We start from the raw sequence: 60,948 nt of genomic DNA on the forward strand, positions 1-60,948 counted from the left end.
AAATCCTCTGCCTTCGGCTCAGGTCATGATCCCAGGGTCCTGGGATCGAGCCCCACATCGGGCTCTCTGCTCTGAGGGGAGCCTACTTCCTCCTCTCTCTCTGCCTGTCTCTCTGCCTACCTGTGATCTCTGCCTGTCAAATAAATAAATAAAATCTTAAAAAAAAAAAAAAGACACAAAACCCAGAAAGCAGAAAAAAAAAACAAACTAGGCTGTCTAAAAAACTGTAAATCGGGGAGGAAAAGCACATTACAGCAAAAAGGTGAAAGACATGTTTGTAGCATGATGATTGAGTAAAGGGCCAGCCTTAACGTAAGAGATTTTTATCTTACATCAGTAAGATAGAAAATAGGCAAAAAATAGAAAAAGTCACCTTACTGAAAAAGAATTATCAATAGTTTGATAGACATATAAAAATCCACATTGAAATAAGAAAATAAAACTGAAGTAAAAAAAAAGACAAAAATAAGAAAACAAAAAAAGAAAAAAGTAAAAAAATGAAATAAAATATTGTCACCTACTAATTATCAAAAGATAAGATATTGATTATATTCATTGTTGAGAGAAGTGTAGTGATACATGTATACAAAAATGTGTGTATAAGGATGCTCAAGGCAGAGTTGTTTGTGATAGCAAATGAATTAAACAACCAAAATGTCCATTCAAATGGAACATTTCCAAACAACTGAACATTGCTGTGGGAAAAAGGTGAGGTAACTCTATTTTGAGGTGAATCCCCATATATCTTGCAAAGTGTAAAGTGTATATTATGTCATCTTTTACATAAAGAAAAGGAATCTATATTCAACTTCTATGCTTTTTATACCTAGAATATTTCTGGGAAAACACCTCAGAGTATTGGCAACTGTTGCTTCTGGGGAAGGGGATTAAGGGTGAAGATGTGTCTGTTTGATAAATATCTTTTCTAAACATAAGCATGTATTTTCCCAAGTAAAAAAAGGAAGAGTAGATTTAAACATGCACACACACACGTACATACACACATGCATAAACACACACACGTGCATGCTCAGACACACACACACACAATAACTAGGGTAAAAATCTAGCCCCAGTACATTTCTACTTTCCCCCACCTGCTCAACTGTCCCCTTGCTAGGATGACTGCTAAGACATAGTGGACACACAGAGCAATGACATACATGGGAACAAAGACTTTGTTAATAATTGATTTCAGAAAACTTGAGAATGGTAAAGAATTAGGATTGAGAACATGGAGGGGGGATGCCATCAGCATGTTGGGAACCGTCCACGGCAGCTGCGGGGGCTCTCAGAGGGGCTGGAGGATATGGGCCTCCACCAGCTTCTGCCACAGTCACCAGAGTGCACAAGCCTAAGATATCCCTGGACGAGGCTCGACAGGGTCTTTCAGGGAGCAGGAACTACAGAAGAGAGAGGTGGAACTGTTTCTGTAATTGGAGAGAGGTTTCAAGCACTTTTGCTTGTACAAAAAGTTACTGAGGAAAGATCGGACAGAAATGCTACAGGTTCTAGAAAGTGTCCGTTGACTTTACCTCTGGATTCCTCAGGGCTTCACACTGCCCACCAGACGACTTAAGTGATATTTGTTTTAAATGAATCAGTGGATAAATGACACACGCCAAGGGGCGTCTGGGAGGCTCAGTGGGTTGAGCATCTGAAGCTTGATCTCAGCTCAGGTCTTCAGCTTAGGGTGGTGAGTTCGCCCGTGTGGGGGCTCCACGCCCAGTTAGGAGCCTACTTAAAAAAAAAAAAAGAAAGAAGAAGAAGAAAGAAAGAAACACATTAAGACATTAATGGTGGCTGAAACTGAATGGTAGGATTTGGCATGTTTTTCTGTGTTCTGTATTTTTCAATTTTATATTCCATAATGGAAAAAAAGTCCTAATAAAAATATCAGATCTTGGGGCACCTGGGTGGCTCAGTGGGTTAAACCACTGCCTTCGGCTCAGGTCATGATCTCAGGGTCCTGGGATCGAGCCCCACATCGGGTTCTCCACTCAGCGGGGAGCCTGCTTCCCCTCCCTCCCCCCCCCCCCCCCCCGCTGCCTGCCTCTCTGTCTACTTGTGATCTCTCTCTCTGTCAAATAAATAAATAAAACCTTTAAAAAAAAATCAGATCTTGGGTGCCTTGGTGGCTCAGTCGCTTAAGTGACCTACTCTTGATTTCATCTTAATCATGATCTGGGGAGGGGGAGGTCCCTGCTCAGTGGGAAGTCTGCTTGAGCTTCTCCCTCTGTCCCTTCCCACCCTGCTTGCATGCACACACACTCTCTCTCTTAAATGAATAAATAGATCTTAAACAAAAACCAAAAACAAATCTTTTAGTTTCAACTTCTTTCTTATAGACCAACCAGGTTCAGAGTCCTTCAGGTTGGCCCAGGTGTCCCCGGGTTGGCAGGAAGCACCTGGAGGCGGTCTCAGGTCTCAGGCTTAGAGTGGGGTTCAGGCAAACAGGTGCTTAATTGCTGCCACTCTACTCCCAAGTCAAAGGTCAACCATGAGGCTATTGACCTCTGTAATGATGTTTGGAAACCAGTTAAGTTTCCACCCCTACGGGCAGCTTTTCTGGGCTCCTAGGTTGCACCCTGAGCAAAAGAAATTTCCTTTTCATTCTTTGGTGCTTTGAGCCCTCCAGGCCAAGTCGGCAGAGTCTTTGATAGCAAAGGTTTATAATCTGGGTTTCTCTCCTCTGTACCCAAACAGGTTATCTTAGGAGGTTTTATCTCTATTACTATGTCAACTACTAATAGATTACTAAAGAATAAGTGTAGTTTAGACCTTTAGTCCATATGAATCCTAAATTCTTTCTCTTTCCACCTGACGGGGCATGACATTATTGGAAATATTAAATGTTGGACTGTTAGGTTGGGAAGGGACCTTACCTGAGATATTGAAGCAGGCAGGCTGGGTCCAAGGATCCAGAAGGGGGTCCCGCAGGCCCAGCCAAGAGACTCCTTGGCTTTGCGCAGTATAGAAGTCAGATGAGAGCAAGAAGGAAGTGAAAGGAGTTTACTGAATAGCTTGAGTGATGGAGAATAGTAGTCCATGTGTCTGGGAGACTCGGAAAGGAAAAGAGAGTTAGTCTCATTGTTGCTGGGGGTTAGGGATTTCCACTGGAAAGGGGTCCTGGATACATGTTCCTTCAGGAATCCAGGATAGGGTCCGACCAAAGGTCAGTGACCAGTGAATTATAGGTGCTATTTCGTAAACTGCTGAAGGTAGGGAGCATTGATGCCAGCGGCAGCTTAGGTTTGTTTGAAGCTAATGTTCTAGAACATGTTTGGGACCAGGTTTTTAGTCATTGTCAGGTGTTTGGGGGCCAAGGATGAAACTCAGAGAATGCTTAACTCTCTTGCTTCCCCCTTGGAGTGGGAATGCAGCTTCTCTGGTTTTAACTCAGATGCCAGGTGAAATATAGAATGTGAGTAAATAGGGACTAGCAGGAAAACAGCAGAAATGGAGCCTTTTCAGTTTCCTTGCCTCGCGGCCTCACTGTTATCTACTCCAGCTGCTCCAGCTCTCTCAGATTATAGACGAGGAAAAGGAGCCAGGAGGTCACACCCTAGGGGATGGCAGAACCCAAGCTTAAAGCCAGGTCTTCTGACTTTGAATCTGAGGAATTTAGATAAAGGAAATCAAGATAAATCAATTTAAATACAGAATCATAGGAACTTCTAGCCACAAAAATGCATTAAAGATAGTATGAGATAGCATTTGATCCCACAAAGAAGACAGTTCTTCAAAAAGGCTTCTTAACCTAAGAAGGAGAGGAAATGAATATAATATAAAAACGGGAGGGAGTATGGAGAGTATGTGTCTCAGAATAAAGCAGTTCTTTCAAAGTCAGCTCCTGAATACCTTCCTTATCTAGATGTCCTTAAATCAGCAAATGTGACCATTGGGAACAAAAGCCGTGATCTACCAGGAAAAATACGAAATGTCTCATACAAATCACAAAAGGCTGCAAGATGGTAATATAACTCCATGAAAGAAGAATTCTTTTTTCTATGAGTGAACAACTACGTGTTAAGGTTTGAAAGGGGGCAAGTAATGGGGAAGCAGACACAAGCATCAACAAGGTTCAGGAAGGAACACAAGGAAGCAGACACAGCGATCAACAAGGTTCAACCATTCTTGATCTGGGGACCAAGAGGAGCTTCATTACTGGAAGAGCCGACGGAGAGAAGGTGGTTTGGATCTCAGCCAGATGCATTTCCCAGTGCATCTTCCCTGAGCTGAATTTATCTAGCTAGTCCCTGACACAGCCAGGCATCTTCGGGTCTCCCTTGTAGGGACAGGGCTGCTCAGAACGAGTCTGGATGACTGGCCGTTCCCAAGAGGGAGCATTGAGAACTTATTCTGCATGTCTTACCAAGCAGTGAAATCACTTTTTGCTTGGGAAGAGGGAGGGGGACAAAGATTATATATCCTCCTGGGGAGGAGACGTTCCCTCCCCTTGGTGGAAATGTGAGAAGAAAAGAGTAAACGTTCCATGCCAACACCATGCAAGATTATAACAAGATTTATTTCAATATTATAGTGAAAGAGAAAACTGGAAAACTTCGTTTAACTAATGACAAAATATACAAATGAGTAGATTTTATAAAACCGGTAAACCTAGAAAATCTGTCCCAACACCTTGCTACACACCTTAGGGTAATTGTGTGTCAAGAACAAAAAATGGTACGGACTTGTTCTGGGAGCCTGATGTTACCGCTTCTATCCCACTTATCTTCTGACTCACTTGCTAGAATTACCCTCCACCCATAATCCCAGGTTTGCCATGGAAGTAGTCACTTTGTACAGTCATGCTACTGTTCCCTGACTACAGTCAATGAGGACACACCTAACGTGTTGGAACATTACTCTCTTCTGAGATATTCTGGGAGCCCCGAGCTGGTGAGAGCCCAAGCTTGGACCCACAACGTGTAAATCTCAGCAGTTACTGGTTTTCAGTCACGTGGACTGGGGAGACAGTCTGCGCTCAAAGGAAGAGTAAGGCTAACGTGTGGACAGAAATGGAAAGAAACCAGAAGAGAGCCCATTGCTTTAACTTCAGTTTATTCTTGATGCCTTGATGCTCCTTTGCACTCCTGATCTTGAGTTCCATCAGGGACGCCCCCCTCCCCCAGCTTCCTTTAATCATTTCCTTTCTTGCTTGAGCTAGTTAGAGCAGGCTTCTGTTATTTGCAGCTGAAGGAATGCGTAGGACACATGCTCAGAAAAGCCAAGGAAGCTGCGAGGACAGAAAAGTGGTCATTATATCAAGTGACAGGAGTAAAGAACATTGTGATTCAAGACACCCACTTCATCTTTCTGGAGACCTTGCTTTTTGCACCAGTCCAATGGAGGAGTCGAATTACGTGATCACGGTAGCACAGTGGACCCTTGAACAACAGAGGTTTGAACCACGTGGGTCCACTTACATGCAATCTTTTTTCAGTACAGTACAAAGCTATAAATGCATTGTTTTCTTCTTTAAGATTTTCTTTTCTTCCTTTTTTTTTTTTTTTGGAGTAGTTGACACGTGATATTATATTAGTCTCAGGTGTACAACATAGTGGTTCAACAACTCTATACCTTATGCCAAGTTCACACAAGCGTAGCCGTCATCCAGCACCATACAATGCTATTACAATGCCATTGACTAGGTTCCCTACGCTGTATCTTTTATTCCTGTGACCTATTCATTCCATACCTGGAAGCTTGCACCTTCTGCGCCCCGTCACCCGTTTTGCCCATCCTCCTCCACTCTCATGATTTTCTTAACGTTTTGTTTTCTCTAAGTTACTTTATTGTAAGAATGCAGCATATAATACATGTAACACACAAAGTACATGTTAACAATCTGCTTATGTTATCAGTAAGGTTCCCAGCCACCAGTCAGCTATTAGTGGTTGTTTAGGAGGGGGTCAAAAGGATTATATACAGATTTTTGACTGTGCTGGAGTTAGCACCCCTAACCCTCAAGTTGTTCAAGGATCAACTGTGCTTTAAAAAAATCTTGTTCCAATTCCTTCTGGCCCTCCTGGTTTCTAATGCAAAATCCATAGTTATTGTTCCCTGGTAAGTAATGTGTCATTTCCATGGCTGCTTTTAAGTTTTTTTCCTTTATTTTGAAACTGTTATGACGTGGCACGGCTGGGTTTTTTTTTTTAAGGCTTATCCTGTTTTGGATTCACTGAGCTTTTTGCATATGTAGCTTTATGTAACCCATCAAATTTGAGCATTTCAGCCATTATTTCTTCAAGTATTTTTTCTGTACCACATTCTTTCTCCTCTCTTTCTTGGACTCTAATGACAAATATTAGACTTCCCCATAGACTCCTGTTTCTTTGTTCAGTTTTTCAAATTTTTTTCTCTCTGTTGCAAATAACAGATGTGATTATGTTAAGGATCTTGAGATAGGAAGTTTATTCTGGATTATCTGGGTGGACCCAAAGTAATCACAAGCATCCTTATAAAAGGAAGACAGGACTGTGGGGGACAACAAAGATCTACAACAGAAGCTGTGTTTGGGGTGATGTGCTTTGAAACTGGAGAAAGGGACCATGAGCCAAAGAATGACGGTAGCCTCTAGAAGCTGGAAGAGGGGGGCACCTGGGTGGCTCAGTGGGTTAAGACCTCTGCCTTCGGCTCAGGTCATGGTCTCAAGGTCCTGGATCAAGCCCCTCATTGGGCTCTCTGCTCAGCAGAGAGCCTGCTTCCTCCTCTCTCTTTCTGCCTGCCTCTCTGCCTACTTGTGATCTCTGTCAAATAAATAAATAAAATCTTAAAAAAAAAAAGAAGCCAGAAGCGGCAGGGAAATGGATTCTTCTCCTGAGCCTCCAAAAGAAATGCAGCCCTGCTGACATCTTGATCTTAACCCTGTAAGATTCACTTCTGATGTCTGATCCTCATGACTGTAAGATATGACAATTGTTTTGTTTAAAATCACTATATTTATAGTAATTTGTTATGGAAGCAATATGAAACAAATAGAATCCATGCAGTAATTCAAAAAATTTTGTTTTGATTACTGTTATTACCATTTGGATCTTTCTGTTTTCTGTTTCTTCACCGAGACTTCATCCTCTCATTCGTTTCAGGAATATTCATACTTACGACACTTTTATAATAATTGCTTTAATGTCTTTTTTTTTTTTGATAATTCCAACATCTGTGTCATTTCAGTATTGCTGTCTGTTCATTGTTTTTTTCCCATGTGAGTTGAGATTTCCTTTTCTTTAATATGCCAAGTAATTTTGGATTGTATCTGGACATTTGATATTATGTTGTTTAAATCCAATGGAACATGTTGGTATTTTTGTGTTAGCAGGGATTGACCTGGTTTGATTAGGGTCATGAGATCTGACTGACCACATGTGGATTGTATTTTTAACATCAGTTCCCTTTCCCAAAGTCTTTGCAGTGCTCTTCAGATCTGCTGCATATGGCCCCCAGTGGCCAGTATGGGCCCTGGTGATGGTCTGTCTGACTGTAGTTCTAAGTGTATGGTGGTATGCTATTTTAGGGTCAGATTCAGACGTGCATAACAGGGGATGATCCCAGGATTTCATAAAACTCAATGGGGTCGTCTTCTTGAACTCTTTATCTCTCAAGTCACTCAAATTACTCTGGAATAATGCTTTTGTCAAGGTCCCAGTCATACAGCACACTTACCCTGTCTCTATTGTGTGTGTTTTAAACACATTTTTAAGTGCATTACAGAAGGCTTATGACAGAGAGTTCCTTCATACACTCTTCTCAAAGTAGCATGCACATATCTCTTATAATCATCATTAGTACTTTTTTCCCTTTTTTTTAGAGGGCGGTAGGGAGAGGGAGAGATAAAAGTCTTAAGAGGCTCCATGTTTAGTGCCAAGCCCCTCGTGGCGTTTAATCTCACAACCCTGAGATTGTGACCTGAGGCAAAATCAAGAGTCAGATGTTTAACCCACTGAGACATTCAGGCACTCCTTTATTACATTTGTTAAAAAAAAATTCTCTAGGGGCGCCTGGATGGCTCAGTGGGCTAAAGCCTCTGCATTCGGCTCAGGTCATGATCCCGGGGTCCTGGGATCGAGGTTCTCTGCTCAGCAGGAAGCCTGCTTCCTCCTCTCTCTCTCTGCCTGCTTGTGATCTCTGTCAAATCATAAATAAAATCTTTAAAAAAACAATTCTCTAAATGAATTACAGAATAGCAATCACATCCATTCCCTTCCTTTTTTTTTTTTTTTTTAAGATTTTTATTTATCAAGGCAGCTGGGTGGCTCAGTGCGTTAAGCCTCTGCCTTCGGCTCAGGTCGTGATCCCAGGGTCCTGGGATTGAGCCCTGAATAGTACTCTCTGCTCAGCAGGGAGCCTGCTTCCCCCTCCCTCTCTGCCTGCCTCTCTGCCTACTTGTGATCTCTCTCTCTCGGTTAAATACATAAAGAAAATCTTAAAAAAAAAAAAAAAGATTTTTATTTATCTATTTGACACAGAGAGAGAGAGAGAGAGAGAGCGAGAGAGCGAGCGCTCAAGCAGGGGGAGCAGCAGGAAGAGGGAGAAGCAGGCTCCCTGCCGAGCAGGGATCTTGATGTGGGATTCAATCCCACGATCCTAGGATCATGACCTGAGCTGAAGGCAGAACTTAACCAACTGAGCCACCCAGGTCCCCATATCCATTACCTTTAAAAAGACTGCTTTGTTTGTAGCAGATGGATGGCACTCTTACAGTCGCTGTTATTACATGTGTTTCTAAACCCTTCTCTCCATGCATTACAGAAGAACCAAGTATCCTTAGAACACTTAAAAATACCTTTTACAGGGGCACCTGGGTTGGCTCAGTCAGTTAAGCATCTGCCTTTGGCTCAGGTCATGATCTCAGGGTCCTGGGATCAAGCCCCTTGTTGGGCTCGCTGCACATTGGAGAGTCTGCTTCTCCCTCTCCCTCTGCTCCGTCCCCAGCTCAGGCTCTCTCTCTGTTAAATAAATAAAATCTTTAAAATAAAACATCCTTTACAGGATAAAATCCAACCTCCTCAAGTCTAGCTGATGTAATGAGATGGGTAGAGGCCATTTAATGGGTCACAATTGCCAATAGGAAGTGAACTGATCACTTCCTGACCTGATAATACTCAGGTCAAATAAAAATGAGGGTGAGCACCATGCTGTCTCCTTCAGTGTGGGGCAGGATTAGTTTGGACCTTTATCTCACACCTAAAGAATAAGTCCCACCAAATAAGTGTTCGCATGCAATTAAAATTCCACTGTGTTAGGGTGACAACGATATATCAAAAATATAAAAGCAAGAAAATAATTTATTTCAAAAAGCAACTTTGATATTAGTTTATTAGAGCAATGCAGGCTTGTTGAAAAAAATTAAGATAACTAAAGACAATGTATAATTTAGAAACTGAAAGTACTCATGGCTCTTTTTCTGATCATGAAAAGAACCAAGCTGTATACTTTGCTTTTGAGTTATTTACTTTAAAAGTGTTATGTTTCCTGTTATTGTTTCTAAAAATGAAATGTCCACAACTTTCATGTTGCTCTCTCACACACAAAAGAAATATACAAAGAAGTTGTTTTTTACTTAATGTAGTTCTCAGATTGCTTTTTCTTGAGTCTGTGAATTTTAAACAAAATTTTAAAAAGGAAATTTATTGAAGAATGGAAAGAAGTGGAAATAACCTACCATACAAATATAGTAGAATTAATAAATAAATTGTAGATAGTTTTACAATGCACTACCATATTTTATTATTTATTTATTTTCAAAATTTAAACAGTATTTATTTATTTATTTGAGAGAGAGAGAGCACATCCTCAAGCACGAGCAGTGGGGAGGAGGAGAGAGAGAAGCAGACTCCCCGCTGAGCAAGGAGACCGACAAGGGGCTTGATCCCAGGACCTGGGATCTTGACCTGAGTCAAAGGCAGATGCTTAACTGACTGAGCCACCCGGGCACCCCACCATACCTTAAAGCCAGGCAGATATTAAAATGAATGAACTAGATGTATATGTATGGATGTGGATCAATCTCAAAACAATGTTAAATCTAAACAATGTTATAAATGGTTAGGAACAGTGGGATACCATCAAGTACACACACAGACCCAGAATAATGCCGCATTGAATCTGGATGTGAACACATGTAATGAAAGTTTAAAATATGAATAGGAATGATAACCTCAAGATAGTGGTTATCTCTGGGGATAAAATGGAAAGGGATAGTAAAGATCTAGAGCTTCAGCTGAAACAAAAAAGAAACAAAAGTCCCGAAACATGGGTGGCAAAAGATTAACATCTGTTAATTTGTGGTGCTGTGTGGATCACAAGTATGTTACTTTCTATATGTTATAGTTAAAATGGATGATGATGATGATGATGATGATGGACAGAGAGATGAGGAAACCTTCCTTCCTTTGACTGTTAAGAGAATATTTGGGGGCATCTGGGTGGCTGAGTTACATGTCTGACTCTTGATCTCAGCTCAGGTCTTGATCTCAGCGTCTTGATCTAGGGGTCATGAGTTCAGGCTATGGGCTGGGCTCCATGCTGGGCTACTTGAAAAAAAAAAAAAGACCATTTGATTCATCCTTATGCTTTTTCTGCTAAAAGATAAGATTTTTTTATGATGGAGCAATTTTTTAAAGGAAATTTTAAATTTTTAAATAGTTATATATTTACAGAGAAACTGCAAAGATAGTAGAGAGAGTTTTCATAGATTCATATACTTATTATAAACATTAGTATGGTAAATCTGCCACAATTAATGAACTAATATTCATACATTATTTTAAACTGAAGTCTGTACTTTATTCAGATTTATCAGTTTTTAGAAATCTAATGTCTTTTTTCTATTTCAGGATCTCATCCTGGAAATCACAATACATTTAGTCATCATGTTTCCTTCGGCTCCTACAGACTGCCTGGGATTTTGCAGAATGTCCCTCGGTTGAAGTTTCTACTGGTGTCCTTATTTTACGACTCTGAGCAAAGTGTAGAACTTCTTACCTTCTTTTATATCTCATTTCTTTTCCCCCATTTTATAATATAGTTGTCTTAAATATTTCTCCTGCATACAGTTAAAACCACACCAGTGTTATACTTTTTTAAAACCAGCAAATACAATTTTTAAAACTCAGAGAAATGCCTATTGTGTGTACCCGTATTTTTACTTGCCATGTTCTTTCTTCTTTCCTGATGCTTCAAGGCTCTTTCTTTTATCATTTTCCTTTTGTTTAGAGACCTTCTTTCAGCCATTCTTTTATTTTTTTTCCCAAGATTTTATTTATTTGAGAGAGAGAGTGAGAGAGAGAGCATGAGAGGGGACAAGGTCAGAGGGAGAAGCAGACTCCCCATGGAGCTGAGAGCCTGATGTGGGACTCGATCCCAGGACACCAGGATCATGACCTGAGCCGAAGGCAGTTGCTTTACCAACTGAGCCATGCAGGTGCCCTTCCTTCTTTTTAAAAAAATTTTATTTTTCATTTAAATTCAATTAATTGAAATGTAATATATTATTAGTTTCAGAGGTAGAGGTTAGTGATTCATCAGGCTTATATAATACCCAGTGTTCATTACATTACGTTCCCTCCTTAATGTCTATTGCCCAGTTCCCCCATCCTCTCACCAACCCCCCTCCAAGCAATCCTCAGTTTGTCTCCCATGATTAAGAGTCACTTATGGTTTGTCTCCCTCTCTGATTTCTTGTTTCATTTTTTCCTCTCTTTCCCTATGATCCTTTGCCTTGTTTCTTAAATTCCACACATTAGTGAGTTCATATGATAATTGTCTTTCTCTGGTTGATTTATTTTCCTTAGGATAATACCCTCTAGTTCCATCCACATTGCTGCAAGTGGCAAGATTTCATTTTTGATGGCTGTGTAGTATTTTGTTGTGTATATATGCCACTTCTTTATCCATTCATCTGTCAATGGACAACTGGGCTCTTTCCACAGTCTGGCTATTGTGGACATTGCTGCTATAAACATTGGGGTGCAGGTCCCCCTTCGGATCACTACCTTTGTTATCTTTGGGGTAAATCCCTAGTAGTACAATTGCTGGTCATAGGGTAGCTTTATTTTCAACTTTTTGCAGAACCTCCACACTGTTTTCCAGAGTGGCTACACCAGCTTGCATTCCCACCAACAGTGTGAGAGGGTTCCCCTTTCTCTGCCTCCTTGCCAACGTCTGTTGTTTCCTGACTTGTTCATTTTAGCCATTTTGACTGATTTGAGGTGGAGTCTGATAGGACATTTACAAATATCATCTCTCATTCTTTCAGTTATCTTTTGATTTTGTCAACTGTTTCCTTTACTGTGCAAAAGCTTCTTGTCTTGATGAAGTCCCAGTAGGTCATTTTTGGCTTTGTTTCCCTTCCTTCGGAGCTGTGTCTAGCAAGAAGTTGAGGCAGCAGAGGCACAGAGTTTGCTACCTGTGTTCTCCTCTAGGATTTTGATGGATTCTTGTCTCACATTTAGGTCCATTTTGAGTGTTTTTGTGTATGGCTTAATTCTTCTGCAGGTGGCTGTCCAATTTTCCCAACACCATTTGTTGAAGAGACTGTCTTTTTTCCACTGGAAAATCTTTGTCAAAGATTAGTTGACCATAGAGTTGAGGGGCCATTTCTGGATTCTCTATTCTGTTCCACTGATCTATGTGTCTGTTTCTGTGCCAGTACCATGCTGTCTTGATGATGACAGCTTTGTAATAGAGCTTGAAGTCAGGGATTGTGATGTCACCAGCTTTGGTTTTCTTTTTCAACATTCCTTTGGCTATTTGGGGGTATTTTCTGGTTCCATACAAATTTTAAGATCATTTGTCTCAACCCTGTGAAACCAGTTGATGGTATTTTGACAGGGACTGCACTGAATGTAAAGATTGCTCTATTTGTTCTTCCAATCCATGAGCATGGAACATTTTTCCATTTCTTTGTGTTTTCTTCAATTTCTTTCATGAGTGTCCTGTAATTTTCTGAGTACAGACCCTTTGCCTCTTTGGTTAGGTTTATTCCTAAGTATCTCATGGTTTTGGGTGCAATGGTAAATGGGATCTACTTCTTAATTTCTCTTTCTTCTGTCTCATTGTTCATGTATAGAAATGCAACTGATTTCTGTGCACTGATTTTATATCCTGCAACTTTGGTGAATTCCAGTATGAGTGCTAGCAATTTTGGAGTGGAGTCTTTTGGGTTTTCCACATAGAGTATCATGTCATCTGCAAAAAGTGAGAGTTTTACTTCTTTGCTGATTCGGACGCCTTTTATTTCTTTTTATTGTCTGACTGCTGAGGTTAGAACTTCTAGTACTATGTTGAACAACAGTGGTGAGAGTGGACATACCTGCCATGTTCCTGACCTTAGGGGGAAAACTCTCAATTTTTCCCCATTGAGAATGATATTCGCAGTGGGCTTTTGTATACGGCTTTTATGATATTGAGGTATATTCCCTCTAGCCCTACACTGTGAAGAGTTTTAATCAAGAAAGGATGTTATACTTTGTCAAATTTCTTTTTGCATCTGTTGAGAGTATCATATGGCTCTGTCCTTTCTTTTATTAATGTGATATATCAGGTTGATTGATTTGTGGATGTTGAACCAAACTTGCAGCCCAGAAATCCCACTTTGTGGTGCTGAATAATCCTTTTAATGTACTGTTGGATCCTATTGGCTAGTATTTTGGTGAGAATTTTTGCACCCATGTTCATCAGGGATATTGGTCAGTAATTCTCCTTTTTGGTGGGGTCTTTGTCTGATTTTTGGGATCAAGGTAAAGCTGGCCTTAGAAAGAGTTGAGAAGTTTTCTTTCCATTTCTATTTTTTGAAACAGCATCAGAAGAATAGGCATTAGTTTTGCTGTAAATGTTTGGTAGAATTCCCCTGGGAAGCCATTTGGCCCTGGACTCTTCCTTCTTGGGAGATTTTTGATGACTGCTTCAATTTCCTTGCTGGTTGGGATGCCTGGGTGGCTCAGTTTGTTAAGCCGCTGCCTTTGGCTCAGGTCATGATCCCAGAGTCCTGGGATTGAGTCCTACATTGGGCTCCTTACTCAGTGGGGAGCCTGCTTCTCTCTCTGCCTCTGCCTGTCACTCTGCCTGCTTGTGCTCTCTGATAAATAAATAAAATCTAAAAAAAATTTTTTTTTTAAAATTTCCTTGCTGTTTATGGGTCTGTTCAGGTTTTCTGTTTCTTCCTGGCTTAGTTTTGGTAGTTTATACCTCTCTAGGAATGAATCCATTTCTTCCAGATTGCCTAATTTGTTGGCATATAGTTACTCATAATATGTTCTTATAATTGTTTGTATCCCTTTGGTGTAGATTGTGATCTCTCCTCTTTTATCCATGATTTTATTTATTTTGGTCCTTTCTCTTTTCTTTTTGATAAGTCAGGCCATCAGTTTATTAATCATTAATTATTTCAAAGAATTAGATCCCTTGGGCACCTGGGTGGCTCAGGGGGTTGAAGCCTCTGCCTTTGGCTCGGGTCATGATCCGGGGTCCTGGGATTGAGCCCCATGTGGGGCTCTCTGCTCAGCGGGGAGCCTGCTTCCCCCTCTCTCTCTGCTTGCCTCCACTTTTTTTTTTTTATTTTTTTATTTATTTTTTTTTAATTTTTAAAGATTTTTATTTATTTATTTGACAGGGAGAGATCACAGGTAGATAGAGAGGCAGGCAGAGAGAGAGAGAGAGAGGGAAGCAGGCTCCCTGCGGAGCAGAGAGCCAGATGTGGGGCTCGATCCCAGGACCCTGGGATCATGACCTGAGCTGAAGGCAGCGGCTTAACCCACTGAGCCACCCAGGCGCCCCTTGCCTCCACTTTTGATTGCATCTCATTAATAGCCTTTTTGATTTCAACTTGGTTGGATTTTAGTTCTTTTATTTCTCCAGGGATTCTCTAGTGTCTTCTGTGCTTTTTTCAAGCCTAGCTAGTATCTTTGTAGTCATTATTCTGAACTCTAGTTCTGACATCTTACTTATGTCCATACTGATAAGGTCCCTGGCAGTCAATGCTCCCTTTTGTTCTCTTTTTTGAGGTGAGTTTTTCTGCCTTGTCATTTTTGGAGAAAGTAATTGCTTTTCTATTTGCAGAGTTGCAGCTATTTTCTTAGATCTCTGCTTGAGTTCACAGGTGTTCAGAATGATCTGATAGCTCTCTAGCTGAATTCCTGGAACCAAACAAAACTAAGGTCTCCTACTCCTCCACCATCTAACTAATATATAACGTTGAATTCAAAGTCAAATGCTACTGAATTTCAAAATTTTCCCACCAAGACAGCTCAGCTGTTGCAGAAGCAATGTTGATCTGTTTGGGACAATCAGGTAGAGCCCCCAGCATTCCCTCTGACAGCCCTGTGCTGAGCTCAAGAAGGATCTAGAAGTATTTGCAGCTTTTCAGTCTTGAAGACCACAGGAAGAGCCAGGGTCATAAAGGAAGGAAAAACCTGCACAGTTTTTGAGCCTCAGGGAAGGAGAATCCCAAAGTAGTTCTGGCTTGGACCCAACCCCCTCTGGGCACACTCTGTCAGACTCCATGGTCTCGCCTACCGTAATTTATCTAGATCCTGTCATCCTCTTCCAGCTCCTCCTCAGTCTTCCCGGTACCTTTGAGAGCATTTCCTCTCCAGGGCCAGGGTGATGATGGCCATGGCTGCCAGGGACTCCAGCCACAGACACCTTCTTTATGAGAGAATTATTTCTTCTAATATATTTCTAGACTTTCATTTCTAAAATGAGGTCTTTACTTCTAGCACTTCATTAAGCTTAAAGGCTGTGCCTGTACAAAGATGGGATTTTTAAAATTACTGATTAAAAGTGCTTTATCCTACTTAATTCTTCCCTTGGCTTTTTATCTGTTTCCTTAGTTGCAAGCCTTATTCCTTTCTAGGAATTTGGGCTCTTTTTGAATCCATTTTAAGGTCTTCATTCTTTATTTCAAATTTTTCCAGAAAAACTGTTTTTTTAAAAAAGATTTTATTTATTTATTTGTCAGACAGCGAGTGAGCACAAGCAGGGGGAGCAGCAGGCAGAGGGAGAAGCAGACTCCCCACTGAGCAGGGAGCCCAATGCGGGGCTCGATCCCAGGATGCTAGAATCATGACCTGAGCCGAAGGCAGACGCTCCACCGACTGAACCATCCAGGTGTCTCTGTTGTTTCTTTCTGTTGATTATCTACCTACTGATTCAAGAGGGGACTGGCTGGTGGCTACCTTAATGGCTTACTTCTCAAATGATCCTCTTTGGCCTTTCTTATCCCCATTCTCATTTCCCAGAAAGAGAAGGCCAGCATGAGAAATTTGCTGTTGCTTACATCAAAAACGTACAACTATCTCCCCATTGATAAGAGACAGGTTATCCTAAACAAGCACCCTATTAACATGTGTCCCTTCCTACTTTGTAAAATGTTAGACCTTTACAGTTTATACATACTGCAGGATTTTATAGTTCTACAGTTTCAGCTTTGCAAATTCGCCATGATGTTCTGGTAGATATGTCTTAAAAAGTTATTCAAAGCAACTTTACCTAAAATAAATAAACACTGAGTTCATGATATTCTTCTGTCTTTCTCTGGTCATCAATACACTTTTGATTGTAGGAAGTATGCATATGTTATTTTGTGCTTTTCTTTGGAATATATTGTTATTTTACTTTTAGAAATTGAGATAAAATTCACTTACCATAAAATTTTAAAGGGTAAATTTCAATAGGTTTTAGTATATTCATAAGGGTGTGCAACCATCACTAATTCCAGAACATTTTCATCACCTAAAAGAAATACCATACTGATTAGTAATTATTCCCAATCTTGCTCACCCTCATCCCCTGGCAATCACTAATTCACTTTTTTTTTTTAAAGATTTTATTTATTTATTTGACAGACAGAGATTACAAGTAGACAGAGAGGCAGGTAGAGAGAGGAAGGGAAGCAGGCTCCCTGCTGAGCAGAGGGCCCAATGTGGGGCTCGATCCCAGGACCCTGGGATCATGACCTGAGCTGAAGGCAGAGGCTTTAACCCACTGAGCCACCCAGGTGCCCCACTAATTCACTTTCTAATCCACGTCCTGTTTCTATGGATTTACATATTCTGGACATTTCATACAAGTGAAACCACATAGCATACGGTCTTTTGTGCCTGGCCTCTTTCACTTAGCATAATGTTTAAAGGTTCATCCATGTTGTAGCATGTATCAGTCCCTCATTCCTTTTTATGGGTGAATAATATCCCATCCATTGGATACACATTTGTTTTGTTTACACATTCATCAGTTGATGGACATTTAGGTTGCTTCCATTTTTTGGTTATGATGAATAATGCTCCTCTGAACATTTATGTACAGGTTTTGAGGCATATACCAAGGAGTGGTATTGCTGGGTCGTATGGTAAATCTGTCTAATTTTTTTTAGGGCACCAGCAACAACACACAAGAATTCTAATTTCTCCTCTCCTTGCCAACACTTGTTATTTTCTGGAGTTCCCTCTATTTTTTTTTTTAACCCACTCACTGATCTTTTTAATGATTATATATTTTATCACATTGATTTACCACAGTTTATAGTTTGGGTCCTTAATTCATTAGAACTTTGACTATTTGCATTTCCCCCGGCAATGATAAATATGGCTCTTTCTAACTCTTGACAATAACAATTATTTTCTTTTATATTATTTCCTCAAAGTATTTTCTTCCAATGTGAGATTGCTAAGGCTATGAATATGAAGTGTCTTATATTACTTGTTGCTACAAGCAACATACATTTCTCTATTCCCTCACAGCCCAATTCAATTCAGTGAAAACTTACTAAGGCCTCCCTCTTTCTTGTCACTCACTGCCTGTGTAGGTGGCAGCCGTCTTCTATTTGCATCATGGCTGCCCTCAGACTTCTGGTGAAGCCCAAGGTTGTTAAAAAGAGGACCAGGAAGTTTATCTGGCACCGTCAGACCAATATTATCAAAATAAAGTGCAACCAGGGGTGCCTGGGTGGCTCCGTCAGTTAAGAGTCTGCCTTCAACTCAGGTCATGATCTCAGGGTCCTGGGATGGAGCCCCATGTCAGGCTTCCTGCTCTCAGGGAGCTTGCGTCTCCTTCTCCTCCCTGCTCATGCTCTCTTTCTCACACACACTCTCTCTCTCATAAGTAAAAAAAAAAAATCTTAAAAAAAACTTAGGTGCAACTGGTGGAAATCCAGAGGCACTGACAATAGGGTGCACAGAAGGTTTGAGGGACACATCTTGATGCCCCAGCACTGGTTATGGGAGCAACACCAAAACAACGCACATGCTTCTCAATGGCTTCTGGAAATTCTTAGTCAACAGGGGTCAAGGAGCTTGAAGTTCTGCTGATGTGCAACAAATCTTACTGTGCAGAATTACTCACAATGTGTCCTCCAAGAATTGTAAAGCCATTGTGGAAAGAGCAGCCCAACGGGCCGTCAGAGGCACCAATCCCCATGCCAGGGTGTGCAGCAAAGAAAATGAATAGATAGCTTATGTGCCTGTCATATTTATGTTAATAAAGCCATAAAACTACCAAAAGAAAAAAAAAGCTTACTGAGGATTTATTGAGTACTAGGCATTATGCTAGGTCCGGGCTTTACAGATGTGGTACTTACCTTCAAGGAACTTAAAGTCCAGTAAGACAGATAAGAAAATAGGTAATTTCATATCACGTAAGTATGAAGAAACAGGTATGCCCAAGATGCTGTGGAAGGACAGAGAAACAGTAGGAAATCAAGCCTGCGTGCATGCGTGTTGGGAGGAGGAGTCAAAAAGAGAGGAATGAAGACGAAAGGAATTCAGAGCAATCAAGGGAGGAAGCTGTTTTAAAGAAACAACAGTGGGCACTGGAAGCTGATGAAAAGTCAGGTAAGAAGTCTGAAGTTGTCCATCTGATTTAGCAACAACGCCTGGAAGCAGCAATTTCAGTGGAGCTGGTAAGGCTGGAAACCAGAATGGTAAGGGCTGTGAGTGAGGGGAAGATTTGGAAGCAGGAGACAGATTATGTTGAGTAAACTAAGCCTTGTGACAAGGGTTTTTAACTGTTTTCGTTTTTGACATTCTTTTTCCCAATACCTTAACACAATTCAGTTTAAAACCACAATTAGTGGTTTCTGAATCTGTTCCTGATGAAGTTTATTTCCGGTCCTGTCTTTTAGCTGTTGTAGCTAATTTGAGGCAGTAGAGTATTTGCAAAGTTGATTGTAATAAATGTCCTCCCATCCTTCCGGGTAGACTCCATTGCCGGTGACTTTGCCATTCTACCCATTAAGAGGTGAATCTGTTTTCCTTCCCATGAATCTGGGCTGGATTGCTGATTTGCTTTGTCTGTAAGAATGAGACTGAAGTGACACGGTGTGACTTCTGATCCTAGGTGTTGAAAGGCTTTGCAGTTTCCATTTATGCTGTCTTGGAATAGTAGTAAGACCAGCAAGACTAGCAGGACTGCCCAGCTAAACCGAGCCCAAACTGCTGACCTACAGAATTATGAGCAAATAAAATCACTGTTATTTTAAGCTACTAAGTTTTGTGTGATCCATTATGTGGCAATAAATAACTTTTACATCAGCTGAACCTTTAATTTTCTTGCAGCTCCTGCCAACTGGTAAGACGTCTCATAATGAAAGGATAAGTATCATTAGTGTACTTGAAGAGCTATATCTGTATCTCATCTTTTAGATTACTTATCTAAATATTAATTCAGTATCTCAAAGTCTTCAGAGAGTTTTGATTCCAACACTTCTTTATTCTTGAGTCAATTCTCTGTCCAAGATAAAATATCTCACACTTTTAACAGTGAACTTTTAAAAAGGAGGGTAGTAAGGGGAGGAAGGAAGAGAGGGAGAAACCTTGAAGAGCCAAGGCACTGGATAATACTGGTCACTCATAGAATGAAGTAATAACGTACTCCTTTCCTGGGGTCCTTGTATTATTCCATTTTGTATCTCCAAGGTCCACAATGGTATCTGTATTTGGCACATGGCTAGAGTTCAACATGGATACATGAAGAGATAATGAAGTTGCTACTTCTACACATTGTTTCATATTTGTATGTCTTGTGTCCTGAGCATAGAGCCAGATTCTGCTAGAGTTCTGGTCCAGTAGGCAGCACAGCCTTGAGTACATCAAGGAAGATCTCAAAGCCTTATGCAGTAGACATCTATGTGGGCAACTATAGCCCGAACCCCTGCCCCAGGCTTTTGGGGATTCCTACAGGAAAAAGAAGCACAGCAGTATTTCCTAATCTCTTGCTCTTCTTAGGTTTTTTCTGCTACTACATTTCTCTTCCACTGAAAACTAAATAACCGTCGATCTCAACTCCAGTGATCTCCAAGTTTCATGAAGACAAAAATCATCCTTACTCCAAAATGGGGTGTTTAGGGGCGCCTGGGTGGCTCAGTAGGTTAAGCGTCTGCCTTCAGCTCAGGTCATGAGCCCAGGGTCCTGGGATTGCACCCTGTTTTTGGCTCCCTGCTCAGCAGGGTGTCTGCTTCTCTCTCTCCCTCAGCCCGTCCCCCTCCACTCATGCTCTCTATTTCTCTCAAATAAATAATAAAAATAAAATCTTTTTAAAAATGGGGTGTATTATATGGCTTCAGGTTCAAATTGAAATAATAAAAAGAATGGTGGTTACATTTGGTTATAACTGCAGACCTGACATCAGATGAAGCAAAAAGGAATATGAAGAAAGGCAAAAGAAATAAGGAGAAGGGGTGATGCCATTGTGGCTACCCATCTGAATGATTTGTATTTGGTTCACCTAGAGTTCTGCTTCCATTCTAGTGTAATAATACTGAAGAGAGGAATGTTTGTGTTGGAGAGGTATCAATTCTCTGCTCAGAAAATATTCTTTTTTCTTGAGTCACTTTTAGCTTGAGTCACTACCAGAACTTCAAGAATGCTCAAAATAAACCCAGTATAAAATTTTGCCTGAGGGATGCCTGGGTGGTTCAGTCGGTTAAGCATTTGCCTTTAGTTCCAGTCATGATCCTAGGGTCATGGGATCAAGTCCTGCATTGGGCTCCTTGCTCAGGGGGGAGCCTGCCTCTCCCTCTGCCTGCTGCTCCTCCTGCTTGTGCTCTCCCTTTCTCTCTCTGACAAATATATAAAATCTTTTAAAAAAACCCCAAAATTTGGTCCATTTTTTTTTTAGATTTTAGATTTTTTAGATATTTATTTTTTTTAATTTTACTTATATATTTGACAGAGAGAGACACAAACAGGGGGAGTGGGAGAGGGAGAAGCAGGATTCCCGCTGAGTAGGGAGCCCGATGCAGGGCTCGATCCCAAGACCCTGGGATCATGACTCAAGCAGACGCTTAATGACTGAGCCACCCAGGTGCCCCTTAGATTTTATTTTTAAGTAATCTCTACACCCAATGTGGGGCTTGAACTCACAACCCTGGGATCAAGAGCTGCATGCCTCCTCAATGGAGCCAGTTAGGCACACCTGTCTGAAATCAGTTTTTTTTTTTTTAAAGATTTTATTTATTTATTTGACAGAGAGAGATCACAAGTAGATAGAGAGGCAGGCAGAGAGAGAGAGAGGGAAGCAGGCTCCCTGCTGAGCAGAGAGCCCGATGTGGGACTTGATCCCAGGATCCCGAGATCATGACCTGAGCCGAAGGCAGCGGCTTAACCCACTGAGCCACCCAGGCGCCCCTGAAATCAGTTTTTAAAAAGAATTTTCCTTTTATGTGTAACAGTCATGCTTGTGAATAATGGCTATAAAAGAAATAATAACTCATCTCAAAAACAGGAATGGTAAGTATGCAGAGTCTAAATAAATTACTAGGCTGGTCAATCATCTTTTACTTCATATCACAGTAGGCTCCTGGTTTCCTCTGAACCTTTACACTGATTCTCTGAGTTTTGAATGACTACAGACACAACTGTGTTTGTGTTCAAAGGTTAACGGAACAAAAATGGCCAGAAAACCATTGGGAGGCTGGTGGGGTGACAAGTTCCAGAATACCATAGATCCTATTCTCCTCCACTGACATGGGAAGTAGGAGGTACAAAGTAGTATTAGCTTATGCTGAATCTCGGTATATTGCACAGACCTTTTCTGTGATAAAAAATTTGATTGATGACCCACTCAAACAGAATTTCTACACATTCTTACTTAGTAGGATTATGTTTGAAAAAATAAAAAAATATAGCAAAGCCCAGGCAGAGAAACCCTAACCTGAGAGAAGGTTTACTCTAGCCAGGGAATTCCATTTTTAAGAAAAAATAAGCAACTTAATGAGGCTGTTCAGTTCTTTCCTAGTCACCCCCCACCACCTCTATCCTTGACTAAAAACTCATTTATGAATTTTCCTTTTTTAAACATCTTACTTAGGTGCCTGGGTGGCTCAGTCGGTTTAGTCTCTGCCTTCAGCTCCAGTCATGATCCTGGGGTCCCGGGATCAAGTCCCACAAAGGGCTTCTTGCTCAGTGGGGAGCTTGCTTTTCCTTCTCCCTCTGCTGCTCCCCCTGCTTGTACTCTCTTCTCTCTTTCTCTGTTAAATAAATAAACAAAATCTTAAAAAACAAACAAAAAAACCCAAACATCTTGCCGTGGTAACTTATAGAAGCAAGGTGTAGCAGAAAAATTATTTAAACGTTTGACGACATGTGCTCTTATTCCAATTTTGCCACAAACTGGGTGACTTTTGGGCAAGATATATAATCATTCTGTTGTTCTGTTCTGTACAATTAGAACAACTACTTGGCCCATGGCTCAGGCTTGTTAAGATGACCTAGTGAGATGCCAAATTACTTTGAGAATCATAGAATTTATTAGCATAAGGCATCACTATTATTTTAAAATGCAAACCAAATCATCATTTTACAAGCTTCCTTGGGATCCTTGGCCATTTTTATGGCTTTAATAACTTATACTGGAGTTTTAAACTATATTAGTCCTTAACTTTCAATTTTCTAGATGTCTCCATTTATCTGACATCCTCTTACTTAAGACTAAATAAAATAGGAATGCCAGAAATGAAAACACTTTTTTTCCCCAGATTATAGTACAAAGGTGTTAACATTGCTTCTAGCCCAAACATTTTCTGTGATGACCATTCTGGAAGGCAGAAAGTATGATCAGTGTATGAGACGTAGGAGAGATAAACTTCAGCGGGTGAGGAGGCAGACAAGGGGTGGGTAAGCACAGGTCTTATAACAAGTCATTTGAGGGGAGACTGGGTGGCTCAGTTGGTGTCCCCTTTGGCTCCATGCACAGCTGGGAGTCTGCTTGATATTCTCCCCCCTCTTTCCTCCATTCTCTAAAATAAAATAAATAAATCTTTAAAAAGGCATTTGATATGAAGATTTTTTTTCTCTTCATGTTGATTAGAAGAAACACATAGGGGATGAAATCTGTAGCATTTTACTTGGGATGTAGCTCCAGTCTGATGAATATATTGTCCAAAACTTGTATTTAGTGCAAAGGTGTGTCAACTCAGGATTCTTATCAGTACACAGAAGGGATTTTAAATACAGTACATGCACAAAGGAACTACTTTTATGTTGAAGGAGGTGGTTTCATAGTTTTCCTTTCATTAGAGCCAATTTCCTTCTTAAAGGGAGATCCATATTTCTAATGTCCTCAAGGCAGACACTACACCAGCACATCAAAGAGATCTTTGCTCATTCATTCATCAAAATGCATCAACCATGTATTACCGACAAGGCACTGGACCATAGCACATGGGGAACATTAAGATGTACAAGATACAAATCCTCTCCTTAGGAGTGAGGGGAAACAGTCATTCAAGTTTAACCTGCCATGTGCCAAGTATGATGATAGAGGCTTTGTGTCTATTACCTCATGAGAATCTTATACTTTAGAAGGTGAGCTAAGACATACGCAGAAATAATAATTTATTTGGCATATGCTGAGCACCCAATAATTACCTGTTTAATGAATGAATATAAGGAACCTAAGAGATCTTAAAATAATCACCCTTGTTTCAGAGACCCAGAGGTTCAGAGTCCTCCTGAGGTAGTGGTTTCCGACACCAAGAACCTCATTTCATGTTGGGTTGACCACTTCCGAGCTGTATAATGAATGGTCCGATCGTGGGCAGGTTGGGTAACCTGAATTTTGATTTCCTAACCTGCGATTTGGGTAAAGAGCCTCCCACTTCATACTATTGTTATGGGGGTTGGTGATAACGTCTGTAAAGCTCCCCGTGTAGAAGGCTCTCGAAAAAGTGGTAGCAACTAGTACTATGATTAAATTTTACTACTGGATTGATACACTCTAACCATCGATGTAGTGTCCTGTCTACGACTGGCTCCAGTTATGTGCATGCATTTCCTGCAAACGCACTTAAAGATCCCTAGAGACTCAGAGACCAGTGTTTTTTTTTTTTGTTTTTTTTTTTTTTAAACTGGTGCGAGACATTAGCAATTTCACTTTGAGAGGAGTGTGGAGAGGTCTGAGGGATCTGTCTCCAGCGCCCTTTCGTGGTCCTTTACAGACTGCAAAAAGCCTGTCACCAAGGCTCCCCACCTGCTTCTAGACGTCTAATCACGGTTCCTAAGCACCTACTGTGCGCAACGCAGCGCACCGCGCCAGGAGCTGCAGAGAGCCCGGCCCGTACCCTTTCTCTGGTCTTTTACGTCACGGTTTGAGGCGACTAAGCCCTCTTTCCTGACGTACTGTTGAACTGGTTCGCAGGCAATCGCGGTACCCCCAAGGACAGCTCCAAATCCCCACACGCGTAGACCACAAAAACCCTCGCCTACCACCTCCTGCCTCCTGCCGCAGGGAAGAGCAAAGACCCCTGGGAAATCGACCTTTCGCCTCCGCTCACTCCTTACTTCAGCTCACCAATTTTGACGCTAGCGAATGAAGCGACGAGAAAACCTGGGAGGCGGGACTTACTGTTGTCCGATCCACACTGATTGGACTGCGACGGCGTGAGGGGGTGGACCGCGTGAACAGGCTAGCGACCCTCCCACGGTGAGCCGGGAGAGGTGGAGGCTGCGCTTGCGCACTGGGAGGCGGCGGAAGTGGCCTGAGGCGGCTACGCGTGCGCGGTGGGCGGAGCGCGGCTCCTCCACCTCCTTACCCAGCTAAGTCTTCCCATCCTTGCCCAGTTGGTGTGGTGCTCGTGTTTCCGCACCTCGTCGCGTAGAGTCGCTGCCGAGTGGGCGCCCGGTGTTCGGGTCGTCATGGCTGGTTACGAATACGTGAGCCCGGAGCAGCTGGCTGGCTTTGATAAGTACAAGGTAGCGCGGGGCCCCGCGGACGCCCCTCTCCCTCCTCTTCCCGGCCTCTCCTAGGCGGCTGAGGGGCAGGCGCGGTCCGTGTCACCTTGTGCCGCGTGGCTCGGAGCGGGCTGGCGGGCGTTTCTCCGGGGGGTCCTGTCGAGACCTGAAGCTTTGGGGTCAGGGTGCGTGGGAGCGTCGTAGGCCCGCCGCCTTGACTCGGTACCCTCCCGGAGGATTGCCTTTTCCTTAGGAGACCGCTCGACGAGAGTGGAACCAGAGAATTCCCTGCGCTGCTTTACTTCATCATGATTATTTTTAGCGGACGCAGTTACCTATGTGGTGTCTTAATTGTCTTCATTTTAATGAAGTCTCCACCCGTCTGTTGCATACAACTCAGACGGAGATGGTTTTTGGCAGAGAGGCCCGGGGAGGGGGAGTAACTACCGAGGCCACGCTGCTGATGCACGCCACTTCTACGCCCAATGAGGAGGCTTCCTCAGCCGTAGCTTGTGGCGCTTGGGCTGCCCGATGAAGTAAATGTGCACAGAAGGACTGTGTAGTAGAAAGAGCGCGCGCGGGCTTTGGAGTCCGTAGAAACCTGATACCAAACTCTAATTTCTTTACGTGGCCTTGGGCCAGGTAATAGTCCCTATGGTGCAGAATGATTATAGGAATTTGCCAAGGGACTGACACATAATGGGCCTCCAGTAAATGCTGGTTGTTCACTTTCCTCCAAATCTGGTTTTCCTCCACTGCTCTCTTATCAGTGAATGACTCCACTGTCCATCCAGTTTTCAGAGCCCGAGATCTGGGCTGTAACCTTTCATCCCTGCTCTCGGTGTTAGTTTCACTCTCCATTCCTCTACCTCACCCACCAGCCAGTGAATCACCAGGTCCTGTACCTTCTGTCATTTTTAGCCCAAGCTAGAATAGTGGTTCCATTACCACTCATCCCACATACAGTCTAAGTAGCCTTTTTATTTTAGAATACTTTTAGAATAGATCTGCAGGAAAAATCATGAAGATAGTAGAATTCCCTTATGTCTCAGACCCAGTTTTCCCTACTACTAACATCTTACATTAGTATGATACATTTATCATGGTTAATGAATCAGTATTTACACATTAATAACTGAGGTCCATACTTTACCCAGATTTCTTAAGTTTTCGCCTTTCTTCTTTCCTGGGATTTCATCCGCGATACCACATTTCATTTAGTCCTCCTGTCTCCTTAGGTTTCTCTTGGCTGGGACCATTTATCAGACTTCCCTTCTTTTTGATAGCCCTGCTAGTTTTTGAGGAGTTCTGGTTATGTGTTTTGTAGAATGTCTGTCAGTTGGGATTTGTCTAATGTTTTTCTCACGGTGAGGCAAGGGCTATGGGTTTTTGGGAGGACAAGCACGGAGCAGAAATGGCATTCTCATTAGAGTACATACCGTCCATATGACTTGTCATTGTTGGTACTGACTTTGATCACCCGGCTAAGGTAGTGTTTATTAGGTTTCTCCCTGTAAAGTTACTCTCTTTGGAAGGAAGTCACTATGAACCCTCCCTTGATAGTGGGTAGTGGAGAGTGCCCACCTCCGTAAGGGCAGAGTATTGACATAATTTGTTTGGAATTAGCATGGGAGATGTCTTTTCTTCCCATTGTGTATTTATCCAATCATTTATTTATATCAGCGTGGGTGCATGAATGTTTATTTTATACTTTGGGTTATGATCAAGTAGTACTTTGTTGCTCGACCACATTTACTTTTGCCCTCACAGCTTTTTCTTTGTGTTAGTGATCTTTTTAAAAAAAGGGGGGGGCCATCTGGTCACATTACTTCTTTGCTTAAAACCCACCACATCTTCCCATTGCTCTTGGAATGAAGTCCCAAAAATTCATAACATGATCTACACGGCTCTGAATGATACGGTCTTTACCTGTCTTCAGCTTCACAGGCTCCTCACTGTCTGCTGCTGCTGGCATTAGTAGCCATCTCCTCCCCTTCCCCCGTTTTCTTTTTCAGATCTTTGAGTAATGTTGTTCCAGCTGCCAGGAATGTTGCTTCCTTTCCCGTTTATATTCATTTTCATGTCTTCACTTAAATGTTATTTCCTCAGAGAAACATCCCCTAAGCTCCCCTCTCCCCTTAAGCAGGCTGTCAGAGTACCCTCTGCTCCTTTATGGAACTTGTTAGTGTGTCTGCCTATTAGAATGTATTACTCAAGTGGTTAGACTTGGTTTGTGGACCACCATGGCCTGAGCACAATACTACTATGCATACTAGGAACCCGGTAGACGTGTGGAATGAATGAATAGCTGAAAAAAATCATAATGGATTTTCCCTAACTGGAACCCGAAAAACTGTGAAGGACCTTAGCAAGTCATATGGGACATGCCTCTGCTTTCAAGCAACATGGTGTCATACAATTTTGACCTGAGGTGCTGACATGTATTAAAATTTAAGTGAAAAGGAGTTTCAGAGCCTTCTTGTAACCTTGGCCAGGACTTTGTAACTTCATTAAAGAAGGTTATTAACCCAGATACCTCTTGTTTTGCCTTTAGCTCTACCCCTTCCTGTTATCTCTTCTGCACTGTAAATATTGACATATAAAACTTTTTCCTTACTGGGATCTGGTTTTCTGGGTGTGAGTGCCAATAGAATAGCTGTTTTCAGTTGCAGCGGTGTCTGTATTATGGAATCCACTTTTTCTTATAAGCAGTGTTCCCTAAGTTTGTATTTCCAGCTAGATAGGTGTTCTACTTTACAGGAAATTCGAGTGTGCTTTTTTATTCCTATCTTTTCCCTTTTTCCGTTATCTGACTCACTTCCTGTGTCTGACAGCATATTTCCTATCATCCTGGAAAACAAAGGTCAGTCGAGCAAGTGTCCAGGGTTCACTAAAATGTAGTTTGTTGATTTTATTCTAAAAAAGGAGGGCCATAAATTATAACCGAAACTTCTTCTAGTAGAGAGTACTTGGTATTGTGTTCATATTAAAAATATGAATCCAAAGGTGTCCAAAGGAAAAAATCTGTGTGGTCAGTTTTACTGGAATGTGAATTGTACCTAGAGACACTTTCTAAAGAACACACATACCTCTTGTGTGGTCTTCAACAGGAAGTACTTTATGAATACTTGTTGAAATAAAACAGCTTTCGAAGCAGATCATCTCATAAATGGGTAAAGACTCAAAATAGTCAAGAGATCTTTATTCCCTGATGTGACCCTGTATATTACAGCAAAGAGATGTGAGAAAATTGATACTATAAAAGCTGCTGGTATAAAAATTACTTTTGAATTAGTTTAATTTCTTTGTCTCCCTAGAGGTACATCTGAGAGCTACAGTTGGAAACCTGGCAGTTATTCAGAATAACCACCGAGAGGGGTGCATATGTGGGTGGTAATTAGATTTCTGTAGTAAGAAACTAAGATGATGGCTTCTCGGTGCGGAAGAAAGCATGGGATGGATTGTATGTTACGTGCTGTCTGTTATGTGTTGTGTTCTCCATTTGTTACCACAATTTTATTAAGCAGATGAATAATTAGTTGAGAATCTGCCTTCTCTGTTAGGATATTAGTTCTGAGAGGGTAGGGCCTATAGGTGTCTTATTCAACATGACCAGGGTATAGCACGTGAACAAAATAGGTGCTCAAGAAATATTTATTGAAGAAATGAAAGTACAAAAGAATATAAGCCATTTTGGAAGTATGGTAAAAGGGAGCTGTGCATCTCCTGGATATCCGAAGAATACTTCTGTATTTTGAATGTGAAGATGCCAGGGGTTTAACTACCATTTTCTCTGTTGTTTCTTCATGTGCCTTTAGACAATTATATTGGGGGATTTTACTTTTGAGAGGCTTATCATTCCTCCTTTCTACCTGTCCATTCTTTGGACAAGTCTTTCCAGTTGAAGGATTTTCCTGCTTATCTAAGGGTGAGACTTGTATTGTGGTTTACTTAATCTGACCTAGGGGAGGCATTATTTAATTGCTAGTGTAACAGCTAGTTCCAAATTGTATCATTTTGCTTCAGAAAGGAGGTGAGTGTTCTTCCAAATGTCTTGCTTGGTTTCAAGAATATAATTTTAGGATGGATTGGTTTCATTTATTTTGTTGTTGCATGTCAACAACAACCAGATTATAGGAGCTGTAATAATTGTAAATTTATTAGTATAACAGTTAACAGGTTGTAAAGAGAGACTGTGTGCAGGAGAGCAGTGGAATGCAAAAGGAGTGGAGGCCTGAGAGTATTTTCTGGGAACCATAAGAAGGTAGATATTTAGGCCTAATGGTGGAGAGGCAGGAGATGAGGCTGAAGAGGGAGGTGGGGTCCTGTCAAGAGGGGATGCTTTGGGGTGCCTGGGTGGCTCAGTGGGTTAAAGCCTCTGCCTTCCGCTCAGGTCATGATCTCAGGGTCCTGGGATCAAGCCCCGGGCTCTCTGCTCAGCGGGGAGCCTGCTTCCCCTTCTCTCTCTCTGCCTACTTGTGATCTCTCTCTCTCTGTCAAATAAATAAATAAAATCTTAAAAAAAAAAAAAAAGAGGGGATGCTTTGATGGAAAGGACTTCTAGATTTTACCCTGTAGATCAGTGTTTCTGTGGCCCAAGGACTATCAGCATCAGAATCACTTGGGGAAGTGTTTAAATAGCAGATTCTGAGCCTCACTTTGGGAGATTCTGGGTAGATTACTATTATCTGCATGTTAAATATCTCAGGTGATTTTTAGGCATGTCGTAATGCTGTAGGTTTGGGGGAACTGCTTGATTTTAAATGGGATCAGATTTTAATTTTAGGAAGCTTACCCTGCAGCTGTAGAACAATGGGTAAATAGATAATAGTAATCGTTTGTGCAAGGGACTTCTCTTGGATGGGACCAAATGGTGTGGTTTGTGGACTAGGAATCAAAACAAAGAAACTTCATGCTGTGAAGAAGTATCGTTTGTGGAAGAATTATCCTCCACTATAGGAATATTTCTGTAATAATTTCAGAGAATAGAACACTTGTCTTCTGAGGCAGAGTAGACACATGAGAAATTCTTGATCTTTTGGTTTGCACTTACGATTGCAGGCCAGCTACAGTATACCATGTTAATTATGGCAGTACCTAAATATGTTACATTTAATTCAGACATAACTTACCTTTAGTTGTCCTTGGTCTCCTTGAGTAGTTTGAGAGAGCTGTCCTTTCCCACCTGTAGATACATTCATAAGGCTTGAAAAGCATTTTAGTGACCCCATTTTTAAAAAAAAGATTTTATTTAGTTATTTGACAGAGAGACACAGTGAGCGAGGGAACATAAACAAGGGGGGGAGTAGGAAAGGGAGAAGCAGGCCCCCTGCAGAGCAGGGAGCCCAGTGCAGGACTCAATCCCAGGACCCTGGGATCATGACCTGAGCCAAAGGCAGACGCTTAACCAACTGGGCCACCCAGGTGCCCTTTTTAAAAAGATTTTATTTTTAAGTAATCTCTACACCCAGCGTGGGGCTCTAACTCACAACCCTGAGATCAAGAGTCACATGCTCTACCGACTGAGCCAGTCAGGTGTCCTTTTTTTATTATTATTTTTTAAGATTTTATTTTTAAGTAATCTCTTTAGTGTCCATAGATATAGAATTATAAATGCCTCATGGAAAAAATTATTTTTGCAGTTGACAGGCAGAGGAGTCTTTCAGAAGGAGTGAAAGAAGGATGGATGGGAACTTCTGTAGAATGAGAGGGAGGGAGATTAAGTGGGAGGTAGAAGGTCACCACATTTTTAGGTGCTATTTGGAAGAAACATCTTGACTTGGTTCTTCTACTGCTTTCTGAAACATCAGTTCACTGAGGATGGCTTGTTTTTCTAACTCCTGTAATGCTTAAATTTGCCCAGTGTGTAAGGGAAAGTTGGAGCAGAGGTACCAGAGAGACTGAGGGGGGGAACCAAGGCACAGAGACCAGGAAGACCACGGTAAATTAGACATAAGGAAGTGGCTGAGCCTAGTGAGCTCAGTGAAGGAAAGTTGAAATAGCAAGAGAAATATTTTAAATACTGAGTAATAATAATAATAATGATGATAGCATACGTTTATATATGTCAGGCATTGCTTTAAGTGTTTTTATATATATTATCTCATTTAGTATTCACAGGTGCCTTAAAAAGTAGAGCTACTGTTATTTTACTGAGGCACAGAAAATTTAACTTGCTAATGGTCCCAGAGATGAGATTTGAACCCAGGTACTCTGAGTTAGGAGCCCATTTTCTTCATCCCATCCTTCCTCTCAAATCTAAGAATTAAAGATAAGCTCTGCCTTGTAGTTACTGGATGTTTGTACCACATATAGAAACATTAAAGTAAAGACCTTCAGTGACGTGCTTAATTGGGTTTGTAATTGTCTAATGTGTGCAGGTGGGGAAAATGTACAGTGAAAAAGAAAGAACTATTTTTGTTTTCTTTTCCCCTATCTTAAAAATATTAGTGGGGGCAGGTGGATGACCATATTTACTAGTCTTAACATTTTGCTGAGTATTAAGAACATGTCATATACTAGTAGCTTTAATTGAGATAAAAGTCTTTTGATTAAATAATTAGCTTTGGGACTAATATTAAGTTAGAAAGAAACCATGTGTTAGTGTTTTGACTTAGTGTCATCTCTAACCAGATTTCCGCATCTGTGAAATGAAGGAGTGTTTGCCTCATGGGATCGTTATCAAAACTGAATGAGTCAGTATTTGTAAAATGCCTGGCACATAGTGTTATATTAAAGTTAAGTAAGAAGTAAAACTTGACATTTGTGCTTCTATGTTTGTGGACATTGGTTAACATACAACATACACATGTGTGCCCATACCGCAGGAAGTTATACCAAGAGGAAGTATATTTAAGCAAGTTAAGGATGACAACTTAATGGAGTGATAGGAAGAGGTAATAGAGACTTTGATTTCAGGTTTCTTCTTCTCTTTAATCATGTATAATAGTACAACATGCAGAGTAAGTAAATTTTCTCAAATATTGCTCTCATATTTAAGGATCTGCAGTCTCTTCCATATATTTATCATGTGTTTGGTATCCAGATTTCCCTGCAGGGATTTCAGGTTTCTTCATTAAATGACCCCTCCTTTTGTCCTGTCATCTCTTGTTAGAATTTATTATAGGGGCGCCTGGGTGGCTCAGTGGGTTAAAGCCTCTGCCTTCGGCTCAGGTCATGATCCCAGGGTCCTGGGATCGAGCCCCACATCGGGCTCTCTGCTCTGCGGGGAGCCTGCTTCCTCCTCTCTCTCTCTGCCTGCCTCTCTGCCTACTTGTGATCTCTGTCTGTCAAATAAATAAATAAAATCTTTAAAAAAAAAAAGAATTTATTATAGATTACTTAAGTTTAGCAAGCAAACCTGTTTGTCATCATGACTTGCTTGTTTTTACTGCTCCAGCTTCTCCAGTCTTCTGTCACTGTCTTCTTCTAACTTGTTAGTAGATGTAAGTGATAGTATAGACTGAAATGAGATCTTGTTGTCTACAGAGTCATCTTTTCTGTGACTGTAGTTCCTAAAGTCTTGTATTGATAAAAAGTATTCTAAGAAATTTTAAATTTTTGTCCCAGGGTTATTTGAAATCCTCCCCCACCTGTTTGGACTTTAAGTTTAGGTTTGGTGTTTTTATACCGTAGATTGTTTCTAGCATAATGTCTTGCATTTAGTAAATTTAGCGAGTACTTGCTGGATTTTATAATACCTTGTCTCTTGCTTGCAGTGCAGTATTTGAAGTTACCATAGGGAGGAATAGGTGTTGGCCACTAAACTAATGGTGTGGTTTCTCCTTCAGCCGAGGAGTTGTGGGAGTGCCCTCAGTGTTTGCCTTCACCAGAGCAGTGGTCCTCAAGCCTGAGTGTGCTGCAGAATTACCAGGAGGGTCTGTTAAAAGAGATTGCTGAGCTGCACTCCTAGAGTGTCTGAGTCTGTATGTCTGGGGCAGGGTCCCAAAATATGGGTTCAGTTTGGTGACTACAGTTGGCGAACCACCCCATCAAAGAAATATTCAATTATATTGCAATCTGAAGAGGAGTTAATAAAACCCAGAGGTGGATATAAAGAAGTAAGAAACTATATTACCGTAACGAGTCAGTTAATTGTGCACTGGTTTCTTACTGCTGGGTAACAAATTATCACAGACTCGGTGGCATAAAACAACACACATTATCTCACAGTTGTCTGTGAGTTTGGAGTTGGCAGCAGTTAGCTGGCTCCTCTCTCTGTTCAGGGTCTCACCAGGCTGCAGTTAGGGTGTCAGCTGGGCTGTGTTCTCATCTGCAGCGTGAGGTCCTCATCCAGGCTTGTGTGGTTGTTGGCAGCATGCAGTTCTTCCCAGTCGCTGAGGCCTTTAGCTCCTAGGGCTCTCCCACTTTTCCCTGCCACATGGCCCTCACCGCACGAAGTTCACATCATTGCTGCTTGCTTCTTAAAGGTCAGTAGGAGACTCCTCCCCATTGCTAAGATGAAGACTTATATTCGTGGAAGTGATATCTCATCACCTTAGTCATAGAATGTATCCTAATCAAGGCAGTGACATCTCTCACCTTTGCTATGTTCTATTGGTTAGAAACTAGTCACCAGGTCTGCCCTCAAGGGGGTGGAATGAACCTTCAAAGGGAAGGGACTGCTTGTAGAGGGGCTTGACTGGGGGTTACTTTAGGATGTGTCTGCCATAAATTGGAAGACAAAAGTATATTTTAGAGGCTATTATGAGAATAATGATTTCAGTAAATTGGATCTAGGTAGATCATGATTGTACTTAAGCCAAGAAAGGGTAGTCTGGTTTCAGACAGAGTGATCGATTTCATAGACATGTTCCAGGATGAATCAGAAAGGACTCATAGTTTAGATCTGCTTATTAGCCGTTGTAATCCTTGAATTTTATAGTCTCTTCATGTGTAATATAAGTAGGAATAATCTGTTTTACAATGTCAAATAAGAGAACAGCTGTAATTGTCTGTGGAAATTGGAAAACATTATACAAATGTAGACATGATATTATTAAAAGGGGACGAGTAAGAAGAATATCCCCTTGGGAAGTTAAAAGTTGCTGTGGACTAGTCCCTAGGGGGAAGCAGATTTGGTGAAGGGAGTAACATTTCTTCTCATCACTGATACCTTAACTCTATACTGCTACTTAAATAAACATGCAAAGTAGTTCATGCATTTATTCATTCATATGTATAAACATTCAGATGTGTTTATTGAGCTCAGGCTACTGTGTGCCAGAAGCAGAAAAGATTAGGTTGTAAAGTTTTCTCCATTCTCTTAATTGTAAGTTTCTTTATATCCCAGTGCTCAGTAAGTCCCACACTTTTATGTGAAAGGCTGCTCTTTTGATTGCCTTGGTATTTGTTGAGTGAATAACGATTTTTTAAATAATTGAGATCCCTCGTTTTATGCTTCTTGCTTAAAGTGCCTCGCCTGGAGGATTGGAATGCCATTGCTAAAGAACTCTGCTCCAGGAGTGGCTGGTGGGATACATGTTGGCCACAATGGATTCTTCTCCTCTAAAGCCTTAAAACACCTAAACATAATTGAGCCATGAGTCCTGTCAGTGAGGGTCTGACCTCAGTATCATACCCTTGTGCTGTACCAGACACTGAGCTTCACTGAGCAGGGAGAGAGAAGAGAGAGTTGACACTTTCTTTCCCCTGTTTTAAGAAAGATTGGTAATGTGTGTGTTGCATTTTAGAGATGTCTGAAAAGTTGGTTTGAGCAACAAATATTATAGTTTCATATAACCCAGTTGTGAACTAAAATTGGCTTTTTATGAACATCTTGCTTTTTACTCTTAAAAACTTGGATAATTTTGAACTAAAAAATTTTGGGAATAATTAAAAGAATTAGAAGTATCATTTTGAGTTGGGTTGCATCTGAAGTGATTAACAGTAAGTGTGGTGTATGAACTGGAACAGCGTGTAGCAAGCCACACTTTACGGATTACTGTAGTTAATGAAATGTGTTTTATAACTATAAAGCTTCAGGGCACTGGGTGGCTCCGTCCGTTGAGCAGCTGACTCTTGATTTTGGCTCAGGTCATGATCTCAAGGTTGTAGGATCAGGCCCCACGTCAGGCTCCTTGCTCAGTGGGGAGTCTGCTTGAGGATTTTCTCTCCCTCTCCCTCTGCATCTCCTCCCACGTGTGTGTTTTTTTCTTCCTCTCTCATAAATATTTAAAAAAATATATAAAGCTTATATTTCAGATGGGTAAAGACAGACCTTATATTAAAATCATTTGACAATGAGAGTCCTATTCTCCTTATATTGTTTAGAAGACAGACAAAGTAGGGGAAATCTGCAGCTCAGTATAGTAGTAGAGCATTACTTGGGACAATGACCCCAGTCTAATTAATAATTTGTCCAAAGCTCTGTATTTAATTCAAGGGTGTGTCAGGCGTATCAGTTTTCTTTTTTTTTTTTTTTAAGATTTTATTTATTTATTTGACAGAGATCACAAGTAGGTGGAGAGGCAGGCAGAGAGAGAGAGAGAGAGGAGGAAGCAGGCTCCCCACCAAGCAGAGAGCCCGATGTGGGGCTCGATCCCAGGACCCTGGGATCATGATCTGAGCCGAAGGCAGAGGCTTTAACCCACAGAGCCACCCAGGTGCCCCTCGTGTCAGTTTTCTTATCAGTACAGAGAAGGGATTTGAAATATAGTACCTTTTCAAAGGGAACACTTCTATGTCCAAAGAGGTGGTTTCATAGTTTTCCTTTCATTGGAGCCAATTTCCTTCTTAAATTAAGGGGAGTCTCACATTTTTAATGTCCCTTTTCAAAAACGTATACTTCGCAGCATATTTGGAAGTAATTTAGAAGTCACTGTACTGCTAACCCTAACCCATAATCCTTTCTACCTGATGTATTTTTAAGTCTTGTTACTGGCCTCTATTTGCACTTTGGTCTCTGTCCAGCTCTTTTTACACTGTAATCAGTACGATCCTTTAAAAATGTAAATCAGCATGTGCATTGGTTTAGAATAAAATCTAGCTCACTGTGGTCTTGCTAGGTGGTGTAGGCGCATGTCTCCAGTCTCATTTCCTGTCACTCTTCCTACTCACTAAGCTAGAGCTGCATTAGCCTTTCTCCAGTATTTCAAGTATTTCTAGCTTTCTGGTCTTAGCACATTTTTGTTCTCTTTGCTTGGAAGGTGTCTTGGCATGCTCTCCCTTCTCTGCAACACCTGTGTTACCCCCCCCCCCCCCCCCACACACACACAAATGCACACTGGCACATGTATATTCTTTATTTGCTATTTCTTTTTAGGTATTTTACATATAAATGCACAGATCTTAAGTGTCTAATTTAATGAATTTTTACATATGTATATACCCAAATAACCACCGCCCAGATCAAGGTACAGAATTATTTCTGGCACTTCAGAGGGCCCCCTTCAGTCTCTCTCATCAAATTACTATTATTACTTCTTTTGTCATAAATTAATTTGTTTTTGAACTTGATACAAATGGAATCTACAACAGCAGCACGTTCTCTTTAGCGTCTCTCTTCTTTGACTCACTGTAGTGTGTCTTATGTTCCTTATCTGTCTTCTCATCTTGGACTCAGCTGAGTGTCCCCTCCTTAGAGAAGCTTTCTCTGACCACTCTGACACTATGTACACTCTCTGCCCCGAGTCCTCTTGCAAAATACCCTGCTTATTTCTTTCACGGTATTTAACACAACTTGTGATTATTTCTTGTTTTCGTGCTTCCTGTCTATCTCACAATGGACTATAGAGTTGGTTAACATAGGGAACATTTTGCTCTTGTTCATCGTTGTCTTCACTGGGCCTAGTAAAAATTTGCTTGGCACAATCATAGGTACTCGATCATAAATATTTGTTAGCTTACTGAATGAATGAATGAATGAAGAATGAAATCTGCTTTATTTTCTGACTTGTACTGAAGTAAAAAAAAAAGTTCTGAAACTTTCTAATTTTTGGCAAAATGTTATCTAAAATAATTCTGATCTTACTAAGATTTTATGAAAATTTTCTCTTGTGGGAAAGATAGATTAATTGTCACAGATGGCAGGACAGAATTCTATACCCAATGAAAAACTATTAAATGTACTTGAGGGAAATGTTTAGAAGTTCTGTCTTGATCAGCATTTTTACAGAGACTTAGGTGAAGGCATTATTATAAGCATGACCAATTTACATGCTGAGATTTTGAAGAGGCATAGCTCTTACCTTGCACAGTGAGTGAATCTGAAGAGCTCTGGAGGGGATAAAAAACTGAGTTGAATCTAGTAAGATGAAATGTTATAATGGTAAATGTACAGTCTTGTCCTTAGGTTCCAACAGTCATCCTCACGTTAGCATGGAGAAAGGTGGCTTGGCAGTCCAACTGCACATTTGTATGTAAGTCTGCAGAATGATTTTGTTGCCGTAGGAAGTTAGTATGTTGAGTATCAGAGGAATATTGAGGAAGAGGGTGTTATGGTCATGTTCTCTCTACTCATGCACCACGGGAACTGTTTCTTATGCTCTGGATCATGTTTGTATTGGTTTAATAACAAATTGGATTTCCTGGAGCACCGGCTGTCAAACTAAAGCCCTCAGGCACCTGTTTTTGTGAATAAAGTTTTACTGGAACACAACTGTGCCCACTTGTTTACCTCTTTTCTTTTTCTTTTTTTAAAAAAGATTTTTATTTATTTATTTGATAGAGACACAGCGAGAGAGGGAACACAAGCAAGGGGGAGTGGGAGAAAGAGAAGCAGGGTTCCCACTGAGCAGGGAGCCTGATGTGGGGCTCGATCCTAGGACCCTGGGATTGTGACCTGAGCCGAAGGCAGACGCTTAACAACTGAACCACCCAGGTGTCCCTGTTTACCTATTTTGTGTGACTGCTTTCTTGCTTCAGTGGTAGTGTTGAGTGTTTATTACAGAGACCATATGGCCTGTAGAACCTTAAATATTTACTATCCGATGCTTTCCATAAAAAGCTTTCCAGCTTATGGGGGCACCTGGGTGGCTCAGTGGTTTAAGCTGCTGCCTTCGGCTCAGGTCATGATCTCAGGGTCCTGGGATCGAGTCCCGCATCGGGCTCTCTGCTCGGCAGGGAGCCTGCTTCCCTCTCACTCTCTCTACCTGCCTCTCTGCCTACTTGTGATCTCTCTCTGTCAAATAAATAAATAAAATCTTTAAAAAAAAAAAAAAGCTTTCCAGCTTCTGGTCTAAAGTACAAGACCTAGATGAGGAAGAAGGTCGAAAGCATGGCAAGAGGAGCAGCAAGAGGAATATGAGATGTGTAAGCAGGTGAAGAGAAGATATAGGTGTGACAGGGGAGCGGCCTCAAATAGTTGAAGCATGGTTATTGGGAAGAAAAATTGGACCCTTGTCTGCTTAACTTTGTAAAGTAGTATGAAAACAGGATAGAAAATATGGAACAAGGGCAGGATTTTGTTAGTGTATAGAAAGTTGGTTTAACCTGGGTTGGGTTTGCTTCTGGAAATGAGTTTCTTGGCACCAGAGGCATTTAAAAAGAGGCCAGATGTCTGCTTTACCTGTTTGCATTGATGAGGGTCAGGCAAGCAAGAACTGGACATCTTCTGAACTCTTGTGATTCTGAAATTTTGCCTTGGAATGATTGTCAAACCCCGGCTATGGTTTTCAAGCATTACTCCAGGGCACTAGCTTCATTTGGCCTTGCAGATTGGAGATCAGGCAAGCCACAGTGGGCCTTAACAGTGAATTATCTACCTGGTTTAGTGTTCAGATATATACCATTCCACCAGAAAATAAAAATATATATAATAAGCTTTAACAAATACCTCAATATAGTTTAACATCTCTAAAAGTTTATTATTTATTTTTTCATGCACATGGAAAGTTTGAATGATTCTTTTTTCCTGTTGATTCACAAGACAGTTTTAAGTTTCTTTGTTTATACTAAGTGATACGTGGTATCGAAAAATACTCAGGTGTGAAGGCTAGACCACGGAGTGTTGTTTAGGTTTATTGTTTGCTACCTTTTGTGATCTCATTTTCCATTTTCTTGCTGTACTTGAGCTAAAGGTGAAACATTTACTTGGGCAAACTGACCTTGTATTTAGCTCTGCATTCTTCTCATACTTCTGGTCTCCTGAAGTAGAAATTTAGAGGTAGAACTTCAGAATTTAAAAAGAGGAGTTTTTCAAATGAAAATTCCACCATTTATGGGCCTTCTTTTAGATCTGAATTCAAATTATGGAAAGCTGCTGAATGAGGTTCATTCAGCAAACATTTGAATTAAGAACATTATACTTTGTACATCGTATTAGGTATTCATGGGATGTCTTAAACAGTTTCCTTCTGACTTGGACTTCTTACATTGTACTTCGCAGTAGACGGTGGGCTTGAAATGGTGTGGTTTCCCCATTTATCTGACCTGCTGGCTAGTCAAGTCGGTCTGGATGCTGGCTCCTGTAAATGGAGATCAGGACCTTCCCCTTTGTCATTGGCAGCTTCTATTGGTTCCCTGTCCTTAGGTCCGAAGACTTGAATCCATGTAGTCCTGTCAGCTGAGGACCCCTTCGTTCTGCAGAGGTTCAGATGCAGTGACATTTGCTTTGTGGGAAAGCTTTGTAACCTGTGGGAAACTGCAAGTGCAAGGTGATTTTAGGAAGAACATAACTCGCATTTAAGTAGAGCCTCTTGGCTGTGCAGCCTGTCCCTGCAGCCAACAGAGGCACACCGGGATCTTCACCGTTTTCCTCCCGCTGTCTAGCTCAGATCTGTTGTCCCAGTCATCCCATTTCAGGCAGAATGGGTTGGAGAAAGGGAGGCACTCAGACATGGAGTCTGCTGAATCATTTGACTTACTAGTTAACTGTCTTTACTAGCAGTATTTAACATTACTTCTCTGCATTTACTTTTTTGTTCCATCACACTTTGGAGTCTTGAAACATTGATGAGAAAAGATTTTGTGCATATCTGGAAGCATTCAGGAAGAAGTTTTGACCTTTAATTATGATTTTTTAAAAATTAGATAATTGAAATGCTTACTACCTCTTTTATGGACATACTAAGCGTTACTATAAAACACAAAACTTTTTTCAGACATTTGACTATTGTGATGTTTAAATGTCAGCTGGATGAGTTAGGTGGTTTCCCCACTCTCTGAGGTGGGAATTATCTCTTACCAATTATCTCTTCTTCCCCACACCTAGTGGAGTGCTTATGACATGCCGGGTACGCCAGTGTGTGTGTATATCTGATGAATAAGTCATTGATGTGACTCTTAAAATTATATGTATGTATGTATGTATGTATATATGTGTAAATACAGATATTTGTTAAAATTTCCTTTGAATTTTTATTAAATAGCTCAATAATTAGGGAATAAACTGGATCACCACAGAACCCTAACCTGTTCTTACCTTCCTTTGGTTATTTATGCAAGCTGTTTTTCTGCTGTAAAGGGTTCTGTCATCCTTTGGTGGTTAAAAAACATTTAAGAATATCTAGTACTGGGGCGCTTGGGTGGCTCAGTGGGTTAAAGCGTCTGCCTTCAGCTCGGGTCGTGGGATTGGGCGGCCGTCGTCGGGCTCTCTGCTTGGCGGGGAGCCTGCTTCCTCCTCTCTCTCTGCCTGCCTCTCTGCCTACTTGTGATTTCTGTCTGTCAAATAAATAAATAAAATCTTAAAAAAAAAAAAAGAATATCTAGTACTTACATAGCACTTACCGTGGGCAAGGTACTACTTTAAGTGTTTCACGCATATGATTAATTTACTTAATTCTTATGGCAGTTCTTTGAGGAAGAAGCTGTGTTCCTCATTTACAGGTGAACAAACTAAGGGAGAGATTAAGTAACTTTCCCAAAGTTGCACGTCTAGTAAGTGTTTTAGTGGTGGTATGAGGAGGTGGAGAAAGTCTGTGTTGGAATGTATACAGTGTGCACATTTTGATCTCGCATTGTAAGTGAGGTCTTGTAAGCAATATAAGTTTCTCTACTGAAACATTGTAACATTATAAAAGTTGAATGAATGAAAAAAAATTTGGCTGTACTTGACCATCTTTGTCCCATTTATATTGTTCTTCCAGTTTTGTTATTTAGATGAGGCCATAATGTAAATAGACATAGTTTCTAGGTTATTTTTGTAATATTATTTTCACTCCAGAAATACTGTTCTGTTTGCTAATGTGCAAGGATAACTGAATATTTTCTTTCATTTCTTAACAGTACAGTGCTGTGGATACCAATCCCCTCTCTCTGTATGTCATGCATCCATTTTGGAACACTATAGTCAAGGTAAGATGATTAGTAGACTTGTACTTACGTTTTAATACATTTTAAATATTTTATGGAGTGTTCTGGATGCAACTGTTTGTTTAATAAGAGAGCTATCTAGAGAAACTAGCTCTCCCATCCTTTTTTTACCCTCAGTCACATACCTTTTGATTTATCTCACTGTTGGCGTATAAGCTTATATTCTAGAATTTATCATTTTTATAAAATGAATTTAAAATTTTCCTAAGTAAATGTAATATTATTATAAAAGTTTGTTGATTATAGTTATTTAAAATACAGAAAATAGAAGAAAGATGCTTATCTTTATCAGCGGACATTATGGTTTACATTTATATATATATATAATATATAACATATATATGTATGATCTTTCAAGTTTATAGCCTTTATTATGACTTAAATTTGCATCTTTTGTAGTGGCCAGAGAGATTCCTTTACTTTAACTATTTTGTAATTACTTTGAAAAAAAAATAGGTATTTCCTACTTGGCTGGCTCCAAATTTGATAACCTTCTCTGGCTTTCTGCTGGTTGTATTCAATTTCCTACTTATGGCATACTTCGATCCTGACTTTTATGCTTCAGGTAAGATTACTACTTTAATATAAAATGTAAAATGTCTAAATGGAGAAAAACGAGATGTGGTTATTTTCTGGTTCTATTCATATGCTTGTATTTTGGGGAAGTTTTAGATACTATAAGGGTATGTAAAATGTTAGGAATTGGGTATAAAAGCTAAGTAAGTTGTGTCTTCACAGTCTGTTATGGATGTTTCCATTAAGTTCTGGAAACCAGTTTGGTTCCTTAATTTAGATATGCTGTCTAAAAAGCAATGAGGTTTTGATAAATAAAGAATAATTGGATTTATAAGAAGACAAAAATTAGGATTATGACACTTTGGCTGGAAGTGAATATGAGCAGGGTCCAGCATACTTAACAGTTCCAGAAATATCTCTTCCCTTGTTCTAATTATGCAAGAAAAATCCCCCCTTTTGTTTTGAAGATTATCTCTCTTTCCCTCTGCTCAGCCTCTGTATTTGCCTTTGAGTTTCCTCTGAAAATGGTTCTTAGACCTTAAACGTTTGTTGAAGTCTTCTTTCACATCTGTTCCTGTCTTCCCGTTCTCCCTCACCCTGTTTCTGCCCCAGGCCACAGGACAGAATCTGGCTGTATTTGGGATAAGGGGGCATAAGTGAGAGATAGAGCTGATTCTCATTGCTCAGCCAGTTGATGGAGTTGAGAGGAATGGAAAGATGGAGGTAGATGAACATATCTTGCATTCTGAGTTGGAGTATATATTTTCCAATAAGAATACTTATAAATGATGTGGTAAGGAGTTTTAGTGTTAGAATTCATCTGTGTGTGTTGTGTGCTTAGCAGACTTTTGTGGACTGACCTGGAGACACTAACAGTCGCTGAAAACATTGTTTTTGTAGGAAAGTTCAGATTTTCAAAAACTTACAACTTGATATTATAGAAATTCTAAATATTGGAATTATATATTTGCTTAACTATTAATTGAAATTTTAAGCTATGTCTTCTGTACATGTAATAAAATGGCAACTTTTTGAAGATCATAAAGTATGACATGATTAATAAGATTAAATTTTATTAAGCATGGTTTGGATATTAAACAGTTTCTAAAAATTTGTATTTTTATCTTCGGAACATCCTCAGAAGTTTATTTTGTAACTGGAAATATTTTTTCCCACTATTCTAACATTATTTGCTTAGTTATTAAGAGAGCTAAAAATACGTAAATATTATGTATATTTCCCCAAGTCATAGACCTAGAGGACCAGATAAACCATCTAGTCCTGGTATATTTGGTAAATAGACAGGAAGAGTTAAATGGTGTATTCATAGTCACACTGCTGGTTGAGTACAGATCCGGGACTGGAGCCCAGACCTCCTGATTCTCAGTTGTTCTGTCTTAGAGGGCAGTAGTGAGGTTCAGACATTTCAGAATGATTCTGATGCCAAACCATCCAGTGAAGGTGACCCATCTATACCCAAATGAAAAGGTCTTTTGTTTAGCTAATTAATAATGTAATGAAAAAAATACAGATTGAAGGCTCAATATGTTTGTAGGATAATTGCAAACAACGAGGATCATATTAAACACAGTCATCTTTTAAGTTCCAAAAATATTTTTATTCTCAGCACATAAGTAATTTTCAAGTAAAGATGGACAATCAGTTTTGAGTTAAGATTAAAGTTCAGTGCTCTTGTTTATGAGGGGTTGGGGAGATACTCCTTTGGTTTTGTCAGTTTAGTGATGTATTTTAATATCTACCTAATTCTGCATTAAAAATATATTACAAGGTACTTTAACTTCTATTTAAGAAGTAGAAATATTTCTCATTGGCAGTACATGGTGTGGTGGAACGCGTGTACCTTGTGTTAAAAGCCGTGTTGTCTTCCTTTGCAGCACCAGGTTACAAGCACGTCCCTGATTGGGTTTGGATTGTAGTGGGCATCCTCAACTTCATAGCCTACACTCTAGGTAAGAAATTGGCAAACGCTCATATACTCAATGGCTGGTGAATCTGTCAGCAGGGATAGCCAGCCAGCCATTAAGTTAACATTTTCTCCTATGCTTAATTCATTTTAACTTGGGTTTATTAATTCCCTGTTCAATATAAACATATACTTTTGAGTTTCTCTGTGGAAAACATTGTCACTCATTGCTAGGGAACGCAAAGAATAAGGTAGGAGTTGGCACACTACCCCTTATGGCACAGCTGTGGCCTGTTGCTTGATTTTAATAAGTAAAGTTTTGCTGGAACACACCTCTGTGTATTCCTTTACATGTTGTCTGTGCCTGCTTTCTGCAACAAAGACAAACTTGAGGTGTTGCAACAGAGGCTTCTGATGACCTACAGTGCCTCAACTATTTACTGTCTGGCTCTTCACACAAAATATTTACCCACAGCTGGAATAAGACATCATTTTTGCCTTAAGTTTGGGAAGCAGTACTGACATATCAAATAATTGTGGAATACCGAGAGAGCTGCCCTAATAGAGCAAAGTGGGAAAACAAAAATAAGTGGGAGAAGAAGAAAGTGATCAATTCTTATTTGGTGGAGAGGGTGGTCAGGGTAGTCTGCTGTGTTAGGCCATACTATCTTTTTGGCCAAGAATGCTTTTTATTGGGATTATCTGCATGGCTTGTCGTGCCTGCTCCTATTTCCTTCCCTGTTTTGTTTTTCTCCGTAGTACTTAACGCCATGTGACCTGCTTGTCCGTCTGCCCTAAAATGTATGTAGCTTTGAGGGCTACCCAGTGTTTAGAACAGTGCCTAACATGTAGTAGGCACCCAGTATATAGTTTTTAAATGAATATAAAATACCAGACCCTGACTTCAAGTTGCTGAGATCTCTTCAGGTAAAAGTGACTTGCACTCATAAAGCCAGTATAATTGGGTACGTGATTAAATGCTGACATTGCAGGTGACCAGAGCTGCAAGAGTTTGGGAAAGGAAGAGAGTGAAGTCCAGAACAATTAGGGGAAAGCTTAGTGAAAAACAACCTTTTTAGGCGGAAGCTTTTGTACATTTGTTCTTAAAGATGAGCGGGTTTAAGAATTCTATAGGGTTTGGGGGCACCTGGGTGGCTCAGTAGGTTGAAGCCTCTGCCTTCGGCTCACGTCATGATCTCAGGGTCCTGGGATCGAGCCCCGAATCGGGCTCTCTGCTCCACGGGGAGCCTGCTTCCTCCTCTCTCTCTGTCTGCCTCTCTGTCTGCTTGTAATCTCTGTCTATCAAATAAATAAATAAAATCTTAAAAAAAAAAAAGAATTCTATAGGGTTTGGTTGCCAAGGATAGAGAGAAATAGGGAAGAAGGCGAGACTGGCCTACGGCTCTGGCTTTTAACAGCATATCTTAAGAACTTTTTGTAGAGGGGGCACCTGGGTGGCTCAGTGGGTTAAAGCCTCTGCCTTTGGCTCAGGTCATGATCCCAGGGTCCTGGGATTGAGCCCAAATCGGGCTTTCTGCTCAGCAGGGAGCCTGCTTACCTGCCCGCCCCCCCCCCCCCGCCTCTCTGCCTACTTGTGATCTCTGTCTGTCAAATAAATAAGCAAAATCTTAAAAAAAAAAAAAAAAAGCCTTTTGTAGATAATGCTCTACCACCTACCTGTCTCCTGTCCATGATTTTGGCAAAAATCCTGACCAAACATGAACTATTTATTGCAAAACTGCCTTGAGCTAACGTGAGGCAATGTATAAACTTTATTCTACTAGTGTGACTATCCTTACCTTTTGTTGCAGAAATATTAATGTCTCTGATCACAAGGTGCTGTTCTAGGTCCTCCTGAGCTGTTCCTTCCCATAATATATGGTATATGCCCTGAAATACTTAAAAAAAAATTTTTTTTTTTTTCTGAAACATATCTAGACTTGTGGAGCTGTATTTGGGTTTGGTGAGAAGATGTACAAAACCTAATTAGTATGCAGTCCATGAATTTCAGTGTTTATAATAACTGCCCAGGAGTTGCACCACAAACAGGAATTTAAGCCAGCAAATAATGAGAAAAGGCTTTGTGGAAATATTTAAGCTACTTAAGGGCAAAAAAGTTCCCAACACTGTATAACAGAGATCTGCAGTGTTTGGGCAGGAAGCTGGGATTCGTCCTTTCCCTTACTCCTTCAGCAGCATTTTTCAAGGCTTTCTTTGCCACCAGCTGAGGTAGGCACTGGGGGTAGTACTGTAGTGAGCCAGATAAACACAGTAATCATAGGAATTTTTAATTCCTTAAATCTGAATCTTTACAGTTAGCCCAATACTTAACAAAACTATTTCTTTTGAGGAAAACTTTTTATGGTTCACCTGCTGCTGCTTTTTTTTTTTTTTTTTTTTGTCTTCTTAATAATGTGTCTCCTACTAGACTGACAGTTCCTGGAGATCACAGGAATGGAATCTTCTTCAGCAGGGTGCTTGGATCTGCACAAGCTTGCAGAGCTATGTGTCAGACTCTTCTTTTTAACTAGGCTTTCTCATTCTCCCTCCTTCTCTCCCTACATGCCCCAGCCCCCTGGCTCCTCTGTTTCTGCCCCTAAATGAAGGTGTTCTGCTCTGCTTTATCCTTCATTTTCTGTTTCTGCTCATTCCCTTGGCAGTCCTGATAGTTCCCACTGTGAGGATGACTCCTGTGTTTCTAGCTAGCCCTCGTCTGTCTTCTGATTTGCTAGTGAGTGCCTTAGGTGGAGTTTCTTGATATTACCATGTGGATAATTCTGCCAACACTTCAGTTTTAGCATCTAAAATTGTACTCAGCCTCTTTAACACCAGTCACGCTCCTTCTTTGGACTTATTTATTTCCTACCCCTCTCTTGGTTAGCCAGATGGGAAATTTTGGAGAGGATCTTTGAGTCTTTCAGCCTCACAGATCACCTTTTACTGCATTGCCATTTTTATTTTCTTAATATCTCACCTGCCTCCAGCCTTTCATTCCTGCTGGATCCCATGTCAGTGTGGGCCTGCGGATTAGCGTGCTCGTTCCAGCCAGTCATTGCCGCTGATGACAGTGGCGTCTTTACGAAGCTCGTCATGGCTTTCACCCTTTAACTTCCCTGCTCACATCCTTTTAGTAGCTCCTTGTCCTCTCTTAAACTATAAAACTTGGTCCAGCCTCCCTACTGCCCTTTGCACATACTGGTTTCTTTGGTCAACCTGAGCTTCTTGGCATTTTCTGAATACGCGTGTGCTTTTCCATCTTGGTGTTTTTGCCGCCAGCACTCCCTCCTCTTGAAACAGCATACTCTTATCTACTGAAATCCAACTCATTCTTTATGTCTCCACTCAGGTTTCATCTGGTCTGGAAGGCCATTCTTGATTATCTTAGCCTGAAGGATACTTGTCCCTTTTCTGTATTCTCCTATGGTTTGGGATGTACTGTATCTTTAATGATCACGTTTTGTTTCCTTTCTCAGTTGTAGACTGAGGGCACAGACTTAGTTTATTCTGAGGTTATTCTTGTAATCTTCACAGTGTCAAGAATAGTGCATTGAATGGTTTTAATACATTCTTATATTTCCTGAATGCCTTCTATGTGCAAAGCCTCTTCTGAAAGCACTTAAAATTGTGGAAGTGGGGGGCGCCTGGGTGGCTCAGTGGGTTGGGCCTCTGCCTTTGCCTTGGGTCCTGATTTCAGGGTCCTGGGATCAAGCCCCGTATCAGGCTCTCTGCTCAGCAGGGAGCCTGCTTCCCCCTCTCTCTCTCTGCCTGCCTCTCTGCCTACTTGTGATCTCTCTCTCTGTCAAATAAAAAATAAAAAAATAAATTGTGAAAGTGTACATTTGTGACAAAATGACTGTAATTTCAAAGAAGATGAACTAGGCATTAGGACTGAAAGAGCAAGGAGTGGTTAGATAAGTTGTATTGAGTCACTATGGAATATTCTCTGGGGTTGCAAATTTGTGACTAGTGGAACAACTCAGTTATTAGGCTCATTTGGAAGACTTCAGAGTCCAACTACAATGCTTTGTCCTCAGATCTAAAATTGACACCATTTAGTGTGATGTAATGTATTTTAATTTCAGTTATTTATTTATTTAGTTTTAAAAGATTTTATTTATTTATTTGACAGATAGAGATCACAAGTAGGCAGAGAGGCAGGCAGAGAGAGCGAGATAGGAGGAAGCAGGCTCCCTGCTCAGCAGAGATACCCATGTGGGGCTCGATTCCAGGACTCTGGAATCATGACCTGAGCCGAAGGCAGAGTCTTTAACCCACTGAGCCACCCAGGCGCCCCTCAGTTATTTATTTTTTAAGATTTTGTTTATTCATTTGACAGGGAGAGAGAGAAGCAGACACCGCACTGAGCAGGGAGCTCAATGCAGGACTTGATTCCAAGACCCCCAGATCATGACCTGAGCTGAAGGCAGATGTTTAACCTACTTAGCTACCCAGGCACCCCGAATTTAAATTTTAGATTATACTCTGAGAAATTACAGATTTTATTTCTGAAATCTTTGAATTGTAGGAATTAAAGGTTGGATTTTTATAAAAAGTATCGGCTGGTAGCTATTCTTTAGTTAATTAACATTCCTGTGATAGTGCTGATCTGTTTTGTGTTTCTCCAGTTTATTAAAGACGACTTTCTGCATACTGGTACAGATGTTGACCTTTTCCCATGGCAATGTGTTTCTGTTGCAGATGGTGTGGATGGAAAGCAAGCCCGGAGAACCAATTCCAGCACCCCTTTAGGGGAGCTTTTTGACCATGGCCTGGATAGTTGGTCATGTGTTTACTTCGTTGTGACTGTATATTCCATCTTTGGACGAGGACCATCTGGTGTCAGTGTTTTTGTTCTTTATCTCCTGCTATGGGTAGTTTTGTTTTCTTTCATCTTGTCCCACTGGGAAAAATATAACACAGGGATTCTTTTCCTGCCATGGGGATATGACATTAGCCAAGTGGTGAGTACACGTTCTGCCTTAAATTTTCAACATTGCCATGAATTTTGGGGGCAAGCTTTTGCCATTCCTTCTTTATAGCCCTTATGCTTTTTTTGGCTAGAACTGACTTGGTGCTTTTTAAAAATTTCCTTTTATCTTGTGTTATTTCTGGCTTATTTATGAGCAGTTTCAAGCAGAATAGCATAGTGAACCCTTATGTACCTGTTACTTAGCTTCAGCAGCTGCATGGCCAGTCCAGTTTCATGTATTCCCTTCCTCCTGGTTAGTTTAAAGGAAATTCCTGATAGTATGTGATAAGTATTTTACTATCTATCTCTAATAGTAAGAGTACTGTTTAGGAAACCATAGTCACAATGTCATTATTATTAAAAAAATGGTTAGCTTCTTAATGTTAATAAATATTACTTTGAACTGTTGATTTTTGTAAAGAAAGATATGCACATGTAATTGTTGCTTTTTTGCCTTTACTGCCTGTGTTTCAATGAGTAGAGATACTTGTTTACTCTTACTTAATAGGCTTGCTATTAACTCTCCCTGCCTTTGAATACCAGCTTTTTGTGTTGCCATTTTGTCCATTTGCACCTAAGGCCCCAGTAGAGCATCAGACTTCGGAGTATGTTTGAAGAAAGTGATTGGGTAGGCAAATTGGATCATCCTGTGCCTTAACCAAATCCTGACGGGCCTTACACTGTTCTAAATTATGGCCAGTTGCTTGCCTTGTTTAGAAGTAAGTTATTTTATGGCATTGTTGGCTGAGAAAAAAACATTTTGAAAGGCTAGAAGACTTGCCACAGTATCGAATTTAAGTGTACTTCTTGCTTTTACTAAAGCTATTTACTAGACTCAGGCTGCATACAGCATTATTGGCTCCCTGATCTTTCCAGCTGTTAATGCCTCTGTATGCTTTTGTCTGCATTTCCCTTCCAGACTATATCTTTTGTCTACATAGTGACTGCGATTGTGGGAGTTGAGGCCTGGTATGAACCTTTCCTGTTTAATTTCTTATATAGAGACCTATTCACTGCAATGATTATTGGTAAGAAGCTCCATGTTGAAGCCTATTTTAACATGACTTTATTATCAAAGCCAGTGTTTGATTATCACAAGCTATACCACCTTTCCCCCTCTCCCACACCCTCCGGCAAGCACAACGACCCTACAGCCCTGGTTTCAACCAAACCAGTAAGGAAAACGAGGTTTCTGTGTTTGGGTCTTTTTGTTTAGTACTATTTCTAGTCAGAAGGCAATAAATACCAAAATCACATAAACCTTGTAAACTAACTATTTAAACTAGTCTAGACTGTTCCAGAGGATCCACATTTAGTATAGATCCACATTGGTATAGATTGCATGCCTATCTCAAAATTGAAGATCACTAGTTTATAGGAAGTAGAATAGATGAAAGGTAGTGATTACTTCATAATACATCCACTCCAAAAGTTGAGCCTTTGTTCCTCTCAGATAACTCTCCTTTTGCCACTGGCTGTTAGGTAAAAGCTTCTGATCATGATAATGTTTCCCTTTTGATTTTAGCGAGAGTGGATATCTACGGAAGGCAGAGTGTTCCCTATGCAAAGAGGCAAGGAGGAAGTTATTTGGGGCTGTGATTTTGGGGCACTAGGAGTGGCATTAGGACCTCTGTAGGAGTAAAATAACAAACTCTTGGCTATTGCTCTGTTCCCTTGTCTAAAAAATAACCCGCTCTCTCACTACTTGGTAATAGAATGGTCATCGGGCAGGGTTTAGAAACAGCTGAGAAAGCGGTGCATTAGGCCCTGGCTTTTAGGCAGTGGTTTGGGCCTTTTTCTCTGACCCTAAACTACAGATAGTTTAGAACCCCGCTGTTCTTCCAAATCCAAATATTCATTCTTGGGTTTCTGTATGAACTGAATCCTCTGCCTTGAAAGGGCTAGCTATTTTTCACTCCCTGCCACATAGCAAATCGTTTTAAGTGACTAGTCCTGTGGCAGTATTGCTGCATTTTTTGTTTAAATGTCAGATTTAACGATAAGATGGAATCCTCTGGTATGTGATACATTTTTGAATGTTAAGTGGGTACTTTAAGAGGCATATAACTTTCTTTGTAGTTTATAAGTTTATCTGAATTCTTCTCTCTGAAATAAGACCAAAGCCCACGTTTCTTTACAAATAAATAAAGCCGCTTTCCCAGTGCAGGGGTACCTCGTTTTATTGCACTCACCTCGTTGTGCATTGCAGGTACTGTGTTTTTTACAAATTGAAGGTTTGTAGCAACCTTTTAGCTAGTCTGTTAGCGCCGTTTTTCCAACAGCATTTGCTCACTTCATGTCTCCCTCTGTCATATTTTGGTAATTCTCACAATATTTCAGACTTTTACATTATTATATTTGGTATGGTGATCTGTGATCAGAGATCTTTGATGTTACTATTAGAATTGTTTTGGGGCCCCACAAGCCACACCCATATAAGATGGCGACTTAATTAATAAATGTTGGGTGTGTCTGACTGCTCTACCTACCCTGTTCTCCCTCTCTTTTCTCTCCCTGTCCTCAGGCCTCTCTATTTCCTGAGACAAAATATTGAAATTAGGCCAGTTTTGGTGACCCTGCGGTGGCCTCTAAGCATTCAAGTGAAAGGAAGAGTCACACATCTCTCACTTTAAATCACAAATTAGAAATGATTCAGCTTAGTGAGGAAAAACGCCAAGATAGGCCCAAAGCCAGCACCTTCCCATCCTGCCACCAACCAATTAGCTAAGTGTGTAAATGCAAAGGAAAAGTTCCTGAAGGAAATGAAAGGTGCTACTCACTGAATAAATGAGTGGTAAGAAAGCAGAACAGCCTTTTTGCTGATACAGAGCAAGTTTTAGTGGTCTGGATAGAAGATCAAACCAGCCACAACATTCCCTTAAGCCAAAGCCTAATTCAGAGCAAGACCCTAGCTCTCTTCAATTCTTTGAAGGCTGAGAGAGGTAAAGAAGCTGCAGAGGAAAAGTTTGAAGCTAGCAGTGGTTGGTTCATGAGGTTTAAGGAAAGAAGACTTAACTGTATCACCAAAGTGCAAGGTGGAGCCTCAAGTGCTGACATAGAAGCTGCAGGAGATTGTCCGGAAGGTGATTAAGGAAGGGGCTACGCAAGCAACAGATGTTCCATCTAGATGTGACCACTTTAATACTGGAAGGAAATTACATCTAGGACTCTTGTAGCTAGAGCGGAGAAGTCAATGCCTGGCTTCAAAGCTTCAAAGGACAGGCTGACTCTCTTGTTCGGGGCTGCAGCTGCTGACTTGAAGGTGAAGCCAGCGCTCATGGACTATTCCGAAAATACTAAGGCCCTTAAGAGTTTGTTAAATCTACTCTGCCTGTCTTCTTTACATGGACCAACAAAGCCTGGATGGTAGCACATCTGTTTACAACATGGTTTGCTGAATATTTTAAGCCCATTCTCGAGATCTACTCAGAAAAGAGGATTCCTTTCAATATATTTCTTCTCATTGACAAGCACCTGGTCACCCAAAGCTCTGATGATGATATACAGTGAGATTAATGTCGTTTCCCTGCTTGTTAACACAGCATCATCCTGCCAGAGATTGAAGAGTAATTTTGACTTTCACGTCTTATGATTGAAGAAGTAGATACCTTTCTCTAAGGTTGTAGCTGCCATAGAAAGTGTTCCTCTGATGGATCAAAGTAAATTGAAAACCTTTTGGAAAGGATTCACCATTCTAGGTGCCACTATTTGTGGGGAGAAGTCAAAATAATCAACATTGACAGGAATTTGGAAGAAGTGATTCCTGACTTTTATGGATGACATTGAGGAGTTTAAGACGTCAGTGGAGGAAGTAAGTAGCTGTGGTGGAAATAACAAGAGAATTAGAAGTGGAGCCTGAGGATATGACTGAATTGCTGCCATCTCATGATCCAACTTTGTAACAGATGAGGACTTACTTCTTACAGACCAAAAAAGAAAGTGGTTTTCTTGAAATAGAATCCATTGTTGAAGATGCTGTGAAGATTGTCGGAATGACAAAGGATTTCGAATATTACATCAGCTGAGTTGAATAAAGCAGTGACAGGGTTTGAGAGGATTGGCTCCTATTTTGAAAGAAGTTCTGTGGATGAAATGCCATCAACCAGCATTGCAGACTCTAGAGAGATTGTGAAAGGAAGAGTCAGTGTGGGAAGCTTCGTGTTTCCTATGGGAAGAGCTTGACACAGCCATCCCCCACCTTCAGCGGCCATCAGCCTCAAGTCAGGACCCTCCGCCAGCAAAAAGATTATGATTAGCTGATTATGACTAGTTCAGATGATGGTTAGAATTTTTTAGTAATAAGGTATTTTTTAGCTCAGGCATGTACATTTTTTTTTTTAAGATTTTATTTATTTAATTGACAGAGAGAGAGAGATCACAAGTAGGCAGAGAGGCAGGCAGAGAGAGAGGAGGAAGCAGGCTCCCTGTGGAGCAGAGAGCCCGATGCGGGGCTCGATCCCAGGACCCTGAGATCATGACCCGAGCCGAAGGCAGCGGCTTAATCCACTGAGCCACCCAGGTGCCCCCATGTACATTTTTTTTTTTTCTTAAATATTTTATTTATTCGACAGAGAGAAATCACAACTAGGCAGAGAGGCAGGCAGAGAGAGAGGAGGAAGAAGGCTCCCCGCGGAGCAGAGAGCCCGATGTGGGGCTCGATCCCAGGACCCTGGGATCATGACCCGAGCCGAAGGCAGAGGCCTTAACCCACTGAGCCACCCAGGCGCCCCCCCATGTACATTTTTTTAAACATAATGCTGTTTACTCAATAGGCTACATTATAGTAGAAACATAACTTTATGAACCAGGAAACCAAAAAATTGATGTGACTTGCTTTTTTGTGACATTCACTTCATTGTGATGGTCTGGAATGAAACCCGCAATCTCACTGAGGTATGCCTGTCCTTTTTATGGAAAGTACATTAGGTGCTATTTAGAGGAGAAATAGAAGATACAGTATGTCTCTTTGGCAACCTATATATAGCCTGGCTTCCTCTATGCCTGCTGTATTTAAGATAAAGCTATTTTAAGATATTTTAAACTAAAAATACTCTAGGTAGCAAATCTTTTGCAAGTTTCTGTCAGCCTGTTTTCAACACCTCAGAGCTATAGTCATTCTGGGTTAATTAATCCAGCTCCGGCTTCCCTACCAGTACTTCCCAACTTGACACAGTGTCAGTTGCTAAAAGTTTCTGAGGATGTCAGCTTGTCTTCTTTTCTCTCTGAGCTCTTGTAACTTGGGTACCTGTCACAGTTGGGCTTGGAAGTGGCAGAGTAATTCATCTTTTCAAATGAGATTTCTGTTTGGTGGATTCTAGTCTTTTCATCTGTTTTTAGCAAAATGTCTTAGGAGTCGTTTTGAGGGAATGCGTTTTTGTCTTTGATCCTTAAGCTCATAGCTACATTGACCACCTTCCCACCCCAAGCCAAGTACAGTCAGTGGGAGTCTGGAGTGGTCAGGCTAGGGCTGATCTGTTGAGTGACGGTGAAATAGCCAAATGATGTAGCCAGAAACTTGCCACAGGTGTTAATTTGGATTGTGACAGAGAAAAGAAAAATCAGGAATTTACATCTCTATAATTTGTAGAATCAGAGAATTTTAAAAATGCAAGAGACATTGGGTAGTCATTTAACCCATCCGTATTGTACAACTGTGGAATCTGAAGCTCAGAGAGATCATCTCATTTGTCCAAGAGTACATTACTAGATTTTGGAGTCATCTGTAGGAAGCTTGTAGTTAAAGCTACAAGAGAGGATTCCCTGGGGGAGAATAGAAGCACAGTTGAATGCCTAGTTAGGAATATGCCAGGAGGCAGAGTTGCCAATAAAGGACAGCACATGTAATAGTTGGATAACTAACAACACTGGGAGAATGGATCACAAAGGCCAAGGCAGGAAAGAATTGCAGTTAGTGGAGCGTCAACAGAGTCCTCTTACTTAGAAGTCAGGAGTGAAGAAAGAATATCGAATTTGATCATTAGGAGAACTTGGTAAATTCCAGAGTACAGTTTCTGCAGAGGGAAGGCAGAATGAATGAGTCCTGAGGAAGGCCACAGGAAGGTCTGGTGAGTGATAGGGGAGAGTAAGAGAAGAAATTGATAGCGAGGGCAGCAGAAGCAATGGGAGGGCTTCTTGGGAAGGCTGTCCTTGGTTTCGGGTTTGAGGGGAAAGAACCAGTGTACGCTTAGGGGTGGGTGGAGAAATTCAGAATGCTAGGGAGATAAAAATAAGTGGAAATGGGAAACCACAGAATCCATGAATCAGCCCCTCTTTCAGTAACTCACACTTGGGCAATTTACTGCACACCAGGTACTGTTCCAGGTGTCTTTATGTGTAATAACTCATTTAATTCTCAAAACCGTAGAGGGTCAATACTATTATGTCTGTTTTATAAAAGAAGAAATTGAGGCACTGAAACGTTAATCTGCCTGAAATCTCATAACTTGTAGACACAACCGAGGTTCAGGCCCCATCTGGCCCTGACCTCTACTCTGAATCAGCGAGCTACACTGCTATTCTTCTGCTTGTAAATGTTCAGAAGTGTATTTAATTTCAATACGAAAGTCAACCTGAACCTGCGAATTATTGGGCCTAAAAGCATTAAATGTTTTGTATGTATTTGAAAATTATAAAAAATCACTCTTGAATAATAATGACAATAATTTAAATATTCTTCCTTTTAGGTTGTGCATTATGTGTGACTCTTCCAATGAGTCTATTAAACTTTTTCAAGTAAGTACTTCTTAATTGGGCAAGAAATGTGAAAATTGTTACTTAGGTGAATTTTAGGATCTGTTTGCTTTTGGCATCTGGGCATTTTGGAAAGGTTCTGAAACCTATGTTTTGAATCTGCAATGAGGTCAGGGTCACGTAGGGTCTACAGTGGCAGCTGTGTACTCAGTTCAAGCACAGCACAGTGCTGGTGCTTTTGTTACAGCTTTTGGCTCACCAGATAGTCTTCCATTTGTCATTTTTTTGTGGAGTGAATTGGGAAGGTGAGTGTTCTTGTTGAACATTGAGAGGTTTATGCTCTTTTTAGAAATTGATGATAAGTTTTTATAAGTTGATTCTGTATACGTTTAGTCAGCATGATCATAAAATTTTCTGAACTTGTGTGGTTTGGGACCTAACCCTTGATCTCTGCTGACTTCCAGGTAGCATTATATGAAAACTCTTGCCAGAGAAATGGGGCAAGGGTTAGGTAGGAGTTTCCTGGGTGGTGTTGTTTCTTTGGTCTGCACTTCTCCACCTTTGCTCAGCCACACTGAAATTACGTAGGGAACCTGAATGCATTTTGCTGTTTCCCTCCTTGGTAATTTTGCTCCCACTTCCCTCTAGTACTGTTCCTCTGCTTGAAACACTTCCCACTTCATCCTTCAGCCCTCAGATCTGTCCTGCAGAATCCTATCTGTGTCCAGCCAAGCTCTATGAATCTTCCCTATTTATGGCAGCTGGCAGGCATTCATAGAAACCGTAAAATTTAAGGCTCTGAAGGCCTTAGAGTTGGAGACATTTTCTCCTCATCTTCTAAGGATGAGGTCCTAATTGGGTGGTATCTCATCCAAAATTGTGTAATCAGGAGCAGAAGCCAGACTAGAATTTGGGGCTCTGTTCAGATGAGCAGACCTATCTCGGCGTGTGTGCTGGAGATACCAAGACAGGCTACGGGCGGTCTCAGTGCAATCTTCCCCTGGTGGGTTCTCTGTCACTTTGTATTGTAGCTGCGCTTCGAGGTACTTCCTTGTGGTGTTTTGTGCGTATTTTATTTCTCCTGTTGGACTGTAAATCTCACAAAACAAAGATCAAGTTTTGTGCATCTTTACATTCCAGGGGACTAGGGCTCTTAAGACTTACATGCTAGTCCTAATTTACAAGTTATGTAAATTTTAAATTCTCACATCGTCACTTAACTTGTCAGCAAAATGGGGTTAGTAATGTTGGTTCTATTTGTGCTATGGGAGTATTGTGAGTGTAAAGTAAGAGAGTAAGTGTGAAAGTACTGTGAATACTACAAAATTTACAAATGCAGTGTAAGTTTTATATATAATAATGTTCTTTGTATTACCTGATTTCTTTTTTTCAGAAGCTATAAAAATAACACCTTGAAACACAATTCAGTCTATGAAGCTATGGTTCCCTTTTTTTCTCCATGTTTGCTCTTCATTTTGTCTACAGCATGGATCCTTCAGTCACCTTCAGATATTTTAGAGTTGCATCCAAGAGTATTCTACTTTATGGTTGGAACAGCCTTTGCCAACATCACAGTAAGATTTCTTTTTCTTTTAAAAGTCATAATATATCTAAGAAATATATGACAAAGTTTGATAATTTGAGAAATTTATATAGTATTAAAAATAAGCAGGTTTTAATTTAAAGATATTTTCTATTAGAAACTTAAAAGAATTAGAACCCCTAAGACAGAACATGCTGAAAATGGTTTTTTCCTTTTCCAAATGGCTGCAGATCTGATGATTAATTTAGGGAGCCTGAAAGGGGTTTTTGAGAGAAAACACACACACACACACACACACACACACACATATTTTTAAATCAGCTGATCTTCAGATCGACAGGGAGTAAAAACTTTGTAGTAAATACCATATTTTTTAAAACCCCTTTCTCTGCGATGGCGCAGCAAGACAGCAGACAGGTAGGACAGGTTCTGACAACCAGGGAGCCTGTGCTCTAACTCTAAAAATTTAATACATTTTTACTTTATAAGGAATCCACTGAATTTATGTTTCCGTGTCTGTAACATGTGTTCAGTATCACCGGTCCTATTGATTTCACAGGGTTTAAAGACCTGGAAATATTAAAACATTGTATGAAAGGTATCTCTGAAGGAATAGAACTTTGAGTAAGGTATTGAAAGGAAAGGGAGCCAGAGAGGTCTTGAGGTGTTAATATGACAGTGCAGTTGACTTGAAGAAGGCAGCATCTCAGCTCCATGAAGCAGTTTGAACTATAACTGACTGGAACTATAAAAGACTGTTTGAACGTTCTTTTTTTCCGATATCATACTTAAAATTAGGAGAAATTTCTTTTATCCAAACTGTTACCCACTGGCAGAATCCCTTCTCTAGCAACCTTGCTAAATTATCTTCCCGACTCTCTGACACGCACTCTGAGGGTCTGTGGGTTTGGAGGTGTGGGCAGATGAGCAGTTGAGAACTACTGATTTTAATAATGTCGTGGAACTGTGTTGGCTCAAGTACTTGAATGCTTTTTAAATGTTGAGTGACTAATTTTGGAAGTGCGTTGCTAATTAAATTCTCATTCTTTTTTTTTTCTCCTAACTTCAAGTGTCAGCTGATTGTTTGTCAAATGAGTAGCACCCGGTGCCCAACTTTGAATTGGTTCCTGGTTCCTCTTTTCTTGGTTGTCCTGGTGGTAAACTTAGGAATAGCCTCTTACATGGAGAGCATTCTCTTGTATACTTTAACAGCTGCTTTCACTCTGGCCCACATCCATTACGGAGTACAAGTGGTGAGTAATCTAGAGCAGAGTGGGTTCCGTTTGGTTCTTGTAAGTGCAAGGAAAGGAGGTGAGGGGAAAATTTCAAAAGAAAGTTGCTTATTAAAGTAGCTGGAAGAATTTGGATATTCTGTATACATTTTTGAATAATATCCAGGTGCATGATTTCAGATATCATTTCTCTGATGAGTATGTCACAGTAACTACAAATAACTTAAAAGCTGGATAATTATTATGAGGAATTAGTTGTTTTTTTGTTTTTTTTTAATTTTACTTATTTATTTGACAGAGATCTCAAGTAGGCAGAGAGGCAGGCAGAGAGAGAGGAGGAAGCAGGCTCCCCACTGAGCAGAGAGCCCGATGCGGGGCTCGATCCCAGGACCCTGGGATCATGACCTGAGCCGAAGGCAGAGGATTTAACCCACTGAGCCACCCAGGCGCCCTAAGAATTAGTTGTTTTTAAGTAGAAATGTAAATTGTTTTCTTGAATGGAATTGTAAACTCTGACAGGCTTTGAATTCTATGAGGACCAAATAATCCCATTTGTTGATGATTTATTTCTATACTTGCTTCATTAGCGTTAGGGACATTTTTACAAAGGGGAAATATTAGGAGAGAATAGATTTAAGGAGGATTTTGTATACCTTAATATTCTCTTCTAAAACAAGAGACTAGTTTCAGGGCAAATGGACTAAGATAGATAAAGTGAAAATGAGAACCATGCAAGTTTATTTTCTTTCCTCACACTTTAACAGTCTTTTCTAATTATTTTACGTATTTTAGCATGGTCTTATAAGTACGATTTTTAATTGTTGTACAATATTCCGTCAAGGAGAGTACATAATAATTATCCAGTGTACTTAGTTATGATCCAGTTATTTTAACCATTTATGTTGTTTCCAACTTTTCACCTTTATAAATTAAAGTTACAGTGAACAATCTGGAATATATTTTTCTTTGTTTTCTGATGGTAGTTTCATAGCAATGAAAAATGTAAAAAGGTATTCATATTATTATTCATGTTTTTATGACTCTTAAAATGCTCCTATTTGCTATACTTGTCTTAAAAGGAACGCTGCTAGGACTGTTTGAGAAACAAAATGTTTTCTATACCGTTGAACGTATTTTTAAAATGGGGGCACCTGTCATGCTTGGTAACTACTTTGTGCTATACGTATGTTGCTAAACTTAGGTTTCTTCTCTTAAGGTTCTCCCCAAAGTTGCCTACACTTGTTGGGATAAAATAGATGAAAAAAAAAATCCATGATAACTAGGGATTATGACATGAAGATATAATTGTTTTTATTTGCACCTATTAACATAAATGCTTCACTCTGTATTAACACTTTTATCTTCTATTTCATCAGTCATGTATGAAATAGAATGTAGTTGTAAATGTCTTTTATAATTGTGTTATTATAACTCCTCAGAAGCATATCTTTAGGCAAGCCAAAACATTTTTTTCTTTAAATTACAAAAGTATTACATTTTCACTGTTAAAAACCTGGAAAATAAATACAAGTTATTGAAAAAAAAAAATTTCCAGAAACATCTTTTTTGTGTGTCTTTGTGCTCTTGCCACTTCTGCAACTTCTAACCAGCAGGTGAAACAGCAACACACAAAGCATTCACTTTTGAACTATTGACGTATAAATAATAACAGTAGAGCTAGGAAGTATCAAATAAATGATATTTGTTTGGTAACTGACACATAACCAGGGTCTTGCCTACCCACCAGGAATACCTTAACCAACATGGCCTAAATCTCCTAAAATGTACAGATCTACTTTTAAACTGTTTCTTCAGGATTAGGAATGATTACCTAGAAATGCTGTAAGCAGTTGAATATTGAGTCAAACTGTGTATGTAAATATTTGATCTACTAGATCTTATAAGTCAACTAACCCTATAATTTTTCAGCAGATTTGGGTATGAATCTGTGTGGTCCAGAGGGCTCTGGAAAGACTAGATGTTGGAGTTAGGTTTGAGTCCTAACCCTCCCAGGGGTAGTTCTGGAATCCTACAGAATTCTGTAGCCTTCTAACTCTATAGCTATCCTAGAAAAACCTTTTCTTTACTTCTGCTGTTTTGCCGCATCAGTAAATTGTTATCTCCAGAGGGTGAATTCTGTGTCCTTTGAAAAAATTATTAGGAATGTATTTGTTACTACCTCCTGTTCTGGTTTTCCGCAGGTAAAGCAGCTGAGCAGCCATTTTCAGATTTATCCTTTCTCATTGAGGAAACCAAACTCAGATTGACTAGGAATGGAAGAAAAGAACATTGGCCTGTAATCTACAGAAAAAAGTACTGTAAATAAGATGCTTGTAAATATTTCATCCATCACCATTGAACTAAAATGACCTGCTTAACAGACCTGGGAACTCAAGTTTGTAGAGTACTTGGACAGCAGGAGGGATACAAATGATCTGAACTTATGGAATTTTGGACCTGCTAACTCCCAACTTTTTTTATTTTTTATAAAACCATGTGGCATTTTGGTTAAGCATAATGTACTTTAGACAAGCAAAATGTTTCTAGTGATTTTAGCTTCATGAGTCTATGATATTTTGGTTCATACAGAGTTAAGGATGCTTTGTTTTTATTTTTAAAGTCCCCAGATTGGTTTAGGAATACTGATAACATTAAGA

The 60,948-nt window shown here is 40.4% G+C and overlaps 1 protein-coding gene across 2 annotated transcripts; it reads left to right on the forward strand.

Moving 5' to 3' along the window:
* The first annotated feature begins 25,002 nt into the window (after positions 1 to 25,002).
* SELENOI (selenoprotein I) lies at positions 25,003 to 60,597 on the forward strand. 2 transcript variants are annotated; one of them, XM_045979113.1, is made up of 10 exons: positions 25,003 to 25,187; positions 41,331 to 41,399; positions 41,874 to 41,982; positions 43,829 to 43,903; positions 48,556 to 48,818; positions 49,746 to 49,854; positions 55,510 to 55,558; positions 56,910 to 57,090; positions 58,130 to 58,312; positions 60,493 to 60,597. In XM_045979113.1, exons 1-10 carry the CDS (start codon positions 25,131 to 25,133, stop codon positions 60,589 to 60,591), a joined length of 1,194 nt encoding a protein of 397 aa, XP_045835069.1. In that variant the 5' UTR covers positions 25,003 to 25,130; the 3' UTR covers positions 60,592 to 60,597. The 2 variants fall into 2 exon arrangements, with proteins under 2 accessions (XP_045835069.1, XP_045835070.1); XM_045979114.1 differs by lacking the exons at positions 58,130 to 58,312; positions 60,493 to 60,597 and having other exon boundaries at positions 49,746 to 49,795; positions 56,910 to 57,052.
* The last annotated feature ends 351 nt before the right edge of the window (positions 60,598 to 60,948 follow it).

This window comes from Meles meles, chromosome 15 (genome assembly GCF_922984935.1).
Source record: "Meles meles chromosome 15, mMelMel3.1 paternal haplotype, whole genome shotgun sequence".
Classification (NCBI taxonomy): domain Eukaryota; kingdom Metazoa; phylum Chordata; class Mammalia; order Carnivora; family Mustelidae; genus Meles; species Meles meles.

What these genes read in the sequence shown, in the direction of transcription:
- SELENOI (XM_045979114.1), top strand. Translation starts at nt 25,131, where the DNA reads ATGGCTGGTTACGAATACGTGAGCCCGGAGCAGCTGGCTGGCTTTGAT. An exon ending in CTGGCTTTGATAAGTACAAG is followed by an intron (nt 25,188 to 41,330) that starts GTAGCGCGGGGC and finishes ATTTCTTAACAG; the next exon opens with TACAGTGCTGTGGATACCAA. An exon ending in ATTGTGGGAGTTGAGGCCTG is followed by an intron (nt 49,796 to 55,509) that starts GTATGAACCTTT and finishes TCTTCCTTTTAG; the next exon opens with GTTGTGCATTATGTGTGACT.